The 69133-nt window shown below is 55.5% G+C and overlaps 2 protein-coding genes across 4 annotated transcripts in view; both read left to right on the top strand.

The window, feature by feature from the left end:
* Positions 1-16484, top strand: part of FNBP4 (formin binding protein 4) — a 29338-nt gene extending 12854 nt beyond the window's left edge. For 2 of the 3 annotated variants that reach the window (XM_034762144.1, XM_034762146.1), the window contains 11 exons: positions 1090-1428; positions 2426-2636; positions 7614-7732; positions 8383-8487; positions 9239-9372; positions 10343-10521; positions 11206-11519; positions 12577-12721; positions 12823-13082; positions 13882-14039; positions 15469-16484. In XM_034762144.1, the coding sequence (XP_034618035.1) occupies positions 1090-1428; positions 2426-2636; positions 7614-7732; positions 8383-8487; positions 9239-9372; positions 10343-10521; positions 11206-11519; positions 12577-12721; positions 12823-13082; positions 13882-14039; positions 15469-15559 (2055 nt within the window). In that variant the 3' untranslated portion in view covers positions 15560-16484. The remainder of the gene's footprint in view (positions 1-1089; positions 1429-2425; positions 2637-7613; positions 7733-8382; positions 8488-9238; positions 9373-10342; positions 10522-11205; positions 11520-12576; positions 12722-12822; positions 13083-13881; positions 14040-15468) is intronic. The other variant, XM_034762145.1, reaches the window with a different exon arrangement.
* Positions 16485-19019: 2535 nt separating this feature from the next.
* AGBL2 (ATP/GTP binding protein like 2) lies at positions 19020-67379 on the top strand. Its single transcript, XM_034762143.1, has 19 exons — positions 19020-19071; positions 20154-20213; positions 20511-20574; positions 21466-21600; positions 24661-24849; positions 27038-27145; positions 29697-29847; positions 31207-31986; positions 34559-34718; positions 35777-35903; positions 41186-41286; positions 43519-43637; positions 44352-44418; positions 45162-45263; positions 45708-45803; positions 47149-47224; positions 57042-57248; positions 58071-58122; positions 66528-67379. The coding sequence occupies exons 2-19, from the start codon at positions 20184-20186 to the stop codon at positions 66754-66756; spliced, it is 2793 nt and encodes a 930-aa protein (XP_034618034.1). The 5' UTR covers positions 19020-19071; positions 20154-20183; the 3' UTR covers positions 66757-67379.
* Positions 67380-69133: the final 1754 nt, after the last annotated feature.

The following is a 69133-nucleotide window of genomic DNA, read 5'->3' as shown; positions in this document are numbered from 1 at the left end:
CAATTGTCCCCAGAGACAGCGGCCTCCAATAACTGGAGGCTGACTGTTGCCCTCCATGGAAACCCTGCTCCTCTTTCCAACCCTCCTAGACTATTGACCTGACAGACAGTTTGTGGCACTGAGTTTCCCAGGCTGATCATGTAGAGAAGCATGTATTCTCTCTCTGAGTGCGCTGCCCGAGGGACTCTCTGACTGTGCCCCTGGTTTTGTGGCTGGGAAGCGTTCTGTCTGCACTGTCCCCCTGTATAACATCCCTGGTGGGAGGCGGAGTTTGGAGAAAGACAGGCTTACTGTTTTATGGAGGAGTTCAGGGAGGGCGTGCCGTGCATAGGGGGCCACGTAGAGTATCCAGCTGCATGGTAAGAGAATAAAAACTACTGGCCATCTTCTAGTGCCCCTCTGGATCAAACATGCCTTCCCCAGGAGGCCTGTGTTCAGTTCTGGGTCCCTCGTCTCATGAAGGAGACGGGTCAGAGGCAGGCGATGAGAGTGATCAGAGGCTGGAAAAACATCCGTGGGAAGGGTCTGCAAAGGCTGCAGCTGTCCAGCTTAGAGAGGACATTGCGGGGGTGAGGGAGAGGAGGAGGGCCAGACTCTCCCAGTAGCCCCTTCTCCCAGGCTGCACTTAGGAGTCCCTTGCTAAGAGGAAGTCCCTGTACACCAGACCCAATTGATGTTTGGGTCTTGCAGGCCCGCGACGCACCCCGGACGCCAGCAGCGCCCAGGGTCTCAGAAGGGATCGGCCATAACTCTGGGTATTTGCTGGGTGGGATGCAGCGGGTTAAGTACTGAACCTCTCATTGACAGGGTTAGGGAGATACTTTCCCTAGAGGCTCGTTACTCCAGAATTGTCCACCCCAGGGTTCTTGCACCTTCCTCGTAAGCCCCTGGCATTGGCTGGTATCGGAGGCTGGAGGATGGCTGTTCCTGGATTGCTGCAAATCACTGGCTGGGAAAAGGCCCTCACTGCAGGGATCTCTACAGGGGAGTCTTGTTCCTCCCTCTACCGCTGTCTGAGAGTCCCTCGGGCTGTCAGGCAGCGGCGATTCTGGAGCGGGGGAGAGCCTGTGACTCTTGTCTGTCCCGCAGGAGGTGAATGAAGGCGTCCAGGCCCTCTCGAGCAGCGAAGAGGAGAAGAAGGGGGTGGCGGCGTCCCTGCTGGCTCCGCTGGTCCCCGAGGTGGTGAAGGAGGAAGAGGAGCGCTGGAGGAGGAAGGTGATCTGTAAGGAGGAGGTGGAGCCGGTGCCAGCAGAGGAGGTGGCCGCGGGGGAAGCATCGGTGGCTGCTGACGAGCAGGACCCTTGCAGGGATGCTCTGGAAGACCCTTCCCAGGAGGGTCTGTGCAGCGTGGTGCAGTCAGGGGAGAGCAGCGAGGAGGAGGAGGAGCAGGACACGCTGGAGTTGGAGATGGTGTTGGAGAGGAAGAAGGTAAGTGGCAGCTGGGGGAAAAGGGGGCAGGTGCTGCTGGGCTGGTGTTGGAGCCCTGTGTCATTAACAGTCTAGGCGGGCCGAGAGAAAACCTAGTCTCAATCGCCACATAGCCCCTGTGTGGTCTGTGCCCGGGACTTAGTGGGGATTCAGGGGCTGCCCCCATCACCTATGGGGCAGAGTGCCCAGGGAAACACCACACAGTACGCTCCTCCCTCTGGCAGAATGACCCCATGGCTGGGTCTACACTACAGGTGCTACGGTGCTGCAGCTGTGCCACTGTAGCGTGGACGCATCATACAGCACCTCTGGCCACCGTAGCTAGGTCGATCTCAATTTGAAGTGTACACCAGGCCGAAGTAGCGCTGTGCTCCCCTGCAGTAGGCAGCAGGACTGGAGTCACGGGGCGCAGCATTGGCCGGAGCACTGCATGTAGAAATCCGGGGGGAGGTGTTTCGTGAGCCCCTGTCTGTTTAGCTGACACTGTTTTCAATTCCCCAGTTGGAGAGAATTGCCAGTGGATGGAAAGCTCTGAAAAGAGTCTCTCTCTGGGAAAAGGGATTGCTCCCCAACCCCGGGGGCCAATCTCAGGGTTCCCATTATTACCAACCCCTTCATCACGGGCCCGCTTGTGCCAGGCTGATGTGACATCCACCAGTGGGGCTCATGACAACCTAGGCTAGTGGTTCCTAGACTTTTCACCAGGGCAACCCACCAACTGCACCTTGTCTGTTTTTTGGTGACCCACCATTACATGTATGCACCTCCACACTTGCCCTGAAGGGCTGGGTCTGGCTTCCTGCTCTGGGCATGGTGACTTGGCACAGGGGGTCGCAGCCCGACTCAGGTTTGGCCTGGCCATCCTCTGTCGTGAGGTCACCTTCTTGCGTATCAGCAGGGTGCAGCTGCTCCTGAGGTTTTGCCCTCCCCGCCTTCCCTTGTGAGAGTGCTGGGGGCTGCTCCCCGAGGCGGCACTCACCCTCTGGTCTTGTGGCAGGCGGAGCTGCGAGCCTTGGAGGAGGGAGATGGCAGCGTCTCGGGTTCCAGCCCGCTCTCAGACGGGAGCCAGTCAGCATCTCTTGACACAGCGCCCAAGCCGGCGTCCATGCAAGGGAAGTGGAAGCTTTTTGTCGGGGTTGCCAGCCCAGAGTCCACCAGCCGCGGCTCTAGCAAGACTGGCCGAGAGACTCCAGAAATCAAGGAAGCAGGTAATTTGAGAGACGCCTCCTGGGCCATGGCCCTCGCTTCCCAGCCAGTGACTGCAGGGAGAGCCGCGCCCTTGGGCACCGAATCGCAGTGTTCGGCGCGGGCTCCTCCTTCACATCGCAGGGGTTGGCAGCTCGAGGGTTTGTCTGGAGGGGTCAGGGCACAGGCCGTGTTACCGCCAGGCTGAGCTCTTTCCTCTCTCTGCAGCCCAGCAGCGGTAATGCCTAGGTTACTAGCAATGAATGTCTTCTTTGGGGGGCTCTGCGTGTGCCCTCTACAGGGAGGAGCACCCCGGCACTTTGAGCCCAGAGCCCTGCAAATCTGCAGATAACTTTTTTATATCCACGGATGCGGATATTCGTGGACCACTTTTGCAGCCCGCGGATCAGGTGCAGATACAAATTTTGTATCTGCGGGGGGCTCTGCTCTCGGGGAGCACGCGGGGCGATGGGAGCAGTTCGGAGCTGGCTCATGGGACGGAGGTTGTCTTCGCTGTATCGGTTCGTAGAGTCTCTGATCAGCACTAGCCATACAGGGTTTGCACTGCACCGCAGAGCCTGGTGGCTGTGGACGACATTGCCACCGAGCGACTCCGTTCCTGACAGGGTGCTTGGGGGCACGTCCCATCTGCCTCCAGCAGTCCCGTGGGGTGGTTCAAGGCCTCTGGAGAAGATCTGGGGGCTATGGGGTCATCAGCATATGTATCAAACCTGCTGTCTGTCCCACCTCTGAATGGGGCGGCCACCTGCAGCTCCCAGTGGCCACTGTTCGCCATTCCCAGCCAATGGGAAGTGGCGCTGGCTGCAGGGTTGTGCTGGCCACCGCTTCCCACAGCTCCCATTGACCGGGAACGGCGAACCGCGCACTGGGAGCTGCAGGTGGCCGTTCCTGCGGACCACGTAAACAAACTCTCACGGCCTGCCAGCGGATTACCCTGATGGGCCGCAGATTGCCCACCACTGGACTTGAGGCTGCAGTGGGGATGTTTGGGGGCGCTCATAGACTGCGCTTGCTGCTGGGGTCTTGGGTGTATTGGCCAAGTGCCCCCCTTTCTGTGGGTTGGCTACTTTTGGGCCTGGCCTTTGCTGCCGAGAGCTAGGCCGGCGTCTCTTGCAAACCAGAAGTGCAGCACGCTGGGTAGTGCCTGGGGAGCTCCGCATGGGCCTGCCCACCTGGTCAGTGGGGTAGGGAGCAGGTCACGCCAGACCTTGCTCTGCTGCACTGGCTTCCTGTTGGCTTGCAGCACTGGAACCAGTCTGTGAGGCTCTAAACAGCCTGGCAACCTGAGAGTCCTCTTTCCCTGGGACCTCCTGGGCAGCAGCAAATGCTCAGTGGCCACTGACCCAGCCCACACCTATTGACTGCCAGGGATGGAGGCAAAATCCGTTGTAGACTTGTGGTTGCAGGAGGCAGGCTTGCTGGGCAGGTGTTGTATTAGGCCAGTCCACTGCTGTATTTGAATCCCTGGTCCTCGCAGGGCCGTGTGTGAGATACTTTGTGCAGGTGCCCAGAGACTGCCAGATGAGGCTCAGTTTCTAGCCCAGTGGTTAATTGGGGTGTGGATTACGGAAACACCCATCCGGGCAGGCGTCCCAGAGCTGGAGTGGGGTAGAAGTCCCGCCTTCCTCTAATATAGCACGAGGACTGGCGAGGCCTGACTCGTTGGGCAGGTGTAACAGTCTGACTTGCTAGGGGCGCTTGACTGCATGGGCTGGTCCATGGATCTGTGACAGAGTCTTGAGCCCTCCGTGGCTCAAGAGGCCAAGCCAGACCTGCCAGGCCCTGATTAGCCCAGAGCGCCTCGAGAGGGCTGGAGGTTTGTCCCGTCTCTTGCATTCAGTGTGGCAGGGTATTGTATAAACCAAACCAAGCCAGGCGGTCTCTGCCCCTGCCGCTCGGCTTTCTGGATTCTAACTTATTCCTGGGCAATTTGGCCTTGAGTTCTGCGGAGCCCCTCTTCTGCCACAGACACATCTGGCTTCACAGCTCCCAGCATGCTGGGCAGCTGCGCCCCACGGATTGGCCCCCACGGCCCCTGCCACGGACAGCTACGGCCCATGGATCGTCCCCCTTCCCCACCCCACCCGGTCCCTTCCACGGACAGCTGTGTCCCACGGATCGTCCCCTCTGGCACCTGTCATGGGCAGCTGCGCCCCACGGATTGGGCGTCTGGTTTCTGTGCCCCACTGACTAGGCCACCAATTCCCTACCATGCCCCTAAGGACTTTTGGCTTCAGGTCCAGAGCGCCCTTACGGATTCTCTCAATGTAGCTGACAAGGTCTTAGTGGCAGGGACAGCCTGTTACTCTGAATGTACAGTGTCTAGCACAGGGGTCCCATGAGCTCAGCTGGTTCCTGGGCCCTGCCATAATGACTAATGAAAGTACGAGCCCTTTCCAGGGTTGTCCTCCTGTCCTGTGGCAGAGCAGCACGTGCAGTTCCCTTGGTCTGTGGGGATTGGGGGGCGAGAGCCCGGCTCCCCCTCTCACCAGCCCCTGCAGCAGAGGCAGAGAAGCACCTGGAATGCGCTCAAAAGGCAGCGCAACCGTGGCCCTGCTTGGATACTTGGGGCAATCCCGAGTGCAGCTCTCAAAGGTCACAGGGAGGCCTCCTGAAAGGACAAGCCAGGAGGAGTCAGCAGATGCCAGACCCCCCCCCCCCCAGCCCCCTCCCCAAGGAAAACATTCCTATGTTGGGCTATATCTTGGTGGCCGCCTCCTGGCAGACTGTTCTGCAGTGACTCATGGTACTAGAGGATCTGAAGGCCTCAGCAGCTCCAGAGCTAAATGAAGGACTCCTGTGCATTCTCTCACGGACTGGCTGGGCCTTCCCCTCTCCCCCCCCGGTCAGTCCGACTCTGCCTCCCAAGCCATTGAAGGGCGGAGAGCTGTTCTGGAGGGTCTGGAGACCTTCTAGAATAGAGGAAACAATGTGGATAAATGTCCTATTGGCTGGGTCTAGGTACACGAGGCAGTGGAGGAAAGCAGAGCCATTGGCGGGTGTGGGGCCTTCACGTGGAGTGGGGCGAGAGGGGATTGGAGTAGGAGGGTCTCAGGATCATGGTGGAATGAGATGGGCTGAAGGAGGAGAGTTTGTGGCTGACTGTGCAGGCATGCAGAGCACTCCTTGCCAGGCCTCTGCTCATTGCCTTAGCTTGAGAGCGCGTTCCATGAGGGCCCGGGGGACGCCCAGCACCCAGACCCTCAGCTCGGACAGTGGTGATGGTCATGGCTGGAAAAACCCACCTCGTCGCCTAGAGACTAAGGCCCTGGACGGGAGGAAAGACGGCTCCTTGGGCAGCGAGGAAGCTGCGAGCTGTGTTCAGGGGACAGGACTCCATGTCCATTCTTTGTAGGGCAACAGGATTGCACCAAAGCACAGACCTGGTTGGTGTTCTCGGTTTCTCCTCGGAGTGGAAACAACCCCGCAGGGGCCTGAGCATTGCTGAACAACTCAGGCCGGGGATGCGTCATAGTGCAAACTGAGATGGTGCAATAGCTGAGTCGTGGGTTTGTCTAGCCCCAGAAACAGCCACCTCCCTTCCTAAGGGGAGCGGCCCCTCCCCTAGCTGCCTGGCCCTGCTGGTGGGGAGGGCTGGGCCTGTGTGCGGTGCTGTAGAGCCGTACTTGGGTGAGAACAGCAGGTTCCGGCCGGGCCATCCTAAGAGGTGTCTGGTGTCTCGTGCTCCGAAGGGAGGAGGTTGGGGTTGAATCTTTAACGGCAGTGCCATTTCCCCGTTCATTAGTCACTGGAGTTAAACTCCTGTTGGCGAACTGGAAGGGCTGCGTGGGGTTCGCCTTGTGGCTTGGTGAACATGGTACGTCTACCCAACAAAAAACCACGCTCTGCGAGTCTCATCCCGGCTCAATGACTGGGGCTCTCACTATGGGGCTAAAAACAGCTGTGTAGACGTTCCCGCTCAGCCTGAAACCCGGCCATGGGGGAGGGTCCCAGAGGCCGGCCTTCAGCCTTTATGGGAACATCTAAACAGCTGTTCTTAGCCCCGTAGCATGAGCCCAAGTCATCGGCCCAGAGTCTGAGGCTCGCTGCCACCACGAGTTTGCTTGTTGGGTTGACGCACTCTTAGGGATTTTGGGAGCTTTGTCTGCCTGGCTGCGTTGGGCCAGGAGCAGGGCTGTGGGTAGGATGTGTATCGGGAGCTCAGCTCTGTATGACTCTTGCAAAGACGTCCTTTATTCCCGACATTAATCGGTGACTGCAGTGAAATAGGTGTGAACAAGCTTGCTGGCTGTCTTAGGCTGGGCCTACACTACAGGGTTAGCTCAACGCAACCTGCCTCGTGTCAACCTACCTGTGGAAGTGTGTTCACTTAAATTTGGCTCCCGCCGACGTCAGTGCCTCTCTACGCCGATTTAGTAACACCAGCTCCCCAAGCGGCGCTGAGTCACGGTCAAAGTGATTAGGTCAACGCAGCATCAGTGTAGATGCTGCATTGCTTACATCAACTGTAACTGGCCTTCAGGAGCTGTCCCACATTGCCCCACACCAACAACACAATCGATACAAGCACTCCTGGTGAGGATGCGCACCGCCAACACAAGGAGCCAAGTATGCGCTCACAAGCAATTTAACGACGGTGGCTATGTTCCCATGCAAGTTAGTTTGACGTAGTTTGTAGTGTAGACATGGCCTTGGTCTTCTGGCCTAGCCAGGACCTGGATTCTTAATGGGAAAAAAGCCCTACTTTCCAACAATAAAGGAACAGATGAGGGTGCTGTCTACTGCTCCTCTTCAAATGCACTGATTAAATCTGTCTGCTCCCAGTCCCTCTGAGGCCAGAGTCTGCCCGGGAAGCCCAGGCCAGACTTGAACTTTTAAAATAGGATAGAATAGGGCCGAGCTTTTTTTAATTGACTCCCTCCCACGGCTGCCCGCTGATGGGGGGCCATGCGGTGGGTGGCGACTGCGCTGCCCTGTGGGAACAGTTAGGAAGGTCTCGTGTGTTTTCTCTCCCTCAGCAGCGAGTGCAGAAGCAGCTGAGGAGACATCAGACAAAGAGCTGGAGCCAGAGGAGGTCCAGGACAAAGTGAAAGCGCAGGGAGCGCCCAAAGCAGAAGAGGAGGAGCAGGACCTGAAGGTGGGTGGGCGGCAGGGGAAGGAAGAATTTGGTATTGACTAGTGTTTGGGTCACAACCGCGTTTCTGTCTGGGGGGGAGTGGGGTGTCCCCAGATTCCCTCCCATCCTCATTCTTGAGGGAGCCATGTCAGGTTGGAGCATGGCCTTGGAGTCCTGGAGCGCTCCGTTGAGTGGCCCTCTGGCCTCGGCCCCAGGTGAAGGTGGGAATTTGGAGGGTTGGGGACAGCAGTGGAGCTGGGTTTGGGGTATGAGCGTCTTGCTCGTCTCTCTGCTCCTGAGAAGCAATCTAGCGCGTGCTGCGGGCGTGGAGAAGGCAGTGGCTGGGTGGTGGTGGTGGGTTGCCTACCACTCAAGTGTAACTCCTCCAAGTCAGAGATGGAGGAGGCTTCTTAGCTCATCACAGGGCAGGCTTGTTCCCTGCTAGGTAGAATGAAATGGCTCCACTTGCGGAGTGCTGGGATTGGGGGAGGCAGGTTCTGAGCCAGGCACGCTGTACAGCCCACGGGCACCGTCTCACTGCCTCCCCCGCCTGCACTTAGCTACCCTGGGGAGCAGGGGCATAGCTGCGTGAGCGCTGGCAGTCCTCCTCCGGGGCCTGCGGGCCGTCTGCGAGCCGATCCTCACCCCTTGTGTGCCCTGTCTCTCGGCAGTTTCAGATCGGAGAGCTGGCAAATACCCTGACTAGTAAGCTGGAGTTCCTGGGCATCAACAGACAATCCATGTCCAACTTCCACATGCTGCTGTTGCAGACCGAGGTAACGGAAGCCTGTGTGTGTCCCCGGGAATCAAACATCCTTCTATTTCCTGAGTGTTGGAAGCCACACTGAGCCCAGTGCTCTAACTCTAGGCAGCCAACCACTGTCCCCCTTCATTGTCTGAGTCCTTCCCCCAGCCCACCCAGACAGGACTGGTCCCTGCCAAATTCACAGCCATGAAAAACGCATCATGGACCATGAAATCTAGTCTCCCCCTGTGAAATACGGTCTTACGTGTACTTTTACCCTACACTGTACCGATTTAATGGGGGAGACCAGCGTTTCTCAAACTGGGGGTCCCCGAACCAAAAGAGGGTTTTTGGGGAGGATCACAAGGTTATTGTAGGGGGGTCCTGGTATTGCCCGTGCTGCTTTCAGAGCTGGGGGTCCCAGAGAGCGGAGGCTGCGGGCCAAGCGCCCAGCTCTGAAGGCGGCGCTGCCGTCAGCAACAGCGCAGAAGTAACAGTGGCAATACCCTACCAGGCACCCTTACTTCTGTGCTGCTGCCTTCAGAGCTGGGTCGACTCCTCCAGTACAACACCATGACATTTCAGATTTAAAAATCTGATATCATGAAATTTACCATTTTTTAAAATCCTATGACTGAAATTGACCAAAATGGACCATGAACTGCCCCCTTGCCAGCAGAGGGCAGCAGCGCATCCCCCAGTGCTGCCCTCCTGCTGGTTTTACTATTGCTGTGCCCTCTTTGATGCCAAAGTGTGACAGCTTCTCTGCTTGCTGGCTCTAGACCCGGATTGCGGACTGGCGCGAAGGAGCTCTCAATGGAAACTACCTCAAACGCAAACTGCAAGATGCAGCCGAACAGCTAAAACAGTATGAAATAAACGCCACCCCTAAAGGCTGGTCCTGCCACTGGGACAGGTACGCACTCTTCTCCCCTTTTCACCTTTGACCTTTGACCTCTCAGACATGATTTGTGACCATCACCACCTGACGACGTTGGCGACATCTGTCCGGAGACTGAGAGCAGCTGCAGTTAGCGGTGCTGGGCGGGAACCTCCGGCACTCACAGAGTTTGGGCCAGCCACCAAATTGGAGACCTAAAAAATCCCTGTTAAAAAAGTGTTTGGAATGGCTTTGGGTCGGTGATTGGACAGAGCTGGTTTTTACTCTCCCGAGTGTAGCTGCGCTGAGGAGGGCGGGCTCGGGGGGTCGCGCATGCGAGAGCTCTGTGCACTTTGCAGGACCTCTGGATCTCTACTCCGGCTAACAGCGCTGACCCTCAGGAGAGCCCCCCTGGCTGCGGATGGGAACCAAGCGCAAGATTACTATCTCCTACCGGCAGGTCAGACCCAAACATTTCTTTTTCTATTTGGCTTTTCTGGATTGTTTGTTCATTGTTTGAAATGTTTGCTCTTTTGTTTTTCAGCTCCCAGAGCCTCTCCCTCTCTCTAGCGTTCACTGTATGTTTGACACCAAGAGTATCATGCATGGGACCTCGACAGCCCATGGGGGGAGCAGCCGCCTTGCTTAAATTGGGCTGCTCCCTGTTTGTACTCCGGAGGCAGTTCTTAACAGTCCTGTTCCTAGAGAGAGCTCGCCCCCCCTCTCCTCCCTCCCTGTGAACATAAGCCTGCTTTCCCAGCCCTTCTCTCTTGGTGGGGAGGGCTTGGGGCTGGATTCACAGAGCCAGCAATGCAAACAGCTTTGAGCGAGCTAGCTCTGACCTCCCGCCTCCCTCCTCAAAGTTGTTTGTTGCCTTTGTGAATGGCAGCCCTGGTAGAAGCGGGGCTTCCCGGTGAGAGCCCAGCGCTGTCGCGGGAAAGGCCCATGTCTGCGTGTCGCTGCAGGGGAGGGAACGTAAAGCCGCCTGTTCTTTCTTGTGATCTAGGGACCATAGGCGCTATTTCTATGTTAACGAGCAGACAGGAGAGTCCCAGTGGGAGTTCCCGGATGGTGAGGAGGAAGAGGACGGGCAGGCCCCGGACAGTAAAGCTGAGTCTATTCCCAAGCCAGCTCCGAAGGAGAAAGCGGAGTCCGGTGGTGACTCCACGGTGGAGAACTCCACAGGTACTGGAGGGCCCGGGCTGTGAGATGGGGGCGGGGGAAGCAGCGTGGACTGGCTAGAGGGAGGGGGAGGGTGGCTAGCAGATGGTGGAGAGCTGCTGGGACTAAGGATGGTGCAGTGGTTAGAGCACTACCACTAGCAAGACCCGGCTCCAGTTCCCTGCTCTGCCATGGATTCATTGTCTGACCGTGGGCCAGACTCTTGCTGTCAGAGTTGCCGTCTGTAACGGGGTGTGAGGGCCAATCTGCAAGGTAGTGAGGGGGCCCCGATGCTGGGTGATAGGGCCAGAACAAGCTCTCTGAGCCAGAAAAGGAGAAGAGGGGGTCTCTCTGCCGCCATCGAGCAGTGGCTCGACACGCCACCAGGTTTCGGTTAGCCAAGGAGAGCGGCTGAGCCATGGACGGAGTTAACCCAGAAGGGAGGCGCTGTGCCCGGGGCAGCTGGAGTCGCACTGCCACACGCTTCCCCAAGAGCCTGAGGGTGCGCAGTCCCTTGCCCTACGGCTTGGGTAGTGAGCCCTGTGGTGTGCTGTACATGGGCACCGCGCCTCCCTGCCACTGAAGTTGCCAAGGAGCAGGTTACCCCTCGGGGGAGGGGATCAGCACAGCCGAGCGGAGAAATGGGTGGGTTGCGGCAGGAGCAGTTCCAGGGTGGGTTGTCAGGCATGCACCAATGTGTCTCCTCAGGTCCTCTCAGCAAAGAGCCCTTCTCCGGCCAAGTTCCTGCCACGTCCCTCGTGCCACTCACTCCGTTTTGGACTCTGCTTCAGTCTTCTGTCCCCGTGCTCCAGCCCCCTCTGCCCTTGGAGGTGCCCCCGCCTCCCCCACCTCCGCCAGAGTCACCCCCACCACCGCCGCCGCCACCACCGCCTCCCGGGGAGGATGGAGAGATCCAGGAGGTGGAGATGGAGGATGAGGAAAGCGAGGAACCACCAGCCCCAGGAACAGAGGAAGATGCTCCTCTGAAACCGCTTCTCCGCCCAGCTGTCACCAGCAGCCAGGTGAGGGTGGGGAGCGACTGCTGCCTGGGGCGGGCCCAGGTTTGGGTGTGCTGTGTGAGACAGGTAGCTCGGCATCATGCGGCCGGCGGCCGGGCGTGTTTCCCAGTGGCTCTGCTTTGTATCCTCCTGCAGCAAGCCCCTGTCACCCCATGGGTAAGGGCTAGCTGCCTAGCAGCTCTGCGTTTCTCTCCCCCCACCCCCTCCCAGTCCTGGGAGAGAAGGTTGACCTGAATGATATACCCTCTCCAAAAGCCATTGCCGAGGCCCCTCCCAAGAGGCAGTGGAAAGGAGGTGGTCCAGGGACGTTGCTCAGCCCTGGATCTTGGGGGGAGCAAAGGTCAGTTTTAACGGGCAGAGAGGTCATTGGGCGTGCCGGGGTTCTGTGCTGTGAACCGGAGCCCGGGGGATCAGTGGAGTTGCAGTGGATAAGGGGAAAAGCGTTCTGTAGTGAGCTGTCCGGCTCCTGCCTGAGGCCGGGCTGCTCTAGAACAGCCTAAACCCCGTATTCTCTGCGGGGGGATTTCACCCTCGTGAAATGGTTCCTCTTCCAGGAGTGCAAAATGTCGTCCCCGCCCCCCCCCCACGAGGCAGAGAATCCATTTGTCTCCTGGGGCAGGGGCATGTTAAACCACAGACCAAAAGTGTGCGAGATCCAAGGCCCCTCTGTGCTAGTAGCTCGCTCGGCTGCACTCAGGAGTGGCCGTGCAAGGGGCAGGAGGGCTGGGCGGGGACAGCTGCCAGAGCAGGAGCTGCCGCTGGCTAGGAATTTGAAGGGGGCAGTGGGTATCAGAGGGACGGGGAGGATGAACCACGGGGGGACAGTGCGGTCCCCGAGCCAGGCCAGTGTGGCAGGCCACCACAGTGGTGGGCTCCATCCATCGCTGGGTCACCCAGGCCTAGGCTCAGCGCTGCCTGGGGCTGTCTCGAGTGGGCACGTCCCCTTGCCAGAGAGAGCCCCTGTCCGAGGGACACTGGGCTCAGCAGAGGGGCCCTGGAGATGTCTCCTGTGGTCAGGAGTCAGTCCAGCCCCCTGACTGGCCACCCCCTCTGCCTGCAGAGTAACTCCGAAGGCAGCGCCTCCGCCGCCCTCGCCGCTAAGCCGCAGAAGAGGAAAGCCGGTGAGATGAGCACGGGGCTGGTGCAGCGAGCAGCGACCATCGGCAGCTGTCCCGTTCTCTACAGCCAGCCTGTCATGGCAGCCAGTGAGTACCAGCCCCGGAGCGGCCTCCCCGAGGCCAGAGCGGCGTCTGCAGCGGGGGCTGCCAGGGACGTACCAACCTCCATCTCTCTGCTGTGTCCGCAGGCCCTCAGCCCATGGGGCTGAGTCTCCAACCGAGTTACCTGGGCGTGACCGCGCCAGCCCTCATGAGCTATTCGGAGTGTGCCGTGCCCACCGGGCTCGCGGCCGCCATGGCGCAGCCAGCCCCTGCACGAGGAGCCCTGCCTGTCAAGGGGGCCACGGAGCAGCCGCCTCCCCCTCCTCCGCCGCAGCCGCCTCCTCCACCTCCCCCAACCACCAAAGCACCGCCTCCCGAGAAACCTCGCAAGGGGAGGAGGGACAAGGTAGGGGTGGGCTCACCGCTGCCCGGGCAGGCCGGGCCTGTGGGGAAGCCGCTGGCAGATCCCGGCTGTGCCTGGGTGGGCGCGAGCAGCGAGAGAAGAGTCGGGACTTTGTGGCCTTGGGAGACGAGTCGCTTCCCTCTGATTTTCTGGAAAGGGGAGGCCGGCTGATGTGTGGAGAACCTGGGAGTCCCTGAGCAAAGGGCTGATGCTGCAGGCAGCTTGCCCCCCCCGCTCCTGGGCAGTGGCTCCCCTAGCGTGGGGCAGGTCGACCCCCAGGAGTGTGGGGCCAGCGCTGGGCTCGCAGGCTTGCTGCTAGTCCGCATAGAAGTGACTGGGGGGAAGCGCGTTCTCTCACTGGCGGTAGCTAGACACACCGCTTCCTCGGAGCTCTTGGGGCTCCTCCAGCATTAAGGGGGGGACTGGGTCCTCGTCCCTGACTGGGCCTGTAGGCTTTACCGTAATACGCCTAATAAATAATGTACAGCCCCTAGCACAGCAGGGCCCTGACCTGTGGCTTGCAGGGACTACGGTAATATAGTCGTGTGGGGCAGGGCTTGTGCCCGCCCCTGACTCTCGCTGATCAGTCCCAGTCCTCTCCCCTCCCGCCATCTCTCCCAGCTGGCCACTGGAGCAGAGTAATGTGCCCCCCTGCAAGTATCGGCCGTTGTTCCCCCCCCACACGCTCTGCCTCCGTCCTTGTGACTGGGTCCCTCCTGCCTGGCTCTGTGGGGGAGGGGCGCTCTTCTGTGCCCACAGTGCCCCCTGCGTGGTCCCAGCTCTTCCCCTTCGTCGTGTGCAGGGCAAGAAGGGGAAAGCGAAGATGCCGTCGCTAGTGAAGAAGTGGCAGAGTATCCAGCGGGAGCTGGACGAGGAAGAGAACTCCAGCTCCAGCGAGGAGGACCGGGAGCTCACCTCTCAGAAACGTATTGAAGAGTGGAAGCAGCAGCAGCTAGTGAGGTATGGGGGGAGGGGGAACTGGGCCCAGAGCCTGCTCCTTGGGAGCCCTCTGCACCTGCTCGTAATCCAGTTCCTGCTACACCCCTGGCCAGGGCACCAGCCAGCCCCCCCAGGTGGCAGTGTCAGCAGAGGGGTCCCAGCAGGGAGCGTTCTTCCCCTGGACGGGGCAGCATGGCTGTGCTGTGCTGCCTCTGGGGTCCTCGCCCCCTTTCTGTGTGCCACAGTCCCCAGGAGACCCTCTCGCTGGCCCGGCCTCTCAGCTGGCTGTATCCGTTGCCGTTATTCGGGGGGGGGGGGGGGTCTTTTCCTGGGGCTAGCCCGACAGCTGTGCACGGTTATTGCTCGTGCCTTAGTGAGGCACTTCCTGGCACCCTTCACCTATCTCCAGGGCACCCTCGAGCCCTCGCCCTCGGATCAGCCCTCTACCGCCTGCCCACGCGAGCAGTGGGCTCGGCCCGGGTGGCTGCCCCGTTCATTGGAAATCCAGCTCCTCTAGCATGCCAGCGGAGAGCCCACTGCCCTCGGCACCTCCTCGCGGGGACAGCACTGACTTGCTGGGCCACTTACCCCACATTGTGCCGAGCTGGAGCTCTCCGCCAGTCACAGCGCGGCGGCTGACTCATGACATCACCTGCTTAACTGCAGCCCTCAGCTCCTCTTCCAGCGGGTAGGGCCAGCTGTCCCATAGCCCCAGGCTGGGCAGGGTCCTTGGCCAGCACCTTTGGGCTCGCAGTGTAGAGTAGTGGGGCCTGGGAAGCGCGAAGGCAGGGCGAGAGGGCATGGCGAGGGAGAAGACCCTGCTGCCTGCCACCACCCTGCAGTGAGCTAGGTGGCATGGGCTTGGTCCCTCCCGCCACTGTATTTACAAAACTCCCATGGGTCAAGTTTCGTGGCCTCTCCCGCTCCTCCCCTGGGGTCCTTCCAGTGGCCGCCTGAGCCCGAACGCCCCACTCTGAAGATGTGTATAAGAAACTTCTTCCCTCTGCCCATCCCGGTGAGGGGAGCAGGTGCATGGGTGCAAGGAGGAGGGAGGGGTAGCTGGATCCTTCCATCCGATCTGCGGCTGGGGAAGCCTGACCTGTCATGCATTGAGTATGAGGGGTGTGGATTCCCAGCAGCAAGGGGACAGCGCTTGACTGAATCCTTCCCAGCCCCCAGAACTGCTCCCTGGCACAGCACCTTCTAGCGGCCCCAGGAGGTCTTAGGCATATGGCCAGTTTCCTGCCGACACGCTCCTGATGCTCTCCGGAGGGTTGATTTGGCCATTCTGCGTCAGAGGCAGCTCTGTGAACTTCGCATCGTGTGCACGTCCCCTCTGTGCGGAGCCCACCCCACCCCCTGCCAAGGGCAGATCATGCCCCTGAGGGTGGGCTGCACAAGTGCTGCCCGGACTCCTTTGCCGGGCCTGAGGTGCTCTTTGTCCCCGCAGTGGCATGGCGGAGAGGAACGCCAATTTCGAGGCCCTGCCGGAGGACTGGCGAGCGCGGCTCAAGCGGAGGAAAACCACTTCGAGCACATGAGGCATCGGCACTGTTTTTTGTTTTTTGTTTTTTTACCATGTGTACAGTTTAAAGCCTCTTACCGATATGACTGTTGTCAATAAATTGTAACCGTTTGGGGCATCCCGTTTCAGTTGAATGGGCTGATGCAGCGATCCCCTAGCCTGGGACCTCTCCAGGGTGGGAGCCGGGATGTGAAAGGCCTGTTAGGTAATGGGCGGCCTTGACGGGCCTTGTGCTCGCCGTTCGGCTCCTCCTGGCACAGCGGGGGCGCTGGGCATGAATAGTCCGTTTTGGGGTTGGGCTCTGGCAGCGACTGCGCCAGGTGGACCCGCACCACGCTTGGCCTGGCTGGTAGAGCCGAGTCGAGCTCAGAACCGTCGCCCTTCCCCTTGTGGCTTAAGGAGACCGGCTCTCTCGGACGCCTCCTGGCGTTGCCATTCCCAGCATCTCTGGCCCGAAGGTGCTGCAGCTCTGTCCCGCGCCGAGTAGAAACCCGTGTGCGCACTTCCTCCGTCAGACCAGCCAGTGGCCCAGACGAGCCTTTCACTCGATTCCAGGGCTATCTGTGCAGGCCCTAGTGCAGTGACTAGACAAGTCCACCTTGCCTGGGCCATGAAACCTTTGGTCGGCCCTTGGACACGTTTGCGGGCCAGCTGGGAGGTGGTGGGAGGCCATGTGTCAGGAGCTGTTTGCTCTCTAGTTCTACCCCGTTCTAGGCCCCACCTCCTTTCACTCCCCATCAGTCCCCCGATTTCAGCAAAAGTAGCGTTTGTCCCTGTTAAGCCCCCCCGCCCTCCCCCCTTTGGCTCAGAATCAGGTAAAAGTCACTTTCTTCCCACGGAAGGGAAGGCAGCTCGGGTTTCCAGCCGTTTGTATTTCTCCAGTTTTTGGCTTTGTAAATTTGTACATAGACATGAATAAAATCCCTTTTTATACTTCAGAACCTGCGTGTCCTTGTACTTCGGCGCGGGGTGGACAGTGCACTTGGGCTCAGGCCAGCGCCTGCAAATCAGGCTGGGGGGGACATGGTGGAGCTACGTTCTGGGTGACTCAGGCTCCTCCAGCCATCGCCTCTGCCAACTCACCAGCAAAGGGGGATCTGTCTGACTTGAACGGGCAGGTGCTCTTGGTCTGCGGGTGCACTAAAGCACTTGTTGATGCCAGCTCAGCCAAGCCAGGGAATCTGTCATTGGGGAGGCTGGATGCCACCTCTGAGACCCTCTTGCCTGTACAGTAGGGCCCATAACTAAGGCTGCGTGTCTGTCACGGATTCTGTGACTGTGACTTGCAGCGGCTGTTGCAGCTGGCTTGGGCAGCCCATGAGCCAGCAGCAGCAGTTTAGGTGTGGGAGGGGGCTCAGGCCCAGGGCAGGGGGTTGGGGTGCAGGGTGGTGCTTACTTTGGGGGGGGGGGGAGGGGCTCCCTGGAAGCAGATGGCATGTCCCTGCAGCTCCTAGGCAGAGAGGCCAGGGGGCTCTGCGCGCTGCCCCTGCTTGCAGACACCACCCCCACAGCTCCCATTGGCTGCGGTTTCCAGCCAACGGGAGCTGCGGAGATGGAGTTTGTGGCGGGGACAGTGTGTGGCGTCCCTCTGGTCTTCCCTTCCCCTAGGAGCTGCAGGGACATGCCGTCCACTTCCGGGGAGCTGCGCAGAGCTGGATAGGGAACCTGTCAGCCCCACAGACACAGAGACAGACACACGCAGGAGTCCTGGGCTGTGTGCCGCTGCCCACACCCTCCAGCACCTGTGGTGCCCCTGGACTGCCCCCCCCCCCCCCCCCCCCCCCCCCCCCCCCCCCCCCCCCCTTTAGTCAGGGGTATATAGTACAAGTCATGGACAGGTCACGGGCTGTGAATTTTTGTTTACTGCCCATGACCTGCCCATGACTTTTACTAAAAATACCCGTGACTAAAATGTAGCCTTGCCCATAACACACTGGGTGCTGATTATGGCAAACATCCATGTCATGAGATTTTTTTTTTTTTTTTTTTTTTCAGCCTCATCCTGCCCTTGTCCCCTGTTCTGCCAGCCACTTCCTGCTCGTAAAGCCACGTTCTTATGTGCCAAAAGGTTCCTGGCAGGCGGAAAGATTGTAGGTTTTTACCAAGTCACACCCGTGTAATCCTAGTGCAGGCATTCTCAGCCAGGGGGCAGGGGGTGCAGAGGAATGGCCCCCCCGCTGATCAGTGGAGAAGAGGGGAGCACCACTGTTCTAGTGAATCCTAAAGATGAAATTGACCAGGCAAATCCTGTCTAGGCGGTGGGGATATGGTGTCTAACACCCCTTGTATAACGTGGGCTGGGCTGAAGGGAGTGGGAAGTTAATGAACCCAAATTGGTATGTTGGATATTAAGCTTAATTGGTGGACAAAATAATGAGGGGATGGGCTAGTTTACCCATCACTGCCTTGTTGGGTCCTTAAAGATTTTGTGGGAAACTAACAAAAAACCCAATAGAGGCTGCTGGAGTGAGCTTCACCATCATGGCTCCCCCGGTCCCCAGCAGGGACCTTTGTCATCCTGAGCCGGAGAGGTGCCCTGACCAGACCCAGCCAGAGAGAGGGGGCCCAGACGCTATCGCCATCGGTACCGGCTCCAGCTGAATCCCAAACACCACCTGGGATGACGGTTTTTACCACGTTTGTTTCCATCTAAGAGACTGTCAAGTGATGGGGGCTTTGCCTTCTGAGGCTGGACTTTAACAGCAGCTGTGCTCATAGCTCTAGCCCCTCAACCAGCTCCTTCTCTTTTCCCCAAAAGGGCAGGTTTGGCTGTCTTTAATACTGTCAAACAAGGGCTTTTCCTTCTGAAACCTCTCTGCCGTTCAAGGGGAAGGGAGAAAGGCTGGTGAAAATAAAAGCCTTATTTAACACTTCACATTGTTAAAGGCTTTACATGATTTTCCTTTTCTGTCGTCTTTTTATTGAAGTTTACAGGATTTTTAATCCTGTACACCATGGTGCTAAGCAGGCTGAAGTCTCTGTATCCCAAGCTTTGCATGTTGTTTAAGGATGATTATGGACTTGATATTAACACCTTTAGCCTCTATAGTCCACCTAAATTAATACCAGCAGCCCAGTCCACGCAGAATCACATGTGCAAGTCCCTGGGGCAACGGGGGCAGTAGGCCCCAGTCTCTACACGCACATGGGTGTGGGTCTATGGGGCAGTAGGACTCGGTCCATATACAAATGTGCAGGGGGTGGGGGCAGTAGGGCCCAGTCTCTACATGCACACGGGTGCGGGGCTAGGGGGCAGTACGGCCGGTCCATACTGACACAGACACGGCGCAGGCCCCGCCTAGCGGGTATATAAGGGGAGGGAGGGAGGGGGGGGGTCTCCCCAGGCCGGGGGGCGGGGCCGGCGCTGAGCGAGCCCAGGAGCGCGGAGGGAGGCTTTGATTTCGCCCGGCTCCGCCATTGGCTCTTACCGGGCCACACGGATGGACCAATGAGGAGAGAGCTTTTCCCCGGAGCCACGCCCACTGCCTGTTGCTGGGTTACCGCGTCCCGGCATGAGGGGAGGCTGCGGTGAGGGGCGCGGGGGGGTTTGGCTCTAGAGCAGGGGGAGCTCGGGGTGGGGGGTCTGGGCTCTAGACCTGGGGGAGCTTGGGGGGAATCTGGACTCTAGACTGGGGGGTCCAGGCTCTAGAGCAGGGGGAGCTCTGGGGGTCTGGGCTCTAGACCAGGGGGAGCTCGGGGGGTCCAGACTCTAGACCAGGGAGAACTCAGGGGGTCTGGGCTCTAGAGCAGGGGCAGTTTGGAGGCAGTCTGGGTTCTAGAGCAGGAGGAGATTGGGGGCAGTCTGGGCTCTAGAGCAGGAGGAGATTGGGGGCAGTCTGGGTTCTAGAGCAGGGGGAGTTTGGGGGCAGCCTCGGCTCTAGAGCAGGGGGAGTCTGGGCTGCAAGGCGTGAAGGGGGGCGTGTTCCTACAGCCGTTTGTGCCGTTTTCCATTTGCTGTCTGCCTGCCTCAGGATCCATGGCCTGTGATTCCAGTGCAGCCCTGGCTCCGCACCATCAGCTGCCTGGGGAGCAGCCCTGTACCTAGCGGGCACTGGGTTCACACAGCCCCATAGGGCAGGTGATGGCCGTGATAAGCAGTGCTGGGGGTGCAGAGCGGAGGTGCTGGGGTCCCTGGAGCACAGAGCCCTGTGGGGCCGGCGATGACCATGATGAGCGGTGCTGGGGTGCAGAGTGGAGGTGCTGGGGTCCCTGGAGCACAGAGCCCTGTGGGACAGGCGATGACCATGATGAGCGGTGCTGGGGGTGCAGAGTGGAGGTGCTGGGGCCCTTGGAGCACAGAGCCCTGTGGGGCAGGTGTTGGCCGTGATGAGTGGCATGGGCTGTGCACGTCATTGATAACCTGGCAGATACGCCCTATCTCTGGGAACCAGCCCTCCACTCTGAGGATTCTGCCCTGGAGCCTGGGTTGGGATGGTTTCTCAGGGTCTAGAGAGCTGGTGAGGGATGGGGCGGGTGGGATAGTGCAGAGTTGGGTTTCACCTCATGGAGAGAGGGGTAGAATGGGAGGCCTGGTGTGTGTCTGGTCAGGGACTGGGGCTTTCAGGTCCCTTCCAGCCCCTTTGGTGACTGGTTTCTGTGCTTCCCCCTAGTGTCTGTCAGAGCTGTCACCGCTGCCTGTCATGAGTCCAGCCCAGGAGCCAACCCCTGAGGTTAGTGCAGAGCCCAGCCCTGCTGAACTGGGCCTAGGGGGGAGAGTGGGATCCTTCCAGCCTATGGGGCCATGCCATTGGGGACTGCAACAAGGAGAGCGGAGCAGTGGGGGCCCCAGGCAAAAGGGGTGGCATCAGGGGTGGACGGGCACAGGTCAAGGGGCAGGCACTGGGGGACTGTGCCTAGAAGGGATTGGCCGTGTGCACTCTGACCTGTTTGTTCATTAAATTCCTGTGTGCTGGTATCTATGGGCATGGGGGCCTGGTTCTCACTTTCCCTTCCCTTTCCTTCCCCAGCTGCTCGCAGACCCCTATGAGAGCTTCATGCATCACCATCTCCAGTACTATGGCTACTTCAGAGGTAAGAGCAGCTGGGGCAGCTGGCTGTTCACTGGCCCAGGACGTTTCACTGGTCAGCAAACAGTGACTCAGAGCCCACTGGATGCCTCTGGGCTTCACCCCCCTTCCCTCTAGACTGCCATCCTGCGCTGGGCACAGCATGCCGGGACAGCTGTGGGAAGGGGACACTGTCAACTGAAGGGCTAGGCAGTTTACAAAGGTTTTCCCTCCCCCTTCGCTGTACAGACCCCCCCCCCAAAGGAGAACAGGCGGCTGGCTGAGTGCCCAGGGCCGCAGTGTGTGATACTGTCTGGGCAGAGTGCTGTTAGAAGGGGACCAGTGCAGCGCGGTCCTTTTTGCCTTTAACCTCTCTGGTAGGCTGGTGCTGGAGCAGGCAGACCCGTGTGACTGTGGAGTGGGCTGTGTCCCTACTGTCTCGCTTGAAGGTTGGCAGCTCTGGAGCGAAGTCTGCACCCCGGCGGGATCCGAACCCAGTCCTCTGCTCCTGAGACAAGACTGAGTCTCTGATCACATAGCTCCCTGTATTGCCAGAATATGCCTTGGCTAGTATTCAAGTTTCTAGTAACTGCAGGCTCTTTCTGGGCCTATAGGGAACCATGGGACCAGGGACTTGTTCTCAGTGGGGCAGAATGCCTCCTCCTGCACCTGGCAGCTGGCTAGTCTTTTCATGTTAAATGACTGAGATCCCCTGAGAGGATCCTACAGCCACTAGCCCTTCTCTCCCTAGTGCTCAGAAGCAGGGTAGCTGTAGGTGGGAAGACCTGCTGGGTGCCATCTGGCCCACCCTCCAGGAGCAGTGCTGCATCATTCCCTACAGCACGGTGGCCAGGCTAGCTTGAAATGTCCCAAGAAATGGAGCGTCCCCAGCACTGACAGCAACATCCCTTCCTAGATGAGGAGAAAATTGCAGAAAGCAGCTCCCTCGTGCCACGAGAGCACAGGCCAAAGAGCTCAGACTCTCTGCTGGAGCAGGAGAGTGGAGGATCCAGCCGCAATTCCCTTCAGGATAAGAAGAAGAAGCTGATCTGTGAGTGAGCTACTCAGCGTGAGGAGCTGGGTTTCCTTTGGCCATGACAGCCAGTGGCTCAGCTCAGCCGCTCTCTGCAACTCAGGGGCTGCGTTAGGTTGGAAAGAGACAGCAGGGGCGGGACGGAGGGGGAGGATTGGGTCCACAGCAAACGGTGAGCTGTAAACACCCATGTTACTGGGCTAGCTGGGGAACCAGAGAGCAACCCTCACCCAGAGGTTATGAACATCACTTCATAGAACACGCTGCTGGGGATTGCACCTTGGCTAGGTAAAGGAACAGATGACATCAGAGTGAGCTAGCGCTATTGGAAAGCTTTGCAAGACCATGCATCTGGGGAAGAGCAATTGGTGTTCCCTGAAGAGCTGGGAGAAACCTCCCCAGATATGGGATTTGTTGCAACACAGAGTCTATCCGAGCTGCGAGGGAATGGCCTGTTAGTGGACTGCTGGGGAGGTGGATGGTTGCCCCAGGAGCGTGGAGAATAAATTGTATAAAATCCAGAGTTGGGGAGGTCCAGATCTCACCCCAGTATTGCACTGTCCCCTTTTCTAGTGAGGGTTTCTTTATAAAGGGGATCTGCAAAGGTGGGGGCAGTGGCAGGGGCCCTTCCTTGGGCAGGTCATAAAGAAGACCCAGTGTTTTCTGCCTGTCTTTTCCCTGTAGATTGATCAAGGCTGTGGAATCTAGTCTACCCTATTTAGGAGGTTTGGCAAAGAATGGCTACTGTATATTGTGTAGCGGTAATGGGGTTTAATTCTGGTGCAAGTTAGTGACTCTCAGACACCTTTATAGGTTGTTTGGGCCTCCCAGCCATTCACTGAGAGAAAACCAATCCACTGTCCTTTTTATGAATTTTACTGAGAACACAAACAAGAAAACGTAAAGCTAACGAATTTGCTGTACTTCCCTGCAACGCTCACCAATGCAGCAATCCAATGGGGGTTCCAGCGGGGATCTGATGGCTTCATCAAGGAACTACCAATAGCATAAGTGGGAATGAATAACTGTGACACGAAAATAGATTGAGATCAACAATTGATCAAATCCTTGCATGATCGCAGTCAGTCACATCATGCAACCCGCCAAACACAGCCTTATCCACAAACCCTTATCCACAGACCCTTAGACTCTCCAGCATAGGGCAGGCAGCCTCCTTCTTAGCCCTAGAAATTCTGCTGTCTCTCTTTGAAACACTAAGAATGCAATGGTTTGCTCAACTAATCTCTCCACTTCCTGTCAGTGCGATGGGGCCAGCCCCCAGGTTCCCCTCTCGGGCAGAGTGGTTTTCGCTAACACCTGCACAGAGCCAGGGCGGTACAGTGAGATCTGGGTCAGCTTGCTTAGGAGTTAGGTAAATCCAGGTGTGATGACTTTCTAATATGGACTTGGCAGCATGGTGCGATTACTTCACACACACACGCACGCGGGAAGGTTAGGTAAAAACAGTTCGTTGCAGGCATCCCCACAGTTATCCTAGAAAAGACTCCAAACATAAAAAGAAACCCCTTTGGGAAAAGACGCTGTTCTGCGGCCGGCTTGGCCTGTGGAGCTACGCAGCCCATCAGAACTGCAGTCTGAGCAGACAGGCACTGTTCTCTGGTTCTGTAGCTCATGCTCAGGTGTCGTCCCCTGCTCAGTTGGCTGCCCTGTGCTGTCTGTCTGCCCTTTCCGGGACTGGCCAAGGGAAAGGGGGGAATCAGTGGTTTGGTTGTTGTCAGGATGACCCAACCAGGAGCCCACTTCTTCCTCACTCACCTGGCTTGTTCGGGTTGCCATTGGAGTCAGCAATGCTCCACTGTCCCTCCCAGAGCTCTTTTTCAGGGAGCAGGATCCAGTTGGGGTTTGTACCCCAGCTGCATAGTCTGGTCCTGGGTGAGGGTAGCCAGGCCTTGCCTTGGGTTCACTTCTGGGAGCCTCTGTCTTAAACTGCAAGGCCACTTGCTCCCACAAAAGCAGCCTCCCTCCAGCCCTACCCTGGGGAAACGGCCAGTGGGTTGCTGATGGCTCTCTGGCAGGTAAGGCCTTGCCACTCCCCCTGGCATGCCTTGAGCCCATTGCCTTTAGGCCAATAACAGTGTCATTGTGCCCTGCTCATTCCCACATCTTGTGCTCACACTCCCTCCCTGTCGGTGAGGGCCTCGCAACACACAGTGGGAACTGGCCGGGCTGTCACCTTGTGGCTGGACTGGGGGCAGGGAGGGCCGTCTGGCTTAACGCCCCAAAGGCAAAGCTGCTTTGGAGATCCTGTTAATAGAAAGTTCATTAAAAATACAATAGATTAAAGCGGATACTCGGTGGCGACACTATTAATGCGCCCAGCGCTGGGCTTGGGAGTCGGCCGCTGGCCTGCAGTGTGGTATTGTGCCTACACGGCTCTGTGACACGGGACTGCGCTGTGTCTGCACAGCAGCCAGCACAATGGGGTGCCGGGCTGTGGCTGGGCCCCTGGGAGCTACTGCCCCCCAAAGCATAGAGCACAATGGCTGTACGGGGGGCAAACCCTTTGTGAATGTATGTCAGAGGGCTCTGCTGGTGCAGGCGGCTCTGCAGACTCAGGCCAGCCGGCTCCCCCAAGCCCTAGGAAGGGGGAAGGGCGTCCCCGGGGCCGGGCAGGCAGAGGGATGCACCAGCGGGCTTAATCCTCCATTGGGATACACTCCCTGAGAGACCTTCCGCAAGTAGCCACGCTACAGCTGCCCCCATGCAACTCTGGTGTGTCCTGTGGCCCTGAATCACAGAGCCACAGCTGAAGAGCAGCTGGTACCAGTTCTCCTAGCCCACTGGTTGCGTTGCCTTAGACAGCACGTCCCCGGGAGTGCTGAGCGGTGCTTATTTCTGTAGCCCACTGGCCATGGCAGGTACTGTACCTCCGCCTGGTTGGCAGAGTCTGCTGCTGCTGAGACACGGGTGCCAGGTATGTTTGTGTCCTCCTGCACGAGTCTTTTGCTAGCGGTGCCAGGGCCGAGGCTCTGCTGTGTGTGTGCACCGTGAAATCGGGGCATCCGGCCACGCACCGTTCCGCGGAGTCCCTAGTGCCTGTGCTTGTTCTCTTTGCAGGTTCTCTCATGCTGGAGGCCGCACTTCTCAAGAGCAAACAGCTGCTGTTCAATCACCTTGAGGGCCCTGGGGTCCCACGCCTGCGGGAGCCACGGGGTCTCTTTGCTGTGCCCACCTCGAGAGGCCCCCTGCAGGCCCCACGCTGGCCAGTGGAGTGCGAAGTCATCAAGGAGCAAATCCAGCACATCGGTAACCAGAGCTCTGTGTGTGTCACTGCCCCTGTCCCGTGTGGGGCTGCCGGGAGCTCCCCAGCCTGTCAGAGAATCGGTAACCAGAGCTCTGTGTGTGTCACTGCCCCTGTCCCGTGTGGGGCTGCCAGGAGCTCCCCAGCCCGTCAGGGCATCGGTAATTGGAGCCCTGTGTGTGTGTCACTGCCCCTGTCCTGTGTGGGGCTGCTGGGAGCTCCCCAGCCCATCAGAGCATCGGTAACCGGAGTCCTGTGTGTGTGTCACTGCCCCTGTCCCGTGTGGGGCTGCCGAGAGCTCCCCAGCCTGTCAGAGCATTGGTAACCAGAGCCCTGTGTGCGTGTCACTGCCCCTGTCCTGTGTGGGGCTGCCAGGAGCTCCCCAGCCCGTCAGAGCATCGGTAACCGGAGCTCTGTGTGTGTGTCACTGCCCCTGTCCTGTGTGGGGCTGCCAGGAGCTCCCAGCCCGTCAGGGTCCGGCGCTAGCAGTGTTACCAGTTCCTGCAATGGAATGTGTCTTTCCTAAAGCTCCAGCTCCTGGAATCACGTGACTGCATGAGACGCTCAGCAGTCATTTTAATAAAGGAGCTTGTAGCCCTCATGGTCGCAGAGAAACGCTTTAGCCTGTGACCCCGGACAGCGCTGACACCGGATGTTAGATAACAAGAGCCCCAAGTGGAGGAGGTTGTCAAATGTCATGATTTTTAAGCCAATCTCATGATTTTGGGGGTCTGACTCGGGATGGGCAAATGGGATTGCACCTGCCGCATAAGCCCGTGGGTCAGGAGCTCTCGGGGAGGTCTGGGAGCTTCTGGGGCAATTTACAGGGTCCTCAACAGGCTGCAGTGAGGTTTCACACTTGAATGGTGAGCCCACGGGAGCCTCGTCCATTGTGTTAATGGCTAACCAGGTAACATTAACCCGTGCAACCCTGCCCAGCGAATTGCACACACCTGCCAGGCTTTGTTCCACAAGGCACCCACTCAAGTCTTCAATTCCTTTGGGAAGAATAAAATTCCACCCCCTTGAGAGAGCGTAGAGCCTCGCTGAAAACCTGTACCTGTCCAAGTGCGCTTTGGCCAAGAGATCCAGTCATTTCTCTCTCATCGTTGTGTCTAGTTAGAGTCCCCAGCACCGAGACTCCCCCAGTTCTCTTTACAGACCGTTCCATGGCCTAGTGCATCTCGCTGTCATCGCCCCGACATTCAGTCCAGCGTGTCCCTTTCTGCCCTTGCTCCTCAAGCTTCCCTGTTCTCCAGAATCCCTCTTTCTGGGATGGATCCACCCAGCAGTGGCTTGTAGACTGAACGCTCCCCTGCCTTGGATTTGCTTAGCTCCCCTTGCCGGCTCATCTTTTTCTTGCTTCTCTCCTCTGGCTCCACTTCGTTTTTCAGTCCCTGCCAGGGAATGTGGTGCCCAGAGGTCAGAGTGCTGTGTCTGCCTCCCAGCCAGCCAGTGGGGCCTAGTGGAGTAATCGTGGCACTAGAAACCAGACTACTTCTCCTTCTGTGTGATGAATCGTTTCATGTTGGGTTAAGCTGGGCTCTGTGGCACGGGGAGGCTGGTCAGCACTTGGGAGAGACGTGGCCAAGGCCCAGCATTACCCAGAATTCTCTGCCTCCGCAGCAGTCCAAGCGGCGCACTCTGCACAGAACTTTCCAGCCAGTATTTGTTGGCCCTTGGGGGTCTCCCGTTCTTGTGGGGGACTTGAAATGGGCGTTTCCTGCTTTTCCCACAGGTGAGTCTGGGGGATGACACCCAGGAAAGGTGCGAGCAGACAGGACAGGGCAGTGGGGCTGCCCCCTTAACTCCATGCATTTGCATTAAAACTCTGTGGAGAACGATTGACTGTCGCATCTTCAAAAGGGGACTGGCTGGGTCTGAAACCAGACTGCTCTGTCACTGCCCAGGTGCTTCCCCTTCAGAGCAGATTTCCTCTACCCAGTCAGCCTCCTGTCCCCCCCTCCCCCCACCGGAGTATTAAAAATCACAGGCTCCCCGGCTTGTCGGTGTGGAAGACAGGACACTGGCTGGGACTGAACATGTGGGGAGGGCCATGCCTTTCGCTCTATTACTAATGGCACAGGGACTTCAGAGCTCTTTTCAGGAGAGCGCTTTTCTTTACCCTGTGGGGCAGGTTCCCATCTGAAACCCCTGCAATAATAACTGGAACCGTTCCCCCTGTCTCCTCAGAGTGGGTGCCGTCTGAACCGGAGCCATTCTATCAGCCCACAGGAACAGAGCCGGCCCCACTAATTGTGGGAGAGGAGAAAGGAACCGTGGTCTATCACATAAAGCCAGGTATGTGCTCATGCACTGACAACACTGATAACCTGGGCGTGGAATCCAGGTGTCTGTAAAGCCCCTTTCAGGCCTGCTGTGGGGCAGGACTGAGCCACGCCTGGCTGGTCTCTGAGAACACTGGCTGCAAGGCGTCGTTTCCTCTCCGGTTCCAACACAGAGTGGAACGAGAGCTCCCTGTTTTCACGTGAAACGCTCGGGCGTTCTGGCCGCACACAGGAAATCTTGCTCTACACTTCAGGTGACAGATCTGCACAATTCTCATCTCCAGCGTGTGAGACATGAAAATAACCCAGGGCCAGATCCAAAACCCAATGAAGCCAACTGGGCGTTAATTGGGAAATCATTGGTCAAACCGTAAAACTTGAATGGGCTGGATCTCAATGGCTGAGGTCTCTATAAATGACTGAACGCTGACTTTACCAGAGCACGCCTCATCCCCAGATCACCGCTGGGGTGGGAAAGACCCAGAGGTCCCAATATAGGAGTGTTCCCTGTGCTATGTTTTCTAGCGGCAAATGTCCCTGGCAATGTGGCTCCCACCCCTTCCCTACAGGAGCGATCCCACAGCCTGATGCGTCTCTGTCGAGGAGTTGAATTCTGATCTGTTGTCCTGCAGCAGGAGGCAGATTCTGGAGATCTCAGCTCATAAGCGGCTTGCTGGATCTGTGAGATAGGAAATGGCCACCAGTCACTGCCCAGCAGCCTCCAGTTAGCAGGGCCCAAGTGTCTTACTGGTTTTCTAACCATCCCCTAGGAGAGAGGCAGAGATTGGGCAGCAGCCAGGTGTCCCCAAGGGCATTCAAGATGGCTCCCGTGGGCACGTCGGGTGTTCTTTACCACCTCTGCTCCTTCAGCAAGCACGGCTCTTGGACACCCAGTTCCAGTGAACCAGCCCTGCCCTCCCAGTGAACTCTCCTTAACCTTTTTGTTCCCAGCCTAGAGCTGCCCTGCGTGACATGCCTGATCTAACAGTGGGAACTTGGGGTACATCTACACAGGAGCTGGAGGTGTGATCCACACTAGCGTGGGTATCGCTATCCGGGGTGGAAATTACACCTCCAGCTCCAGTATGGACATACCCTTTGGCTATGTCTACACTAGAGCCTATGCCAGCGTAGCTATGCAAGTGTAGCCCCCTAGCGGAGGTGTAGCTTTCCCCGACAGAAGGAGTTTTTCTGTCGGTGCAGGAATACCCCTTCCCCAAACAACATTAGCTGTATCGGCAGAAGCCGTCTTCCCTCGGTGTCGCTGTTGTTGTCGGCACAGCTATGTCGGGCAGGGCTGTGGTTTTCTCCCACTGCTGACTGCCGTAGCTACGCCCATGTAACTTTAAAGTGTGGACCAAGCCTCAATGTGGCCATCTTTGGGGGCTGGTCCTTAGGCCTGGCGGCTGCTCAGTGCTGAACCTAGTGCTCCAGTGAGTCGTGGCCACACACAATCCTTCATGGAGCCATGCTGCCCCTTCAGCTCGGGGCGCTTAGCGTACGTCTACTCAGTAAGAAGAAGCCCCGCAGCAGTGAATCTCAGAACCTGGGTCACCTGACTCGGGCTTGCAGGGCTCACGCTTCGGGACTAAAAACAGCAGTGTAGATGTTCCCACATGGGCTGGAGCTGGGGCTGTGAAACCTGGCGAGGGGGGAGGGCCTTGGAGCCCGTCTCCAGCCCGAGCGGGAACATCTACACTGCTCCATGGCACAAACCCAAATCGCTTGACCCGGGCTCTAAGACTCGCCGCCGTGGGTATTTTTTGCGGTGTAGATATATCCCTGGTGCAGACACATCATAACAGGGATGTTTCTGTGCCTGGTGTGTAAGTCCCATTTCCTGCAGCCCACAGGGCAGATGGTCAGACCAGGATCCCGATCCTACCCTGGCGGCGTGCAGGCCAAGCCGTGGAGGTGGGCGCGGCAGCAGGCCCACGCTCTGTCTCCACCTCTCTGTGCTCTCTCCAATCCTGAGAGCAGGGGCCAATGTGCTACTGGCACACCACCATCCACTGTCATCCCGGCAGTGAGCATCAGCAGGAGAGGCAGCGTCTCCCAGCAGATAGAGCACCGGACCGGGACTCAGGAGACCTGGGTTCTGTTCCCTGGCCTGCTGGGTGACCTTAGGCAAGTCACGTCACCTCCCTGTGCCAGTTCCCCACTCCGTGAAATGGGGATAGTGATACTGACCTGCTCTGGGAGGAGCTCTGAGATCTAGGGATGGAAAGCTAGGAGTCATTATTATTGGCACTCCCTAATCATGGCTTGGGGATTCCAGGCTGCCGCCCACGGAGCCCAGCGAAGGCAGTGGGGAGGCTGTCTTGTGTGGGGGGGAAGAATACCTGAGGGCGAGGGGGCATGAAGCAGGAGAGGTTCAGCGGCACTGGGGTGTTTGCTCAGTAGTGGGGGGGTGCTTTGGGCACTTGCAGCACAGAGGTTCCCTGCCTTGGACTGGGGCAGAGTCTGAGTCGCTGGGAGAGCAAATTCCCCGCCCTGCATCGGGAGCAGGGAGCTGGGTCTAGCACCGGCTGCAAGTGTGACAAGGGCATCTCCTCTCCCGGCAGCGCCCAAAGGCTCCTATTTCACCTGCTCCCGCGTTGGAGGCGCGCGAGGGCCCATCACGTCACCTGCCGTCAGCTTGGAAGGTCCAGAGGACACCACCCTGCTCTTTGAATCCAGATTCGAGAGCGGGAACCTCCAGAAGGCCGTCCGAGTGTGAGTGAGAGGGCAGGGGGCAGAGGACGTGGGACTGTCCATGGCAGGCAGGGGAGAGGGAGCTTTCCAGCTAAGCCAGGGTGCCCGGTCCAGGCTCTCCATGGAGGGCAGGTGAAGGGGGAGCTGGGATGGCCCTGGGGGGTGGCAGTGTTAAGTAGGATGGGGCATTAGGAGAGGAACTGAAGATGTGCCTCACTGGGACGATGGCCACAAAGTGTTTGGATCAGCCCCATCCCAGAGAGCAGGGAGGGGGCAGTGCCTCCCCCAGCTTTGGGAGCGCACTGAGCAGTATCTGTCCCTTCTCTGCTGCAGCTCCCCCAGTGGTTGCCTGCTGCATCACAGGGGAGGAGATCTGGCTGCCCCATCACCAGCCCCTCTGCCAGGCTGGGGGAACAGGAACTGGGCTTGACGGGCCAGGCTTGAGCCTAAAGGCTCCCCTCCCCTACAGCCCCCATAAGGGGGGAAGGAGGATTCTCTGTCCCGGCCCAGGTTAGAGCAGCCTGGGAGTTGCTCTACTTTGTGCCAACTAGCAACAGTCCCAATATCTCTGCCACTGTGCCTGTGCACCAGGGGCTATGGGAAGGGAAGCTTAGGAGCCATCCTATGCACTGACTGAGTTGGGTCATCCTGTGGGGAAAATAGCAGATGTTCGTGTCTTTACAGGTTGTACATAATGGGGCAGAGGTCAGATTGCTCGGACAGGTGTGAAGCTGGTATTTCCTAATGATCTAGTGCTGGAGTTGCCATGTAAAGAATGTCCTTTTAACTAAGCTTTTTGCATATCATTGCATGTAATGAATGCTAGGAACAAAGGCTTATTCCCTAGCACAGAGCAGCGCGCTGTTGAGGGGAATCTCGGTCTTTGTTCACGGCCTACACAAAGAGAAGTTGGATAGAAACATCAATCCTCTTGTTGGACGGTTGCAACGTAACACGACTTTATTGCTTAGAATCCAGAATGGTACCATACAAAAGCAGAGAGAGACAAAGCAGGCTGCTCCCTAAAGCAGAGAGGTCCAACTCATCCCTCCTTACTCTAGGCTGGATCTCTGCTGACTGACTGCTGAAAGACCAGATTGCACACTTCCATATAGCGTCCCCTAGCTTGCAAGCAGGACCAGGAAACTCCCTGAAATTTAGAGTGGTGGCTTATAATTTTAACTCCGTTTTCACAACACTACAGGTGTAACTAGGGAATGCTGTTTGAATCAAAGTATCTAACACCCCTCCAGCAGAGCCCAATAGCCCGGCTGCTGATGTGCACAGAGCAGGTCTGTCTGTGGCCTTTCCTGTCCTTCACACAGATGCTTGTGAAGGGAGAAGTTGCTCTCGGTGTTATTTTCTCTTTCCTCCTTGCAGAGGCCCGTACGAATATGAGCTGACGCTGCGCATGGACCTGTACACCAGCAAGCACACCCAGTGGTTCTACTTCCGGGTCAGGAACACCAGGAAAGGCATCCCCTACCGCTTCTCCATTGTCAACCTGATGAAGTCCAAGAGCCTGTACAGCATGGGGATGAAGCCGCTCTTGTACTCTCAGAGGGACGCGCAGACATGTGGCATGGGCTGGCGGAGAGAGGGGGGTGACATCCGGTACTACCGGTGCAGCTCCGAGGAGGGCCAGGCGATGTATTGTCTCACGTGGACGGCGTGCTTCCCCCATGACCATGACACCTGCTACTTTGCCCACTTTTACCCCTACACGTTCTCGGACCTGCAGCGCTACCTGCTGGCAGTGGCCAGCGACCCGGTCCGCTCGCAGTACTGCAAGCCGCGGGTCCTGTGCAGCAGTCTGGCCGGCAACACCGTCTACCTTCTCACCATCACCAGCCCGTCCCAAAACCCCGGTGCCACTGCCGCCAAGAAGGCTGTGGTGCTGAGCGCCAGGGTGCACCCTGGGGAGACCAACGGCTCGTGGGTGATGAGGGGTTTCCTGGACTTCATCCTGAGTGACTCCCCTGATGCCCAGCTCCTCCGCGAGCTCTTCATATTCAAGGTGGTGCCCATGCTCAATCCAGACGGGGTGATCGTGGGGAACTACCGCTGCTCGCTGGCCGGGAGAGATCTCAACCGCAACTATCGAACCATCCTGAAGGAGTCCTTCCCTTGCATCTGGCACACCCGGAGCATGATCCAGAGGTGAGGAGCAGGGCTCATTGACCTCGGTGTGTAGCACAGAGCAGCGAGGCCACCATAACGTAGCACGGTAAAGAGAACACCATCGATTAGAGGCAGCATGGCCAGTGGTAGAGCACTGGACTGGGACTTGAGAGCTGGGCTCTATTCCTGGTTCTGTCACTAGCCTGCTGAATATCCTTGGGCAAAATCATTTCCTCGCTCTGTGCCTCAGTTCCCCCCTCTGTAAAATGGGGAGAATGATCTTGCCCCCTTTGTAAAGTGCTTTGAGATTTACAGATGGAAAGTGCTAGGTAAGAGTGAGAGATCATTATAAATATACAGACAGAGAGAGAGAAAGCGCATACATAACCATCCAAGTTAAGAGACGATTATTAATGCTGCAAAATCTCTCAGTCTCAAACAAGGAAATGCCTCAATTAAGGTTATCGAAAATGCAAACTCACAAAGGGGCACACTACTCACTGCATATCCGTGTTCTGTTATGCTCATCACTGGGCCTTGCAAACTGTAATGAATTTACCTTCACATCTCTCTGGCGAGTGGTATTGTCACCCTCATTTTACAAATGGGGAAACGGAGGCACACAGAGATGAAGGCCAATACGGGCGAAACTGGTCGTTAGGTTTGGGTGCCAAACTTGAGCTGAACATCCACCGCTCCCTATGACAAACCGTTGCAGTGCGAGCGCTCAGCTCTCTAAAAAACTAGCCCTGAGGTGTCCCCGTCTGGACAACCAGAAAATGGAGAACGCGCAATTAATGATCACCTGCAGAAATGTTGGTGAAAGTGGCTTGCCCAGCCAGGGAGAATCCAGCTCCTTTGCAAGACTCTCCTTTTCCTTCCTGCAGTCCCCTGCCTCATTCCGGACACACACTCAAACATCTGCAGCAAACGGGGTAGGGTGCTACAGACAACAGCCTCCGTCGCTGCACAGGCCTGAATGCAGTCCCTCCTGTGCACTGAATGAGGCAGGAGTCCTGTGGAAAAAACAGCATGTGATCATTTAATTATAGATGCACAAGGGGGGCAGAGTTAAGGTTGCACAGGCAGGCTTAATTCTGGCATCACCTAACTTTTCTCCACTTGACTTTGCAGCCTTAGTAATGTTCTTTGAATTTAATTTGTTATGTTCCCTAATTTAAAAAAAATGAATAGAAATGTTATAATGTGCAACGGTAGCAAACCTACCCAGGGCTGGTCAGCTGTATGTGAACTCAGGGGCCAGGTGGTCTGCTGGTGTAAACGGTCACGGGTGTCAGTAGTGCTGCTATGTGGGTCTGCCAATGTTTAACTGAATTCTACTTTTAGAAAAGCAGTGCTGCCTAGTGGCTAGAGTGCTGGTCTGAGACTCAGGAGACCTGGAGTCTATTCCTGGCTCTGCCACTGGCCTGATGGGTGACCTTCAGCAAGTCACTGCCCCTCTCTGTGCCTCAGTTTCCCCACCTGTAAAGATGGGTAATGAGACTGACCTGCTCTGCAAAGCGCTTTGAGATCTACCGATGAAAAGTGCGGAATAAAAGCTAGGATTTATGATTAATTGTTGTGTTTCCCGGAGTCCCCTCTAACCCAGAAGCGTCTCTCCTCCTCTCCTCCTCTCCCTAGTTATTCTGTGATGATTCTCAAATGATACCACTTCACTTTTGCATCGAATGTGATAACTGCTCCAATTTCCCTGTAGCTCTGAATTCACAGTCAGGTGTTATGTTCCCTTTTGCACCCCTTGGTCCAGTTTTATTAACTGATCCCAGTACAAGTGTCACCTTTACTAATTTACTTTAAAAAAAAATGAAATGCGTCTTTGTAACCTCAGACCTGAACGACAGAACGTAGCGGGTGCTTCCTGAATTGACCAAGCAGGATTTACCAGCGATAAAGCAGGCTTTGATTTTCAGCTTATTAGCTTTTAGCATCTGTTATTTCTAATTTGAAATACATAATTTGGCTAGGATGAAATATACCCAAAACTTAAGGCTGCACTAGAAGAGGATTAATGTTTCTTATGCAGTATAAATTACAGCAGGAGGCCACTACGTCAGAGTCATACAATGAGGTAGCTGCTCCTGCAGTAGTCGGGGCAGGTGGTGTGCAACTGTCAATCAACGCGAGTCGCTCATTGAGATTCGTTAGTATGCACTATATAATGTCTATGCTGCAATTAAACAGTCCCTTAGCCCAAGCCCTGTGAGCCTGCGTGAGCCGGAACAGGTGTCTAGACATACCCTGAATGACTTCTGAAGCAGAACTCTCCCCTCCACACATTTTTGCAGCTCAAAACTGGCTGGGTACAAACTTTGCCAGAATAAACTTTGCAGAGCCCAGGCCTGAGAAGTGTCATCCCCCACGGGACAGATTTTATGTAGCTCTGTGCATTTGAGATGGAGTGTTAATTTCCTCCCGAATCAAGCAGAAGTCTGTGATACGGTCTGTGGCCCATGTGTGATTACATACATGGGGATTGGTCCTGCTTTGAGCAGGGGGTGGGACTAGATGACCTCCTGAGGTCCCTTCCAACCCTGATAGTCTATGATCCGTACATGCGTGTAATTGGCTCAGGATTTCTTTCTTTGTGCAGAGTCCTGGAGGAGCGGGAGGTTCTGCTGTATTGTGACTTCCATGGGCACAGCCGCAAGAACAATGTCTTCATGTACGGCTGCAACAACAAGAGCGCTCCTGCCCAGCGGCTCCACGAGCGCGTCTTCCCACTCATGCTTAGCAAAAACGCCCCTGACAAGGTGGGTGTGGGAGCAGCTCACAGGAAGGGAAGGGGCTCAGAGGAGAAGCATCATCTCTGCTCTTGGAGCCCCTCACTGGCCGCCATGGGCTGGGTGGGGACCTGGCTGTAAGGCCTGGGCATCTCCACATATGAGTCCCAGTTTTGCCTGGAGTTTCTCAGGGCCAGCTGTTGGAGGGTAGGGGGAAAATCACATCATGGAGCCAGGAAGGCTTTGGTGCTCTGTTCAGGGGCACAACAGAGCTGCACCTATAGTGCAGAGCGCAGACTTCCCAAGAGCACAAGGGTGAGGGACCTAGGGCCAGGGCTCCTGTGGAAAATGCAGTATGCAACCCCCCAGTTACCACTGTATGTACAGCCAGGGACTGAATCTGCACTGGGGGCGGGGTGAAGAGCGCACAGGCAACCTTCAATCTGGCACTTCCTCCCTTTAGAGTTTTCATCTTTGAGCATGGAATGCCCTGGCCCCATGGACATCAGAGGCAAAGCTCCCCTTGGCTTTGTGGAGCCAGGATCCCCTCCCTAGTGTTTCTGTAGGAAGCATGTTTGCCTACATACACTCAGTTGAGGTTCCCAAACCCGTCCCATTCCAACCCTTGGTTTTCAGCTGGGTATAATTTTTCCAAGTTTTAGCCACTGGGGATGGAACGTGTCCTCTGTCTTGGGTGGAATTTTTTGGATTGTTTCAGCAAAAATTGTTCCACAGTTTCCAAGAATGAGGCTAGGGACAAAGTTGTGCTAAGAGGCTAGTGCTGGCGGGGTAGTTACAGTAAATCTTAATGCCGGTGTCGCTACCCCAGCCTGCTAGTGTTGGGTGGCCAAAAGGCACAGGAATTAGGAGAAACAGGAGGGTGCTGTGCAAGGAATGAGTGGGCTTCCTAATGCTGAGGGAGCTGTTGACTGTGGAATAATGTCCCCAAGGGAAATGAGGAAGGCCCCCTGGTTGGGACGTGGGGAGCCCTGGAAAAGGGGTTGTCTGTCGGGAGCAGTCCCACCTTGGGGTACAACCAGGATCTCTTTCTGCCCCATCACCGCGCTGAGCCACCCGGGGTGTTGTAGTTTTCTTTCCACAGCTGTAAGTTTAAGGTCCAGAAGAGTAAAGAAGGGACGGGCCGGATTGTGATGTGGAGGATGGGAATCCCCAACAGCTACACCATGGAGTCCACCTTCGGCGGCTCAACCCTGGGTAAGGGCAGCACTATCCCAGCATGTAGGTGGGCCGGGAGGGAGCTGGGGTGATGGGAGACAAGAGTTTTGCTGGAACAAGGCTGTCCTCTGCCCTTCAGGAGATCCGCCTGATTCCCCTCATCAAGCTGGGATGGAGCTCAGTTGGGCTGGCACCACCAGTGCCTCTGGGGTGGTACCAGCCTGCAGCTCCTCTTGCTCCCTCCACAGCTTGAGGAGATTTACATGGTAGACCTGCCCTCTCTTTTCGCTGTCCGGCTGCTAGATTTTGTAGGTGACCGGCCCTACCCAGCGGATAATCTCATAGGGCCCCTGCCACTGAGGCAGTAGATTTGATTCCACTGAGGCAAGCCGGAGCAGGACCCTCTCACTGGGTTAGAAGGTTTTCTGGGGGCTCCCTTGTTGTATGTTTGCTCCTGGGCCTTCTGTGCGCTGCCTGAATTTTCCCTCGCTAGGGCCCCTTCTCTCTCCAGTTGCTCTTGCAGCTGCAAGACATACTGTAGGAGGCCCTGCTACAGGGATAGTACCTGTTCCCAGCTCTCCTGCATGAGGTCCAGAAGTCCCTGCGGCCGCTGCAATAGTTCAAAAGGGGGAGACCCGTATTGATGACTGGGGATCCTCCCGGATAGCAAGTAGTAGTGTTGGGATGAGTTGGTCCCAATATCGGAGCTCCTTTGGGGAAAATTTATACAACATACCCTTGAGGGTCCTGTGAAGCACTCCGCTAAGTCATCAGTCTGCAGCTGATAGACGGAGGTCCCAAGTTTTTTAATCCCTAGTAAGTCACAGACCTGGTGGAACAGCTACAATGTAAAGTTCATTCCCTGGTCTGTCAAGCGTTCCCGGGGAAGGCGTACTCGGACAAAGATCTTGAGCAGCTCCAAGGCGATGGTTTGCATTTTAGTGTTCCTGAGGGGAAATTGCCTCTGGGAATCAGGTGGCATAGTGCAGGAACACCACGATGTACTTGAACCTGGTGACACTTTTTGTGAGGGGCCCCACCAGGTCATGGCAACTGTCTCAAAGGGGGTTCCCATTAATGGGAGTGGGACAAGAGAGGCCTTTGGTACCCCTTGCGGGGTGGCGAGCTGGCACTCTGGACAGGAATGACAAAAGTCTCTAACTTCTCGGTGCACCCCCAGCCAGAAAAACTGGGCCAAAACTTGGGCCATTGTTTTCTCATGGCCCAGATGTCTGTGGCAGGGACATCATGGGTGAGTTGCAGGACGGCACCACCAACTGAGCCCAGATTTCTTGAGTCTGTGGGTGATGGTCAATGTGTACAGGTGGTCACCCATCAACTTGAACTGGGGGTACTTTCCTGCCCGGTGAGGTTCTGTGACTTTCCTGTTGACGTGGGCTACCTGTTCGTAGGTTTGACTGAGCGTGGGGTCTTCCCATTGATCTTGGGCAAAATTGGCCCCCAAATTCCACATCTCTTCACTGCTGGGTTGCCTGGGGGTGGCCTCCTCGTCCAGGGTGTCAAGCTCACTATCTTGGTGTTCCTCACCACTGGTGCCGGGGTCAGTGGGTGTCTCCTTTGCCCCTTCCAGGAGGTCTCCTTCAATGACTGACTCTGGATGGTTGGACTCAGGACTTACAGTGTGTAGGACCTCGGTGAATCCCCTCCAGTCATGGCCCAGGATACTGGGTGTGCTAGTTTTGAAGCCGGGCCTACACTCAGGGTTCTAGTCTCACTATTCACTGTCACAGTGATTTGGGCACTGGGATAGGGCTTCACATCCCCGTGAATGCACTGAACATGGATCACCCCCTCTGGCAGGCCCAGAGTCTGAATGAGGTCTTGGCGAATGAGTGTCTGCCCACACCCTGAGTCTACGAGGGCAGAAACCCGTACCCCATCAACTTCCACTGGGATCGTTAGCTTACCAGAGGGTTGTTTTCGGGCTCAAGCTTTGCCGATCCAGACCTGCCCAAAGCTACAGTCTGTCCTTGGACATTCCCGGCAGACGCAGCCGAAACGGCCACAGGTGAAGCATGGGCCAATTTCAGAGTGTCTGGGCCTGTCCTTGGGTTTTGTCGAGCGGGTCGACCTGCTTGGGGTTTGGGATTTTCCCACTATGTCTGGGGGTTTGGTGGCTCTCCTAGATGCCTTGGACAACCGCTGATTACTGGTGATGTCTCTTCCATCGTGGCGTTTTGGGTCAAGGCCAGGCCTGTTCCCCTGACTTCGCAGCCTCTCCTCTTTTGTTAGTGAGGTTGCCGGTGTGGAAGCCCAAGGTCCGGGGCCGACAGGGATCTCAGCGTCCAAAATATTTTCCATAAGCAAGACAGCCTCGTTCAGTGTCCTCCTCCATAATGGAAACTATGGCATCATCTATCTTCGCAATTTGGTGTTCGATAGGCTTTATCGCCTCCACTCGACCTTCCCATCATGTGGCACTCAGTGGTTTCAGTGTCAGAGAGGATGTTCCCAGATGTTGCTTCGAAATTTGCCATTGATGAGTTGATGCAGAGAAAAATACATAGATGCTTTGAATTACATTAAAAAATTCAGCAACCTCACTAGATGCTGATGCCACATCACTGACCACCACGTTCAACGAATGAGAACTGCATGGGACAAAAAAAAGCTTGAGGGTTTTACTCTCAGATCTGTGTCTGTGCTCCTCTGTTCTTTCCTCTCATGTTGGCACCATTATCGTAGCCCTGACTTCTCATGTCAGTAATCGCAATTCCCGTATCTTCCAGCTTTTTAAGAAGCACATTTGTCATACCAGCTCCTGTAGTATCATCAATGTCAATAAATTCTAGAAAATGCTCTCTGACAGTCACCATTGCAGGGACATTTTTACTAGGTTCTGTTGTTGTTACAAAACACACCATTGAAGTCATTTGTTCCGTACGGCTGATGTCAGGTGTGCAGTCCAGAATAACAGAGTAATATCTTGCTGACTTCAGATCTGCCACAATCTTCTGTTTGACTTTTGTTGCCAGTAACTGTAAGATCTCATTTTGAATTGTTTTTTCCAAGATAGTAGTGTGTATACATTTCTTGGGTGGTGACTCTTCTTAGATGCTCCTGGAGTACACCATCAAACTCAGCCGTCAGCTCCACAATTTTAAGGAAGTTTCCATTGTTTGGCACATACAGCTGATCTGAAGTGCCACGCAGTGCTAGGTTTGGGTAGCAAGCATTCTCATAATGGCAATGGGCCTTTTCGGAACATTTTGCCAGTAAAGAGACTCTGATGCAATCTTCTCTTGATGCTGATCATCTATGGTGGCCTTTAACCTTAGTCTCATTTCAAGCTCTTTCCACCTATGGAATGCTCTCTGGTGATTTGCTGCCTTCTCATGGCATGCCAGATTTCTAGCCAGATTCTTCCAGTCCTTTGTTCCTGTAGAACCCAATGTGGCTAGAACATTAGACTAGAAGAGTTTGCAACAAAAACAGTATGCAACACTCTGGGTTTTTGAGTACATAAGCCATGGCCTCTCCACTTTGTCACCATTGGGGATTTCACACCAGTAATGTGTTGGATGGAAACTTCTATTTTCATTGTCTTTGGGAAACATGAAGTTTTTCACTTGCTGTGGCCCATGCAGTACAAGGAAGTCCCTCAGGCTACAGCTCAAGTGGGTCCACAGTCCTGGATCATCGAGACTTAAGGAACTAAACTCAGCAGCAGCTGTTTCTTGTGCCTCCACCACACTCTTCTCTGACCTACACTTTTCTTCAGGAATGTGCGTGGTTACATCCATTGGAGATGGAGATATGGATGCTGCAGTAGCTGCCAGGTCACCTGTACTCTGACTAACTGGAAGATCAGGCATCTCCTCACCACTCACATCCTCACTGGGGCCGGAAGGCTCACCGGGAACATTTGTGTCTGTGTATCTCAGGAGAGCTCCTTCCTGCTTAGATAGAAAAGCTTCCTTTGCTTTCTTTCTTTTTCTGAATGCTGCCCCAGAGGGGCGTTCTCTTCTTTCACTCATGACTGCTTTTCTGTGCCAGCTAGAGTGGCTCTCAACACTCAATTGAAGGGGACAAATACTCAGGCTGGTAGCAGGGCCTGAGTGAGGGAAGATATCAGCGTCTTAAGGGCCTAACTGGCTCCTACTACCTCAATTGACTGCCTTTTCTCCTCAAGTGGGTTCAGGGAAGCAGCAGGAAACAGGAAGCTCCCTGAGAAGCTGGTGTGAATCAGTCCAGGCTCCTGGGGGTGCTAGAGAGGTACATAAGAGGCTCCTCCTCTCTCTTCCTGCAGCTCCTGTTGCTTTCTGTTATTCCCTCTCACCTTTTCTCCTGCCTGCCTGTTATGTCTCTTGTGCCCTCCTTCCTCCAGCACAGCACTCCACCATCGCTGTGCATCTCGAGCAGAGAGAATACATATGCACCAGCAGCAGACACAATTTTCTACACTCTGGGTCCTAGTGGCACCCCCCAGAGTCTGGCACCTGAGGTGGCCACCTCAGTTCGCCTCATGGTAAGGCCAGACCCAGAGCCCCAGCCACACGGCGGGACCCTCTTAGCTCCCCTTCTGTCCCTATGTGCCCCTGTGTCCCAATTCCCAACCTGGCCCCTCCTCAGTCCTTTGTTAACCAGCTGGTCACACATGGTTGGCTGCCTGCGGAGGACTGGGCCATCCATTGTAGTTGCTAGGTACCAAATGTCCTGCCATTTGCCATTGTCTTCATGGACTCTCCAGTGACCTGGGCCCCAAACCCGAGACAGCAAGCGCCAGCCACACCTTTGTCATAGCCTGCCTGAGATTCAATAGCCTTTCCCCACCCCTAAAAAGCGACAAAGAGTCCTGTGGCACCTTATAACTAACCGACGTATTGGAGCATAAGCTTTCGTGGGTGAATACCCACTTCGTCAGATGACTACATTCATCTGACAAAGTGGGTATTCACCCACGAAAGCTTATGCTCCAATACATCGGTTAGTCTATAAGATGCCACGGGACTCTTTGTCGCTTTTTACAGATCCAGACTAACACGGCTACCCCTCTGATACTTGTTCCCACCCCTAGTTAACCATGCAGCATAGAGGGGAAACTGAGGCACACACGGTATTCATATAGAACACAGAAAATCCCCACTTTTTCACATGGCTGCATTGAGATCTAAAGTGCCATGGAGCCAAAGGGCCCCGATAGCAGGGAGAGCAGCCCGAGGAAGGTGGGTTGTACTGCTGTGTGTGCCCTCTGCTGGGCAAACCCCAAGAATGGGATGGGGTGGAAGGGCGGGCGCCAGGACAGGACTGGCGTGCTGTGAATCCAGGGCCCTCAGCCTGTGTCTCTGCCCCTCTTTCAGGCAGGAAGAGCAACTCCCACTTCACCTCAGAGGACCTTAAATCTCTGGGCTATCACATCTGCGACACGCTGCTGGATTTCTGTGACCCCGACCACTCCAAGGTGAGAGCTGGCTCCACGCAGCCCTGCTGCAGGGGCTGGGGGTGGGTCAGGTGGGAGTGAACGGGAGCTGCTCAGTGTTTAATTTGTGCCAGGGCTAAGCCCTGGCACTTCTGGGCCTGGCAGTTCATAGCCCCATCAACTCTGGGCCTGGCAGTTCAGAGCCCCGGCATCTCTGGGCCTGGCAGTTCAGAGCCCAGGCACCTCTGGGCCTGGCAGTTCAGAGCCCGGCACCTCTGGGTCTGGCAGTTCAGAGCCCGGCACCTCTGGGCCTGGCAGTTCAGAGCCCCGGCACCTCTGGGTCTGGCAGTTCAGAGCCCGGCACCTCTGGGCCTGGCAGTTCAGAGCCCCGGCACCTCTAGGTCTGGCAGTTCAGAGCCCGGCACCTCTGGACCTGGCAGTTCATGGCCTGGCACCTCTGGGCCTGGCAGTTCATAGCCCTGGCACCTCTGGGCTTCCTGCGTCAGTTATGAATGTAAAAAAAAACCTGTTTGAGCCCCGGCACCTCTTTCATTACAAATTAAGCCCTGGGCTGCTGTCTGTGGGTCCGAGCACTCGCTGGATTCCACAGTGTCCCATCGGTGGGAAATGGTGTTGAAAGCCCCGAGTGCTGCGCCCAGGGAATTTACTCCCACCAGTCCCGCTGCTACTCCCTTGACTCTGTCCCTCATCCCAGCCACCTCCCTGGCATCTTGGTTACCCAGCCTAGGCGCCTGCCAAGGCTACAGCACCCCAACCCCTCCTCAGCTTTCTAGAGCTGCCAGCCACTCCCCTGCCTCATGCCTGCAGGCTGAGCCACAGAAACATACACAGGGGGTCAGCCCTGAGCATCTTGTGACTGTCGTGATGAGTGGTTGGCTCCATAGTTGTCCCAGCTCTGGGCATGCTGCAGGCCTGGGAATGTGCTCAGGGCATGATGGGAGAACACAGACAGGGGTGGGATTACCCTGAGAAAAGGGCAGAGAGAGTGCCAAGCATTAAGTCCAGGCACAAGGCAGGCTGAGGGACACATGGAGACACTAGGACCTACAGCAGCCATGGGCGCACCAGGGGTGTAGAGACGCAGGCAAAAAAGCAGTGTTATACCAGCCATGGGCACACCATGGGCGTTGGGATATAGGTGGAGGAGCAGTGTTATACCAGCCATGGGCACACCAGGGGCCTAGGGACNAGGGGCATTGGGACGAAGGTGGAGGAGCAGTGTTATACCAGCCCTGGGCACACCAGGGGCATAGGGACGCAGGCAGAGGAGCAGTGTTATACCAGCCCTGGTTACACCAGGGACGTAGGGTTGCAGGCGGAGGCGCAGTGTTATACCAGCCCTGGGCACACCAGGGGCATTGGGATGCAGGCAGCGAAGCAGTGTCATACCAGCGGTGTGCACACCAGGGGTGTAGGGACGCAGCGAAGATGGCACCTTAACATATGTGTTTGCAATCACTGTGTTCCTTCATGCACTCTGGAATTACTGTGCATTCCAGGGATGCTAGCGCTCCTCCTGCAGTGCCCTGGCCACTTGCCAGCCTCTGCCAAGGATCACTGTGTTGATGACTATCTGTACTGGACATCCCAGCCATGGGATCTTTGTCAGCTCATGCAAGTATCTGAGCCCTGGCTGCTATGTTCCAGAGTCACTGCGCCTGGGAGCCAGGTTGCCCTTCTGGCCCACACAGTTTGTCAGTACTCAGGGTCTTGCAGGTTTGTTTCCGTTAGGAGGAGAAATGGATACTTTGAGTCGGGGATATTCTAGGTATAATCCCGCTGCAAAGTATGCAATCAGAGTCCTGTTCCACTGAGCACAGTAGGAACAAAGAGCAGCAGGCAGTGTTCTTGCTCAGAAATTCCCCAGGCCTGCCCTCCAGGGGGGTGCTCTGTGCCCAAAGAGCTGTGTCTCTGCTTCTACCAGGGCCACGCTCTTGACTGCTTGTCTTGCTGTCTGTGGCTTTTCCTTCTCTTACACACAGCTTGCCATGCCATCCCCTAGCCCATGTGTTTGCAGCCAGCCCTGGGTTGCCCTCAGACAACACATTTTAACTCTGCCATGTGGCTGAGTGCCTTGGGCAGTGGCTTCTATTGTATTTGTCTCTCTCCATAAAGGGGCTTAATTGCTCCCTCCCTTTAGACTGTGTGCGCTAGAGGGGAGGGGTTTGGCTAAGCAGAGACTCATGGAGTGCTCCCCAAAGGGAAACTCCTTCCAGTGGAGGTGTGTGTGAGCTCTTGCCTCTCTACCCTCAGTTCCTGCAGTGTCTGTCCGAGCTTCAGCAGCAAATCCATCGAAAGCTCAAGGATCTGGGCCGTGGGCAGGACTCAGACGGTGCCTGGAGCGACATCTCCCTATCAGACATTGAGTCCAGGTACGGCCGCCCTGTCACCCTCCAAGGAGCACCCTCCTGAGCTCTGCCGCCCCAGGGACACCTGGTCCATGGCTGGCCAGACCCATCTCCGGAGGAGCCTCGGAGGGAGGAGGTTGGGCTGTGCCTGACTGGGTGAAGGCTGGCTGGCCCAATGAAACCCTCTCAGCATCTGCCCCCCCTGCCTCTCTGAGCTCAGAGATCCCAGAGCTGTGGGGCTGTGCTCCTGGCCTGCCTCGGGGAACCCCCAAGCGACAGCTGCCCCCAGCTCATTCTGTCCCTAAAGCCCCCGGGCCTTGGCTGCGCCCAGCACTCGGGACCTGCCAGGCAGCGTGAATTCAGCAGGAGTCTCCTGGCTCACGGCAGGGAGGAGATTTCTGCTAGCAGCGGGCTCTGAATGCCGCAGACACCGGCAAAGCGAGATGCAGCGGCTGGGAGCTGAAGTGACAAGTCCAGAGGAGAGAGATGGGCCCCTGTTCAGCAGGGAGGGGACTGACCATCGGAACAGCTGGCCTGGGCGAGTCTCCGCCACTTGGCGTCCGTAAATCCAGACTGGATTGGGGTGGCTGGGGGCTCAGCTTGGGGCTCTGGGCTGGCTGCAGGGCTGGCTGGAGGGTGGGGGCTGTCTCTTTTGCAGGGTGGTCCGAATGGGCCCTTGTGACCTTGGCAGCCAGGAATCTATGCAAACAGCTAAGGGGCTCTCTCTGCCTGGCGCAGCACCAGCGGCTCCAACAGCTCCCAGTCCGATGGCCTCCCTGCTCATTTACTCAGCGTGGCAGAGAAGGTGAGAGCCACGTGGCTGAGGGAGGGATGTAACTATGGGCAGCGCCCAGGGGGCAAGGTGAATGTCTGACCCCGGGCCCAGGGCTCATAGACCTCTGGCTGACGCCCCATGCCCAGGCCCCGGAAGTGAGGGTGGCCATTCTCCTGCTAGCTTCCGGCTTCTCAGCTGCCCACCTGCCATTCCAGGAGGGGGCTGCTTAGGGGCGGTGTGACGGCTGGAGGCAGATGGGGTGACGCTCTCTCATGGGAGGGGGCCAGGAGCACGTGGGGTGTGAATGACGCTGGAAATGGCGGGGCAGCGTAGTCTGGCCGGGCCCCCTGATTCACCGGCGAGCTGGGCTGCCCAACTCACCCTTCACCCTCCACAGCGAGAGCTTTGGGAGTTAGGAAACCGGCTGCAGCGCCCAGGGCTGGGCTGGTCCTAGCTGGTGCCTCACTGGGAGAGCACGGGGAGGGCTGGGGCTGGGTGCGTCAGGGCTGGGGTCTGCTGCTGTTGGCGAATGCTGGAGGGGTGTGTGTTGCTGAAGCACCGGCGGCGAGCTGGGCGCCAGAGGGCCAGGCCTCCTGCAGACGTGGGTAGCGGGATGGGCCGGATGGGGGCCAGCTTTGTGTTACCGTGCCTTGGCCTCGGCGTGGGTTTCTCTGGCTCGATTGAGGGCGGTGGGGAACGGTGTGTTTCCTGGGGAGCAGGGCCGTCCCCTGGCGGAGCTGTGCTGAGCGCGGGCTCCTTACTCCCCTCACCAGTTCCATCAGAAGAAGAAGCGGCTGCGGACGAGGAAGGAGAGGAACGAGCTGCGTCAGAAATACGCCTCGAGCCAGGGGCTGACGTGCCAAGACAAGACCCTGGTAAGGAACACGCCAGACGGGGCGCACCACAGAGCTGCCTCCTCCCTGGGACAGCGAGGCAGGGGCCTGCAAAGGGCTCCCAATGGACGAGTCCTCCATGGCAGCAGCAGGCACGACGGGCCGGCCATGGCTGGCTCTCCGGCTGGTTGAAGGGTGTTGTGGGAGCATTTCTGCATGTGCCCCTGTTCAGCCTCCTGCCCTGCGGGAGGGAGGAGCAGCCTGCAGGGAGACCGAGGCCTTGTCCACATACACACATCGCAGAGCGACTCATGCCCTGGCCACGGTGGTGGGCTCCATGCCCTGGGGCCCCCCCAGTGTGTGTGGTTCCTCCCTTGGCGAAGCGCCCTGGCTCGTGCTCGCTCTGCCAGCGGCTGGCAGAGGGGCCGTGGGAGGAAAGGGTTGCTTTGCTTGCTTTCGGAAACGCCCCTCTGGGTCTCCTTGCAGGTGGCGGGGGAGAGAAGGTTGGGGAGCCCCACCTGCCGGACCCACCAGCCTGTCAGCGCGGCGGCTCTGTGCACGGAGGACAGCTCTGGCAAACAGGTGCAATGCAGTTCCCCTCTCCCCCCACTCACAGCCACAGCTCCACTGCTAACAGCACCATCTGCTTGGCCCCACTGCATAGCCAGGGCCAGAGGGTGCCACTGGCGCTGGGCTCCCGGGGACTGCAATGGGGTCTGCTCCTGCGACACCAAGAAAGGGGGCTGGAGAGCGTCTGTCTCCCTGACCCCTGGCAGAGGCTGGAGTCTGAAAGGGCTTCGGGTTCGAGACATTGTAACACTCAGAGCAGGGCTCACCCCAGCAGCGGGGGCAGCAGGGACGGACACACACAAGTGGGGCTCTTCCCTGGCAGCAGGGACAGGGACACACACACACACACACACAGAACAGGGCTCACTCCCTCCAGCAGGGGGCAGCAGAAGGCTCATCCATGCCAGCAGGGGGAAGCAGACATACACACACAAACACTGAAAAAACACTAACACTCTCTTAATTAGTCTCCGCTGCCCGCCACCCCATGCACCCAGATCTGGTGCAGTGCGGTTCAATTTTTGCTCCTTCTTCTTTTAACGTCCCTTCGCCAACTGCCTCTGCCCTGCCTGGCTGAGAGCCGGGCATCCGCTGCCATAACCCCGACTCCTCCACGCAAACCGCTTGTTTCTCTCAATCCCGTTAGGTCTGCTCTGGGGCCCAAGCTGTCCCGGATCCCATGTTCGTACAGCTCCCGGCACGGTGAGGGCTGAGGCCTCCAGCCGCGGCAGAGGTAGCAAGGTTTGACCCCAGTGCCAGAGGCCATGGTGAAGGAGGAGGGCGCGGAGGAAGAGCAGCTCCTTCCCAGCTCCCGTCACCGCTGGGTCCCCCCACCGCAGGGTGGAGGGAGGAGTATGTGCCCCTCCCCAGTACGACAGGTCTCCTGTGCGTAGCTACAGGGCTGGAGCAGACCTGCGGCACTGCAGATCAGGTCGCTACTGAAGGAGAATCACTACTATAGAATCGGTGTGTCCAAGCTCATACCACACAGTAAAGTGCACGGGGATCGGGCGGGAGGCCCAGGGCAAGGGCCAGCTTACCCGCTAGATTCTCCTGGCAGATGTGGATTTTACACTGGCCAGAAAGCAGCTGTCAGAGCATCCCCTTCTTGCTAGAAAATGGGGCTGGACTTTCAGAAGAGCTGCACACTCTGGTGTGTGCCGTCCCTGAGCTCTCTGGAAACCTGGCCGTCTGCGTTGCATGGGAGAGGCAGAGCCCTTCCAGGTGTGGGCCAAGCGGCTTCACTACAAGCCGTGACACAGCTGCCGTGTGCACAGGCCTGTGCCTCCTCTCCCGAGCCGGAGCCGTGGCAGGAGGCATGGAGACAAGCTGACGGTCTCCATGTTTCCCCACACAGGGCAAGACTCCAGAAGCTGGCCTCGTTTCAGATCTGCAGAGGAGAGAACCTAACGCCAGCCAGGAGGAGCAACCAGGTCTGGGTGCAAAGTGGTCTTGGCACACGTCGCATGGTAGAAAGGGTGTGTGTGTGTGTAATTAGGGAGTAACAGGAACTGGTCCATAATTAAAGCTGCTACCAAGTTTCCATTATAAACTCAGATTTGTCACCCCACCTAAACCCACAAACCAAAGAAATTGCAGGCTCAGAATTGGGAGGCTAGTTCTGGGGCAGAGGTCAAATTTCTCTGCCACCTTGGAAGTGAATTGCCCAACCTGCTCCTTAGCTATAAATGCTCCAAAATAGCGTTCTCCACAGCCCCAAAACGCTTCAAATGCTGGTTTGCCTTCCATAGCAATCAAGCCCTGAGAGCAGGAGGAACCTAAAATGTAGCTCCCTTGCCCGGGCTGAGATGCAGTGCGCAGCCCCAGGGTCATTCCGTCCAGTCCCCTGATCCAACTCCCATTGGCTTGGAGGGCACCAGATGCCTGCTGGAGACCTTAAGGGCCCAGGGTATGTCTACACTATGGGGACTATATCAGTATAGCCCCCGTGTGTAGATGCAGCCTATGCCAATGGAAGGGGTTTTCCAGTTGCTGTAGGAACTCCAGTTCTTCTTCGAGTGCTTGCGCATGTCAATTCCAATAAGGTGTGTGCACGCCACATGCACAGTCATCGGAAAGTTTTCCCTTAGCAGCTCCCATTGGGTTGGCTGTGGGGCCCCCTGGAGTGGTATCTTCATGGCACTCAATAAATGACCCACAAATATATTTGTGGACAAATTGGAGAGAGTCCAGTGGAGGGCAACGAAAATGATTAGGGGGCTGGGGCACATGACTTATGGGGAGAGGCTGCGGGAACTGGGGTTATTTAGTCTGCAGAAGAGAAGGGGGTGGGATTTGATAGTAGCATTCAACTACCTGAAGGGGGTTCCAAAGAGGATGGAGCTCGGCTGTTCTCAGTGGTGGCAGATGACAGAACAAGGAGCAATGGTCTCAAGTTGCAGTGGGGGAGGTCTAGGTTGGATATTAGGAAACACTATTTCACAAGGAAGGTGGTGAAGCACTGGAATGGGTTAACTAGGGAGGTGGTGGAATCTCCATCCTTAGAGGTTTTTAAGGTCAGGCTTGACAAAGCCCTGGCTGGGATGATTTAGTTGTGGATTGGACTAGATGACCTCCTGAGGTCTCTTCCAACCCTGATATTCTATGATTCTATGACCCGCCGACCTGGCCCCTCCTCAGTTCGTTCTTATCGCCAGTGATGGTCATTGGATCTGTAGTCGCTTGGTTAGCAAGTAGGGTGACCAGATGTCCCAATTTTATAGGGACAGTCCCGATTTTGGGGTCTTTTTCTTATATAGGCTCCTATTACCCCTCACCCCCGTCCCGATTTTTCACAGTTGCTGTCTGGTCACCCTATTAGCAAGTGCTTCCCTTAGCGTTCTTTCATATAGTTAGCTTAGCCTTGTTTAGTTGTAGTTAGTCTTAGTTGTTAGTGTATCTATTGTATATAGTGAGGTTTGGGAGCGTGGTTTCCTCAGGTTCTGGGGCATGCCGCGAGCCCACAGCTTTAAACCCTGTGGAACCTGCAGCAAGCCTATGCCAACGAGCGACCCCCTCGACTCGTGTCTGGGGGAGATGCACCAGACAGAAAGGTGCAAGATGTGCAGGGCTTTCCGCCCCAGAACTAAAAACGAACGAGATTTCCGATTGAAGCAGTTGCTCATGGACTCCGCCCTTCATCCCCAGTCTGCTGCGGATCACCAGGACCCTGCCCCGAGCATGTCCGCAGGGAGTGCCCTGGCATCGGTACATGACACGGTGCTGAGGAAGGACTCTAGTCTAAGAGACCCTCAGCACCGGCACTCTCCGGCACCGCAGGATGCACAGACAACCTGGCGCTGAGAGAGGACCGGCACTGACCCTTGGCACTGGACTGTCGGCACCAGTCCCCGGCACCAGATCCATGACACCAGATTCCTGGTTTCGGTCCCCAGCCCGAGCGTCTCGACACCGGTCCCCTGCATCATCAACTTGGCACAGGTCCCTGGCGCAGTACCATGCAGTGCCACTGTGGTCATCTCAGTCGAGATCTTCGGATTCATGTGGTGACTCGTACTATTCCCATCACAGCAGGCACAGATCCGACAAGCGATGGAGGGAGGCACCAATGGCACGGCAACCCCAGTGGCAGCCTCCGGTGCAATGGCCTTTTTGGACTCCCTGGGCTCCTGTTCGGTGGCCTCGGAGCACCGACTACCCAGACAGCCAAGGACCGGCCTACGCCCTGGGGATCTGAGGCGCAAGCCCCACAGCCGGCTCAAGTCGCCACCGAGGCAACTCCGAGGCATGACTCATTGCAAGGCCAGGCTACTGTCACCTCGGCTATGGTCGCCATAGAGGCCCCAGACGCTGAACAGGAGGAGATCAGGGAGCCGGAGGGTCAGGAGGACCCCGTCAACCTCTCGCCTCCTCATCTTTGTCCCCGGACGAAGCGGTGGTGGGAACTTCAACCTCGGGCCCTCCCCCAGTTGACCACAGGGCCCACCAGGACTTTCTACGAAGGACTGCCTGTAACATGGGGTTACAGGTGGAGGAGGTGGTCGAACCCAAAGACCCCATGGTCGACATCCTTGCTCCAGAGGGACTGTCCAGGGTAGCGCTGCCACTGATAAAAACTATCCAGAGCAATATTAAGACTCTGTGGTAGACCCCTGCCTCAATCCCGCCCACCGCCAGGGGGATAGAGCGTGGGTAATTTGTTCCCTCCAAGGGGTAGGACTGCCTGTTCTCTCACCTGCAACCATGCTCCCTCATAGTATCGGCAGTGAATGAGAAAGAGAGATGGGGGCAGCAAGGGCTGGCCCCTAAATCCAAGGAGTCTAAAAGGATGGACCTTTTTGGCAGGAAAATCTATGCAACTCGTGGGCCTCCATGTTGAAGTTTAAGTCGCTGATTCCACCAGACTCCAGAGCCAAGTTCTCGACTATCATTGATGAAGGGAAGGCAGTGGCGTGAACCTCCCTCCAGGCTTCATTGGACTCGGCTTCCCGCACCCTTTTCTCAGGAGTAGCCATGAGGAGAAGCTGAAGGCTACAGGCGTCTGGGTTGCCCCCGGAACTGCAGCAAACCCTGCAGGACCTACCATTTGAAGGCACAGGGTTGTTTCCGGAGCAAACAGACTCCAAGCTGCACAGTCTAAAAGCCTCACGGGTGACTATGAAGTCATTGGGTATGCACACCCTGGCAACCCTGTGGTATGCCTTTCCCCCGATCCCTCTTGTGCACAAAGCACTTCTCAAGTTCCGCAGGGACAGAGCGGAGGTAATTCTGGTGGCCCAGCATGGCCCTGACAACACTGGTACACCACACTCCTGGAGCTGTCAGTGGACACTCCCATCGAGTTACCACTGCATTCCGATCTGATCACTCAGGACCACGGTTGCCTTCACCACCTGGATCTCCAGTCCCTCCATCTCATGGCCTGGAAGTTTCATGGTTTAACCCCATGGAGTTTCTGTGCTCAGAACCAGTAAGGGAGATCCTACTTGGCAGTAGGAAACCATCTACTAGAGCCACATATCTAGCTAAGTAGAAAAGTTTCACTTGCTGGTGTGCCCAGCAGCATACACCTCCACTACTGGCATCTGTATTACTCATTCTAGAGTACCTTCTGTACCTGAAACAACAAGCACTGGTAGCATCATCCATCAAAGTACATCTTGCTGCTATCTCAGCTTTTCACCCAGGAGCATCCAGACGATTCATATTTGCTAATCCCATGGTAGGCTGTTTCCTCAAGGGTTGGGGAGTGATCCTCAGATCAGACAGCCTGTCCCAGCGTGGGACCTCAGTCTTTCCTCTCCAAATTAATGGGGCCCCCTTTTGAGTCAATAGCGACTTGCTCCTTTCTCTATCGTGAAAGGTGGCCTTCCTGGTGGCCATCACATCGGCTAGGAGGGTGTCAGAGCTAAAGGCCCTAACTTCTGTTCCACCCTACATGGTCTTCCACAAGGATAAGGTGCAACTCAGGCCTCACCCAGCCTTTCTTCCCAAGGTAGTGTCACTCTTTCATACTAGCCAAGACATTTTCCTACCTGTCTTCTATCCTAAGCCTCATGCCCATAATCAAGAGCAGAGGCTACACTCATTGGATTTTCGGTGAGTGCTAGCATTCTACATCGAGTGCACTAAGCCGTTCAGAAAGTCGAACCAGCTGTTTATGGCGGTAGCAGACCGGATTAAAGGACTCCTGGTCTCATCTCAAAGACTATCTTCCTGGATCACGTCCTGCATCCGCATATGCTACGAACTGGCCAAGGGCCCAGCCCTGGCTCTTACGGCACGCTCCACGAGGGCACAGGCCTCGTCAGCAGCGTTCCTGGCCCAGGTCCCAATACAAGAAATGTGCAGGGTAGCAACGTGGTCCTCGGTGCACACGTTTACCTCTCACTTTGCTATCACCCAACACGCCAGAGATGATGCAGCAGAGCGGTGCTCCAATCAGCGATTCCTTAACTCCGACCCCACCTCCGAGGTGGAGCTTGGGAGTCACCTGATTGGAATCGACAAGCACTCGAAGCACTCGAAGAAGAAAAATCAGTTACTCACCTTCTTGTAACTGTTCTTTGAGATGTGTTGTTCATGTCCATTCCAATATCCACCCTCCTTCCCCACTGTCGCAGTAGTCGGCAAGAAGGAACCGAGGAGGCATCGGGTCGGCAGGGTCATATATTGAGCGCCCCTCTCCATGGATCACCACCTTGTAGTGGTGGAGAGGCTTGTGTGTCTCAATGACCCCAAGAGCGATGCTGCCTGGAGTCATGTACTCCCTTAGGGTCACCCATGGCAGAATGGTCAAGGGCGAGGTTCCAGACAACGTGTGATCCAAGAAGTCACTGACAGCAGAGCAGACGGAGGATAACTGCACAATGGAGGTGAAACTGTTGTGTAATGTTACAACGGCTGTGAAGGGGGATGAAGGCTGCAGCAGATAGAGGATCTCCAATCGTCATGGTGTCCATGCCATTGGTTTCAAGTCCTCTACCTGTCAAGGGTAGTGTGGTGACTGTTGTGCACCAGTCTCCCCAGTTTAAAAGAAGTCCCACACCGGCATCTTCCAGTTTTTGGGAAAATAACATTTGCATAAGTCTAAAGTCCGGTGGCGATCGGCGACGGGAACAAGACAGTGAAATCCAGAAGTTCCTAGTCACAGACTGACACACAGGCGGTGAGTGTGTGGTACAGTCGTCTTGCTCGAGGATTGAGGCGGGTCAAGCATCTCAGCAGCTGCACCTGCACCTGAGCAGTCCTTTTTAGGATCCACTCTGCTCACCCCACATGGGGAGGGGGTTAGAAAAAGTACTCTAAAAATAGTCTTGCCTCTGTTTCTCCTGGCTGGATAGCCGCATCCAACAGGATCACCACCTCAGTGGTGGAAAATGTAAGAAACTTTTCAACTTTGGAACTTGGAACGTACGTACCCTGATGGACAACTCAAACAGCGACTGACCAGAGCGATGTACGGCCATTATTGCTCGTGAATTGAGTCGGTTTAGCATCGATATTGCTGCTTGGTCTGAAACTAGAAGAGCTGATGAAGGACAGGTAAGGGAGGAGAAAGGAGGATACACCTCCTTCTGGAAGGGAAAATCTATAGATGAACCCTGAAATAATGGCGTGGGCTTTGCTATAAAGAACAAGCTTGTAAGGTGCCTCTCTGAGGTACCAGTTGGCATCAATGAGCGGTTTATAACACGCCGATTGAGGCTCACCAGAAATCAACAGACACTATTGTGAGCGCCTGTGCACCAACACTGGATGCCGATGAGAATGTAAAGGAAGATTTTTATTCTCAGTTGGAAACCATTTTATCTGAGACCCCTACAGAAGACAAGATCATCCTTCTGGGGGATTTCAATGCACGTGTTGGATGAGACTCAGACCTGTGGATGGGAACAATCGGGAAAGAAGGAGTTGGCAAAAGCAATTCAAATGGAATTCTGCTCCTGACCAATTGGGCTGAACATGAACTTATTATGAACACTCTTTTCCGACAAAAGGAAAAGTTCAAAACATCTTGGAGATACCCACAGTCAAAGCCCTGGCATCTCCTTGACTACGTCCTAGTTCGTGCCCAAGATCGTAGTGATGTACTTCTCACAAGAGCAATGACAAGTGCTGATGACTGTTGGACTGATCAGCGCCTTATTCGATCCACAATGAAAATTAAGATTGCTCCCAAATGGAGGCTGCAAAAGAAGCAGGTCAGGTGCAAGCGGAAGGTTCAAGATTTGAAGGACCCTATTAAACGTGACCTCTTCCAAGTAGTCTTAGAAGAAAAGCTCCCATCAGAGTTTCCGGGAGAAACTGAGGAACATTGGAGCCAGTTGAAAGCAGTAATCATCAGTGCCTGTGAGGAAACCATAGGCTACCAAACCAGAAAACATCAGGACTGGTTTGACGAGAATGATGTCGAAATTGAGTAACTCATCAATGAGAAGAGAATGGCATTTTGTGCTTGGCAGAACGACATACATTGTAATATAAAGAGAGAAGCCCATGCCAAGGCGAGGGCGGAAGTCCAACGTAAAACCAGAGAACTTAAGAACAAATGGTGGACTGAGAAAGCGCAAGAACTCCAACATCTCGCAGACATCCACAATACATGTGGTTTCTTTAGTCACCAAGGCTGTTTATGGGCTAATTTGTCACGGTCTGAATCCTCTTCGCTCTAAGGACGGAACCACATGTCTGAAGGACAACGAAGCCATCAATTCTCGCTGGAAAGAACATTTTGAAGATCTCCCTAACCGTAGTGGGCTGTAGTCCACGAAAGCTTATGCTCTAATAAATTTGTTAGTCTCTAAGGTGCCACAAGTACTCCTGTTCTTTTTGCGGATACAGACTAACATGGCTGCTACTCTGAAACCCGTAATTCTATGGTTGCAGATGAAATCCTTGAGCAAATCCCTCAATGACCATTTAGGGATGAGCTCGGAGACCCTCCCAATTTGTATGAGGTACACAATGCCATCAAGCAGATGAAGAACAACAAGGCAGCAGGTCTAGATGGGCTCCCCGCTGAAATCTTTTAAAAACGGTAGACCAGAGTTAATTCGGCAGCTTTACCTGCTTATCCTTAAAATCTGGATAAAGGAGGAGATAGGGGATAAAGTAGATTGTGGAAATTATTGTGGTATCTCCCTCCTAGCCATTGCAGGCAAAGTTCTGTTGCGGATCCTTACAACCCGCCTTCTGCCCCTTTCAGAAGAAATTTTACCGGAGTCACAGAGTGGTTTCTGACCATGTCGTAGGACTGCAGATATGATCTTCACAGCACAGCAGCTACAAGAAAAGTGTCGGGAGCAAAACCGACGACTGTACATCGCTTTTATTGATCTAATTAAAGCCTTTGATTCAGTGAATCGCCGTGCCCTCTGGACTTGTCCTGATAAATACATCAATGTCCTAAAATCGCTTCATGATAACATGAAAGCGACTGTTCTGAGCAGCACTGGCTCCCAGAGTGAACCTTTCAAAGTACAAACAGGAATCAAACAGGGTTGTATCATCGCCCCACCCATGTTTGTGGTTTTTATTGCCGTCATTCTTTACCTAATTGCTGGGCAGTTTACAGCTGGCGTTGAAATCATTTACAGAATGGAGGGAAGCTGTTCAGGCTTAACGGGCTGGAAGCCAAGAGTAAGATTTCCACAACATCTATTGTGCAACTTCAGTCTGCTGATGACAACGCAATCTTTGCCCACTCTGAGAAAGATCTTCAAACCATCTTGTGTTTGCCGATGCTTACGCATGTCTTGGTTTCACTCTTCATATCAATAAGACTAAAGTGCTCTATCAGCCCTCTCCAAATGAGATGTTACATGCCCCATCTATCAAAATCACTGGAGTGGCACTGGAGAATGTCGATCATTTCCTCTACCTTGGAAGTCATCTTTCATCCAAGGCAGATATTGATGCAGAAATTCAACATCGCCTGAGCTGTGTCAGTGGAGCTTTTTCTCCTTTAAAGCACAGGGTTTTTGAAGATCAGGACATTGGAACAGACACCAAGCTTCTTGTTTATCAAGCCATTATTCTCCCAACACTGTTGTATGGGTTCGAGACTTGGACAACCTATAGACACCACTTGAAAGTCCTTGAGAGGCACCATCAACGCTGCCTTTGTAAGATTCTGAAGATCAAATGGGAAGACAGGCGCACCAATATTAGTGTTCTGGAAGAGGCAAAGACCACCAGTATCGAGGCAATGATCATCCATCAGCAATTCTGCTGGACTGGTCATGTTGTCCAGCTGCCAGACCATCGCCTCCCAAAACAGGTCCTGTTCTCTCAGCTGAAAGAAGGGCACCGTAACATGGGTGGACAATGGAAGCTTGATAAGGACTTGCTGAAGGACAACCTAAAAAAAAGTCATATTGACATTGATACTTGGGAGACACTTGCCCAGGATCGCTTAAAATGGAGTGAAGTCCTACGTGATGGTCCCCAGCATTTTGAACTTGCTCGCCAACAAACCGAAGAGGACAAGAGGCGCAGGAGGAAGGAGAGACTGGCTCTCAGTCATGGTGAACAGCCTCCCGCTGAGCCTGAAAACATCAGCCCTCATTGTAATAGAACTTGTGGTTCAAGGATTGGCCTTATCAGCCACCTGAGGACCCATAACTCCCATGGAAGATGATCATACTCGGTAACGAGTGATAGCCCATCATCGTCATCATACTGAGCGCCATGAAGGCGCCACTCCAGGAGGCTCCACAGCTGCCTTGACGGGAGCTGCTAAGGGAAATTTTTCCAAAGACTGTGCACGCAGCGCGCGCACACCTGATTGGAATGGACGTGAGCAACACATCTCGAAAAACAACACTTACCAGAAGGTGAGTAACTGTTTTTTCCCCTGATTGACAACAGCTACATGCATGGAAGCTGCCTTGCCATAGTGGTGTCTGCGCTGGGGGGTTTGTCAGCAGAGCTACACTGGTCAGGGCTGTGGTTTCTTCACCCCCCCACACACCCGACCAGCGTTGCTGCGTTGATCCAGCTTTTCAGTGGCGATCCAGCCAGCCCCAAACACCAAGAGGGTGGAGGTGGCGGCGTGGATGAACCTGAGATGAAGAGAACACGCTTCCCTTTGACAAGGGTAAGAGCTAAGCCTGTCTCCTTGCCAGCAGCCGTCCACACAGCTGCTCGCTGCGAGGCCCTCCCTGCATGAAGGAGCAGAGCCCATCCACGTCCATCGGATGGCCCCGTCTCGAGAGAGAGCCTATGTACTAAGAGGGGATGTCTGCTAGTGTGGCTTGGCCAGGCCCTGGCTGGAGAACTGGGGGAGAGGGGGCCATGCCTCTCTGCTCTGCTGCCTCAGAGTCTCTTACTAGTCTCAGACCTCTCCTCCCCTCTCCTGGGGGATCTTAGGAGGGCAGTGCAGAATGGGAGCCAGGAGACAGCAGAGGGGGACACTGGGGGGGGGGGGGGACAGCAGACTCTCAGAGACTCTCTGAGCCCCCTGCAGGCCACCCAAGATGGCCCCCATCCTTAGGACACTTGCCCTGTCCCCACCCCACACTGGTGCAAGGCATGTGCCCCCCATCCCCTGATTGCATAGGATCTACAGTCCCTTATGAACCCACCCCTTGGAGCTCCCTGGGGTTGAGCAGATCCCGGTGAAGCTCTCTGTAGGCTAGCTCCCAGTTGTGGCTTGCTAAGGGCATGGGTGGGGGGTGAAGGAATGGGTGGATACCCCTGTCAGAGCAGGCCTGCCACAGCTCCCAGGCACTGGTGGCTGTGTCCCTGGGCTCAAACCCCCTGCCCCCGCTGTTTGTCTGCTCCCAGAAGAGCGTCTATGGGAGAGTAAGCTGTGTCACCAGCACAGCCCTGGGCCTGAGCGCCTATGGAAGGCCCGGCAACCCCAGCCCCTGCTTATCACCACGCTGACCCCGCCGCAGCCCCAGAGACCCGCCGGCACGTCGCCCATCAGAGAGCACCCCCTGCCCTTCCATGCCCAGCTGGACGGAGAGCCCCAGGGCAGCCGGCATGCAGGTGAGGGCAGGGAATGGGCTGGCGCCGCGGGGGGGAGTGCCCTCCTGCAGGGGGACGGCGCACTCAGGGCAAGGGAACAGGCCAGGCACCTGCCATCGTCCACGGTCGCCCCCCGTCCACCATCCCAGAGCTTGGCAGAGCTGGGCTGTTCCTGGGAAATTCCTACAGCCCCTCACCCCCAGTGCCTGGCTGGCAGAGCTGGGCTGTTCCTGGGAAATTCCTCCCCTATCCCCAGAGTCTGGCAGAGCCCTGTTCCGGGGAAATTCCTTCATCCCCTCAGTGCTTGGCAGAGCTGGGCTGTTCTATGGAAATCCCATACCCCCCACCATGAGGATGGTGGTATTCGGGCCCTATTCATAGGTGCTGGAACAAGGGGTGCTGGGGGTGTGACCGCACCCCTGGCTTGAAGTGGTTTCCATCATACACAGGGTTTAGAGTTTGGTTCAATGGCTCTCAGCCCCCCCCTCCATTATACAAATTGTCCCAGCACCCCTGGCTCCATCCCTGCTGCAAGGGAAACACGGTGACCTCACCCCCATGGGATCCGCCTGGGTCCCACTAGGGGTAGCCAGTGGGGGCGAAGTGTGCAAGAGGAGTCTCGCTCCCGTCAGGGAGGGAGCTGATGATCTGTGGGGGGACAAGGGAGAGGAATCTCTCCAGTCATGGCTGTACCCTGGAGGGGCCTGGGGGTCACCTCTCCCCTCCCCCACATCATGGCCCTTCAGGCCCTGCTCCCATGGAGCCGCCCCGAGAGCCGGAGCAGGTGTTGCTGGATCCTGTTGCTCCTTAGTGCTCTGACCTTTGCCTCTCCTCCGCCCCTAGGCAGCTCAACGATGGCGCAGTCTGGAGCCACGGTTGGAACCAGCCCATGCAGGTACCGTGCTGGGGCCCGCGCCCCCTCGCCCAGCCAGGGCTCCATACTCTAGGGGGGTAGGTGTGCAGAATGGAGGGGACGGGGTACCCGAGGTGGAGCCCAGCCGCTGCCCTGAGGGGGTCTGACTGCTCAGCACACCCAGTGGCCCCACTACTGCCCCCAGCTTCCCCAGCCCTAGAGAGCACCCCTGCCTGCTTCGCTCTGCAGGGACCCAGCTCCAGTGGGGCTCCTTCGGCTCCGGAACTGAGGAGGCAGGACCAGAGCAGTCAGTGACCGGGGACTGGGACACTCTGAGCCTTCGACTGGCATGGAGGCTCCGTAAAGAAACAGCCCAGGGGTCTCTGTGGGCATACATGCCTCTGAGTGCAAAGGGGGGAGGGGAGGGTAAATGGCAGGGTCGAAGGGTCGATCCAGCCAGCGATCCTTCAGGAACCGGAAATCCAGGCCGAGCAAAGCCAGCGAACCTCAGCCAGCGACATGCAAAGTGGAACTTAGCTCAGGGCAGAAAAGCTCCCAAGAGGCATTTCTTCTTTGAGTGGCTACAGCCGTGTTTCCACTCAGGTGCGTGAGTACCCAGCACACCAAAGCTGGAGAACTTTGTGTAGCAGTACCTGCTGGGGCACATGCACCCTGTCCCTCCTCAGGCTCCCCCTGAGGCTATAGAAGGGCAGTCATCCCCCCCACTCAGTTCCTTCTCGCCACCCACAGCCTGATTGGCAGTTCCTCATGGTTACTGCACTACAGCGAGATCATCCTCTGTGCTTTGTAAATAGTTTTAGCCCCGTTAGCTAGCTAGTTAGGGTTAGTAGTTCCATGAGTGGTTGGTTAGTTAGGAAGCCTGGCGCTATGCCTTCACCGAATTTTAAGCACTGTCCTTCACGTGGCTGTCCCATCTAGTGACCACCACATTCGATGCTCGTTGTGCCTGGGAGAGGGGCACAGGAAAGAAAAATGTTAGTTGCTGGAGACCTTCGCCTGAAGTAACACCTCAAGGAGCAGCTCCAGCAGGATCTGGGAGCTTGCACAGCTCACCCGGCCCCACAAACTACATCAGGCCTAGTGCCAATTTCTGATAGACAGCCAGACTCAGGTTCTTCTCCACAGGGAAGGGACCATTCTCCTGTCTGTGGTCCTCAAGGAAGAGAGCTCACAAAACTAGTCAGAGCCATTCCGGGGGTTCAGAGAGACTCTTCCTTCTCTTCTAGGAGGAGTGCGGGGCATTAGCAAGACTCCTTGAGTGTCCAAAATAGAGCGGGACGAGGACCATCTACCCACTCCCTAGTACTGAAAAGCGAACTGACCAGTACCAGACCGTCAATTCCGCAGGATGTCTGTTGAGTCCGGTGCCAGCACATTGGCACTTTCAGTATTGACCACAAGCTTTTCAGGCAGCAGCTGCTTTACTCTGCCTCTCGGTCCCAGATTCACCTCTGATACAGGAGTCCTCAGCTGAGGGAATGCCCCCTGCAGTCCTGGGCCAGTGTGGGTTGGTTGCTTTGGACTATAGACAGTTACTGGCTTCTCTCTTGTTACCAGTTAAGAAGCCCACCAAAGAGATGGATCCGGTCCCATCATCAGCACCAAGACATCTTGCTTGGGTACCGATACTGTTTTTGGCTCCGATGATAGCTCTAGTCCCAGTCTCCACATCTTCAGTAACGAGCCAGTCTTCGGCTAGGGTACCGACCTCCGCACAGGACCGACAGCCTTTCCGGTACTGCATTTTAGTGCAGCCTCAACTTCCCAAGCAGCACACATGGCACTGACTACTGTACCATCCTTGGTACCGGTCCAGTCCCCTTACTGGACCTCAAACAGATCGGGATACTTGGTGGGCCTCTCAGGTTTAGCTCATCTGTTGACTATTTGGGGAGTTCCTTGCAATCAGGCTCAGAATCCTTCTCTCTCTCTCCCATCTCCTTCCTCCAGAAGATCAGCAGCAATACCAAGAGAACACCGTTCCCTCAGCAGGGACACAATTCTTGGCCTGGTACATACTGGCTTCCTGTACCACATTAATTTCCTCTCTGGCCTTGGAATGCCCACCGCTCTTCAAGATCTCAATCATCAGCTCACTCCAGAGCCAGGATATGGAATCCTTCTGTTGTCTCATTTCCTGGCCCACCGAGACTGGAGACACAAACTGATACGGCTCCAACTGAGTCTACTACAGCAGAGTGACCCTTTATCACGGGGACAAGCCTTACCATAGGGGAGTCCATCTGTTCCACTTCCTGTCATCCTCCTCACCGGACAATTCCACCAGAATACTTTAAGTCTCACCAAAACTCCTTAAGGAGGATGACTACAGCCTTGGGCATCCAAGAGAATACCAATAAATTGGTGGATATTCTTCAGCCCCAGTGAGGGCAGCCCTCCCTATAAGTGATACTGTTTCGGAGCCCGCAAAGTCCTTGTGGCACACGCCAGCTTCCTTACCTCCCACAGCAAAGCACACAGACACGCGGTACTATGCCCCCAAGCAAGGATTTGAATGTTTCTACTCTCGTCCGGCCCCAAACTCCTGTGTGGTAACTGCTGCAAATGAGAGGCTGCGATGGGGGGTGGGTGGGGGTGGGGTAGGGTGCAAATCAACATACAAAGAAAAGGGGACCAAGAGAGCTGGTTTAATGGGGAGAAGATTTATTCTACCTCCTCGCTTCTCATGCGCATTGCTAATCAGCAAGTGCTTTTTTCTAAATACGATTTTGTAAACTGGGACGCACTGTCCCAATTTACTGATGAGTTGCTGGAGGATGCCAAGGAGGAGTTTAAGGCGTTCCTGGCAGACAGTCGTCTAGTGGCTAAGATGTCACTACAATCGGTGCTCGATGCAGCAGACGTTTCCTCCAGGATTATGGCTGCAGATGTAAGAATGAGAAGAGCTTCTTGGCAAGAGAACTCTGGGGTAGCTCCCGACATCCAACAGAATATAGAAAACCTCCCCTTGGCTGGGCGGTTCCCTCTTTTCTTAAAAAAACGGATGAAACTACATTCTTGTAAGGACTCTTGAGCTTCAGTGTGTTAATGGCTGAGCCATTACAAATGTTGACTCTATCTCCCCTTGTAAGTACTCTCACACTTCTTATCACACTGTCTGTACTCGGCTAGCTTGATTATCACTTCAAAAGTTTTTTTTCTCTTAATTAATTGGCCTCTCAGAGTTGGTAAGACAACTCCCACCTGTTTATGCTCTCTGTATGTGTGTATATATATCTCCTCATTATATGTTCCATTCTATATGCATCCGAAGAAGTGGGCTGTAGTCCACGAAAGCTTATGCTCTAATAAATTTGTTAGTCTCTAAGGTGCCACAAGTACTCCTGTTCTTCTTTTTGCGGATACAGACTAACACGGCTGTTACTCTGAAGTGTGTTCACAGGGAGTCAGAGTCTATGCCCCAGCCGTTAAGAGACGGCATTAGCGGGAACAGCAACAATACCATCAGTACTGCCACTGCGATTTCAGGCAGCCAACTTATCCTTCCAGGCAGCAAGACCTTTCCAGGAGGAGGCACAAATTACAGAGGAGAAGTTCCTCTGGTTTCACCTCTAAACAGCTGGCTCGTCCCCATCAGCTTAGGGCAAACAGACCATTTGACTCGTTCTCTCAGTCAGCATTCAGCCATCAGTGATCTTCCAGTCATATCTCCCACCACCTCCCCCTTGGTGACAGGCTGTCCTACTTCTACACTGCTTTGGAAGCAATAACCACAGATAGATGGGTTTTAAAACACTGTGGGACTCGGCTATGGTGTCCAATTCCTAACCATCCCACCCTACCCCATCCCTTTTCAGGGACCCATTTAATGCGTCACTGCTTCTTCAAGAGCTTCAGACTCTATGCGCTTCAAGGGCCATAGAAGAAGTTCCCCTCCAACACTGGGGGAAAGGGGTTCTACTCATGTTACTTCCTGATACCCAAGTCTAAGGGAGGGCTGACACCTATACTCGGCCTCCAAGATCTCAACAAGTGCATCAAATATATGAGATTTGCATAGTCACCCTAGTGACAGTTCTCCCCTTGTTGAATCATGATTGGTTTGCTGCCCTCCATTTTCAGGACGCTTGTTTCCATCTAGTAGTGTTACCAAGATAATGGAAGTTCCTCAGATTTGTAGTGGCGGATCAACATTATCAATACGCTATACAGTAGCACCTCTGAGTTATGAACACCAGAATTACGAACTGATCCATCAACCGCACACCTCATTTGGAACCAGAAGTACGCAATCAGGCAGCAGCAGAGACCAAAAAAGAAAAGAAAACCCAATACAGTACAGTGCTGTGTTAAACGTAAACTACTAAAAATATAAAGGGAAAGCAGCATTTTTCTTCTGCATAGTAAAGTTTCAAAGCTGTATTTAGACAATGTTCAACTGTAAATTTTGAAAGAACAACCAGAACGTTTTGTTCAGAGTTACGAACAACCTCCATTCCGGAGGTGTTTGTTACTCTGAGGTTCTACTGTACTCCCTTTTGGCCTATCCTCAGTCCCGGGTGTATTCACCCAGTGCATGACTCAGGAGAATGGAGATTTGGGGCTTCCCTTACTGGACAATTCGCTAGTGAGGGGCAAGTCTGAAGGCCAAGTCCTCCATCACATCCAATTCAGACTGTCTCTCTTCAATCAATTGGGGCTCATCTTGGACAAAGGAAAGTCTACATTACTTCCAATGCAAAAAATGGAGTTAATTGGGGCCCTACTAGATTCTACAAGTTCAAGAGCCTTTCTCCCTCATAAGTGGTTACAAACAATTTGGCACCTATGTCTGTCCCTCAAATCTCACCACTCAACCACAGCTCATGTATGTTTGAGGTTGCTAGGCCACATGGCGTCATGTACTTATGTAGTTCAACCTATGAGAGTGTGCCTGTTGAAATTGGTTTATCTCAACAGCCTAGTCTGAGTGCCTCCAGTGGTCCTGCAGTCGTTAGAATGGTGGACAGATCAGAGCAATGGATGTGAGAGAGTCTTTCAATTGTCCTTTACTGACCAGGACCATAGTTACTGATGCCTCGGCGATAGATTGGGGAGTGCATTTGAAGTCTTTGAGAGTCCACGCTATGTGGACAGAACAGGAAGCATCATTATATATTAAGGTCCTTAAACTTTGAGTGATTTACAATGTGTGCTGAGTTTTTTCCTCTCTCCCATCAGGGGCGTGTCTGTTTATATGAATCCTGACAATACCACTGCAATGTAGTGTGTGAACAAACCAGTTCAACAAACCACTTCAATCAGTTCTGTTGGGAAGTGATAAAGTTTTGGCACTTTTGCATCAAGAAAGACATTACCGCAGCTGCGCACATTCCAGGTGCCCAGAAGCAATTGGCCAATCAGCTCAGTAGGAATTTCTCCAAGAATCATGAGTGGTCTGTGAAGAGCAGCATCCTGAGGTCCATCTTCAGGAACCGGGGCTTTCCATCTGTCAACCTATTTGCAACAAAAGACAAGAAGTGCTGTCAGTTTTGCTCTAGAGCAGGTCACAGTCCAGGCTCTCTGACCAATGCCCTCAACTGAATTGGGGATCAGCCTTCCCCCCAGTTCTGCTTGTCCCTCAGGCCATTCTCAAAATGAAGATGGATCAGGCCAAACAGATACTCATTGCACCAGCCTGGCCAAGACAATGTTGGTTCTTTGGCCCTCACAACCAATTGGTCCAATGTCCTGTCCTCTTCCGCTCTTCCTGGACCTACTGTCTCCACACCAGGGCCAGCTGTGGCATTCAAGTCTTGGTAGTTTGCAACTCATGGTATGGATGCTGCATGGTCAGATTAGGTGGAAAAGAACTGTTAAGAAGCAGTCCAACTGGTTCCGTTAATAGTATGAAGCTATCTATTAGATCAGCCTCTTTGGCCAAGTGGAAACGCTTTTTGGGTTTGTCATTGACTCGGGGAATTCGATTGGTACTAGCGCGGATTCAGGACATTTTAGATTACCGGTTACATTGTAAACCATGGGGCCTGCTCTCAGTCATTGAGGGTCAACTTGGCACAAATCTCAGTGTTTCATCCCCTGATCCACGGGAAGTTGGTATTTTCCAACCCCGTGGTTGTTAGATGCCTGCAAGGTGTTGTTTGCCTCTTCCCACCTATAAAGAAACGTAACACTGTGCTTGCTGCCCTTGAGCCTCTAGCAACCTGTACTCTGTCCCTCCTTTGCCAAAAGACAGTCTCTCTTATTGTTAGAACGTCAGCAAGGAGGGTGAGTGAACTCAGGCCCTAATGGCAGGACCTCCAGACACTGAGCTAGTGAAAGACAGAGGAGCCTTAAGGCCATATCCAAAATGTTTGTCTGAAGTGGTTTCACCACGTCACCTTAACCAAATGATTCAGTTGCCTGTAATTTTCCTAAGCTGCACTCCGCTGCAGATGACCAGAGCCTTCATCTGTTGGATGTAAGATGAACCTGGTTTTCTGTCTGGATGGGACTAAGCCAGTTTGATTATCACCCCGGCGTGATGTCTCCTGTGCAGACCAGATGAGCGGTCAAGTGGTTTCGGCTCAGACAGTTTCCAGACAGATTACTTCCTGCATTACGACAGGGCGTAGCAAACACCAGCCTCCACCCAGGCTGCCTTAATGGCATTTCTCAGGGTTGTTCCCATATTAGATATATGCAGGGCTGCTACTGAGTCTTCCGGGCCCAGCTTTACCAAACGACACGGTCAGGACTGCTTCTAGGGCGGAAGTGAGCTGTGGAAAAGCAGTTCTGCAGTCACTATTTAAATAGACGCCGAGTCGGTACGGCTTGCGAGTCACCCGCATGGACTACACATCTGCAACCACTGGAAGAAGAAATGGTTACTTATGGTTACAGTAACCGTTGTTCTTTGAGAGGTGGGTGCAGTCGTGTACTCCACGATCTGCCCTCAGGTCCCTCTGCATCGGAGTCTCCAGACAAAGGAATGCCAGTGCGAAGGAACTGACGGGGGCTGGGGTGGGGTCCTGAAGGTGCGTGCAGTACCCCAAAGGACATTGCTACACAGAGTTCTCTGGCTTCAGTGCGCTGGGCATGGAATGCGTGTCTGCCCCCACCCCTTGGGGAACAACGGCCACAGTGCAGGTAAGGAACTGGTTTCCCTGTAAGCCAGTCAGAAGCCAGCGGGAGTTGGGAGAGGGATCAGAGTGCCGTGGATACTGGGCTTCAGTTTTCCCTGGCCGCATGCAGAACGCTAAGAACCAGCTGATTAGAAAATGAGGTCATTTGCGGGAGCTGAATCCTGGGAGCTCCTTAGCCAAATGACCCCAAATTTGCAGCACAAACTCTACCCCCACTCCTAAGTGGGCACGGGAGCTTTCAAGACAATCTGAGTACGTGTGTGGATTGTAGAATAAACAGACCAGGGCTTTTAACCGCGGGCTGTAACTGTAGGGGTCCCAGTGACTCCTAGGCCAGGCTGCCATGATGGTGGGGGTGATCTTGCAGCACCACCTACTCAGCTGTGCTCTAATGGGTGAAATCTGGGGGAGCCCTGCCTGAGGCAGCCCTGGGTTAGGCTAGGGAGCCTTCTCCCTGGGGAGTTTTCTGGGAAGGGGGGCTGAGTTCTCCTGCTGTGACTGATGGCTCCGATCTGCCTCTTACCTCTGCAGCCCACAGTGGGAATGGGCGGGGGGGGCTTCGTTTCTGGGATCAGAGTTGCCCCCTGATGCACCAGTGTAAGGGGGGGGTGGGGAGGCAGCGTTCAGTGGTATGAGCACAGAACAGTTCATTACACTTCCCCACAGAGCCACGTTGCAGGGGGATAGGGTCGGCCTGGTCTGAGGCACTTCCCCTCTGAGCCTCGGCTTCCTGCTCCAGGGAGTGCTCACTCTCTGCTATCTCCAGAGGGATGGGACTCTCCCCACAGGAGCCCCTTCCCTCCGGCTCAGCGGCATTGCCAGATAACAGCTGGACAGGGCTGGGAAGGGCCAGAGCCAGGCCTGTGACACCACAGGGTCTTCCTGGGAGTGTGGGGAAGTGTTGGGGGGACATTGGCCATGGGGGGGCTGTGGGAAGAGCGAGCACACAGGGGAGGGGACAGGATGGAGAGATAGTGACCCAGGGTGGCAAGGGAATGGAGCAGGAATGGGAAGAGCCCTGGAGTTGTCTGGGAAATGGGGGCAAGGGATGGGGTGGCAAGGGAGCTTGTGGGAGGCCTGAGGGAATGGAGACAGCACTCCTTGGAGGGAAGGAAGTTGGGGCATGATGGAGCTGGGGAGAGGCCCCGGGTGAGCACCCAGAGGGGAGGGGGCACAAGGGACTGGAGAGAGAGCAACTTACGGGGAAAGGAGAAAGGGGCTTGAAAGTAAGAGGTTGATGGGGTGGGACGGAGGTGGGGGATATGGCGGAGATGATGGGCTCAGACCCAGCAGCCAGGTAGCCCCAAGGCCTGAGTGAGACTGGCCATGTCTGTCCCTTAGGTCTGTGTGGTGGGGCCCCGAGCAGGCCGCTGTGACTCTACTGCTGAGCAGAAACCCCTTCCCGAGACCCCAGCTCCCTGGCCCGAGAGCACTCGTTGGACCCCACACGCTGAAGCGGAGCCAATCGCAGCACCTTCTGCCTCCCAGACGAGTGACATGGAGTGTGCTAGACTTCCAGCCCCCCCGCACGGAGCCAGAGAGACGCAAGAGCCCCTCCCGGCCCCAGTAAGGGGCTGCAGTGCTGGGGCTCTCCCTGCCAGAGCCCCCTCCCTCCTGCTCGGCTGCATAGGCAGGCTCATTAAAGGGCTTTGGAACAGACATCCGGGCTCCCTCCCTGAAAGGGGCTGTGAAGAGCGGTGGGGGGCAGGACCCCTCTGATGACTGGCTCTGAGAGCTGCTGGCGGCGGGCAGGGGAGCCCACAGGCTGCTCATGGCTCTAGTGGGTGGGGTGGCTGTCCAGAGTGCAGGCCGACTGCGCCATGAGCATTGCTCCATGGCCTTTCCTGCGGCAACCGGCCGGCCTGCGGCAAGTAACACGCGCACACAGCTGCTATCAGCCCACGGCCCCGGTGCCCTGTCCCTGTCTTCCGCAGGGTGTTGGCTCCATCTGGCCCAACCCATCAGCACTAGGGCCTTGGTCCCCCCTTCCCTGTTCTACGGAGCCTCCAGGAACGTGGGCGCTACAAAAATAAACAGAACCTGCCTCACAGCAACTCAGGCAGCTCGGGCCCCTACTGCTGGGCATGGCCAGGGCTGAGCTTGGAGGGGTGGCCGGGCTCGGCCTGCTTCATTCTGCAGAGGCAGTGAAGGGATCGAACGTGCTCCCGTGCGGTCAGTGCTTGGGGTGGGGGTGGGGGTCTGGGCCCCCCAAGGAAGGAGAAGACTTCCAGCTGGAGACATGTGGGAGCCAGACAGTCCCATTAGCCCAGGCATGGGGGGGGGGACAGGCAACTGGGACGCTGAAGTGGAAGCAGCCACCTCAGGCAGAGCAGCCGGGGGATCCCACTGGGTGCGATGGATCCTCCATGCTCAGGGAGAAGCTACATGAACCGCAACAGGGGCTGATGTGCACAAAGCGGCGGGGGCAGGGGGATTGGCTGCAGGAAAGGCAGCCCCTCCCCCACCTATCCAGCCAGGGCTACAGGGGAACCAGCCCCCCCATGTCACTCTGCCCCCCCGCCAGGGCTACAGGGGAGCCTGCCCCCCCCATGTCACTCTGTCCCCCACTAGATTTGCCAACTTTCTAATTGCACAAAACCAAACACCCTTGCCCCACCCCCTTCCCTGAGATCCCACCCCTGCTCTGAGGCTCCACCCCCTGGCTCTCCCACCCTCACTGGACTGGGGCAGGGGGTGGGGGTGCAGGAGGGGATGAGGGCCCAGCTGGGGGTGCAGACTCTGGAGTGGGGCCAGAAATGAGGGGTTCAGGGTGCAGGAGGGGGCTGTGATCACAGAGACCCCTTGGGCACTGCCAACTGATGTGCTGAGACTACCTCTGCTTTCCCTGCCAGCCTGGGACTTCAGAACCCTGCCTGGTTGTGCCAGACAGGGCAGCCTGCTACAACACAGGCCCAGGTCTGAGCAACATCCCACAAACCGCAGGCTTAACTGAAAACAACTTAAGTGTTCCTGTCTCCAACACTCAGACGCCCAGCTCCCAATGGGGTCCAACCCCTAAATAAATCCGTTTTTACCCTGTATAAAGCTTATACAGGGTAAATTCAAATTGTTCACCCTCTATAACACTGATAGAGAGATATGCACAGCTGTTTGCTCCCCGGTATTAATACACACTCTGGGTTAATAAATAATTAAAATGTGATTTTATTAAATATAAAAAAGTAGGATTGAAGTGGTTCCAAGTAATAACAGACGGAACAAAGTGAATTACCAAGCAAAATAAAATAAAATAAAAAAAAATGCAAGCCTCTGCCTAATACAGTGAGGAAGTGATTACAGATGAAATCTCACCTTCAGAGATGTTCCAATAAGCTTCTTTCACAGACTGGATGCCTTGCTAGTCTGGGCCCAACCCTTTCCCCTGGTACAGCCCTTGTTTTAGCTTAGGTGGTAGCTAGGGGATTTCTCATGACTGCAGCCCCCTTTGTTCTGTTCCACTCCATTGATATATCTTTTGCACAAGGCCAGAATCCTTTGTCCCTCTCTGGGTTCCCACCCCTCCTTCTCAATGGAAAGTCACCAGGTTAAAGATGGATTCCAGTTCAGGTGACATGATCAAATGTCACTATAAGACTCCAAGCCCTTATTCCTCCCATCCTGACTCACAGGAAGGCCTACAAGCAAACAGAGCCATCCACAGTCAATTGTCCTGGTTGATGGGAGCCATCAAGATTCCAATCTACCATTAATGGCCCACACTTTGCATAACTACAATAGGACCTCAGAGTTATATTTCACATTTCTAGTTTCAGACACAAGAGTGATACATACCTACAAATAGGATGACCACACTCAGTAGATTATAAGCTTTGTAATGATACCTTACAAGAAACCTTTTGCATGAAGCATATTCCGGTTACATTATATTCACACTCATTAGCATATTTTCATAAAATCATATAGAGTGCAACATCACAGGAGCTCAA

The sequence above is a fragment of the Trachemys scripta genome, chromosome 2, assembly GCF_013100865.1.
Source record: "Trachemys scripta elegans isolate TJP31775 chromosome 2, CAS_Tse_1.0, whole genome shotgun sequence".
Taxonomy (NCBI): domain Eukaryota; kingdom Metazoa; phylum Chordata; order Testudines; family Emydidae; genus Trachemys; species Trachemys scripta.
The sequence above is the reverse complement of the archived record's forward strand: the minus strand, read 5'-3'. Positions and strand labels throughout refer to the sequence as shown.

What these genes read in the sequence shown, in the direction of transcription:
- AGBL2 (XM_034762143.1), top strand. Translation starts at nt 20,184, where the DNA reads ATGAGTCCAGCCCAGGAGCCAACCCCTGAG. An exon ending in CGTGCCAAGACAAGACCCTG is followed by an intron (nt 45,264 to 45,707) that starts GTAAGGAACACG and finishes GTCTCCTTGCAG; the next exon opens with GTGGCGGGGGAGAGAAGGTT. An exon ending in AGGACAGCTCTGGCAAACAG is followed by an intron (nt 45,804 to 47,148) that starts GTGCAATGCAGT and finishes TTCCCCACACAG; the next exon opens with GGCAAGACTCCAGAAGCTGG.